The sequence below is a fragment of the Dipteris shenzhenensis genome, chromosome 13, assembly GCF_047967505.1.
Source record: "Dipteris shenzhenensis isolate YYH24624 ecotype China chromosome 13, Dip_SZ_1.0, whole genome shotgun sequence".
NCBI lineage: Eukaryota > Viridiplantae > Streptophyta > Polypodiopsida > Gleicheniales > Dipteridaceae > Dipteris > Dipteris shenzhenensis.
Genome location: NC_141608.1, coordinates 15,433,857 through 15,505,945, shown reverse-complemented (window position 1 = coordinate 15,505,945; position 72,089 = coordinate 15,433,857). Strand labels below are relative to the sequence as shown.

At 41.1% G+C, this 72,089-nt stretch overlaps 1 protein-coding gene across 2 annotated transcripts; it reads left to right on the top strand.

Annotated features, from left to right (window-relative positions):
• The first annotated feature begins 38,320 nt into the window (after positions 1-38,320).
• LOC147895080 (fatty acyl-CoA reductase 2, chloroplastic-like) lies at positions 38,321-42,970 on the top strand. 2 transcript variants are annotated; one of them, XM_087383729.1, is made up of 10 exons: positions 38,321-38,631; positions 38,725-38,828; positions 39,122-39,321; positions 39,472-39,572; positions 39,729-39,993; positions 40,259-40,420; positions 40,530-40,611; positions 40,700-40,957; positions 41,104-41,186; positions 42,597-42,970. In XM_087383729.1, exons 1-10 carry the CDS (start codon positions 38,493-38,495, stop codon positions 42,763-42,765), a joined length of 1,563 nt encoding a protein of 520 aa, XP_087239855.1. In that variant the 5' UTR covers positions 38,321-38,492; the 3' UTR covers positions 42,766-42,970. The 2 variants fall into 2 exon arrangements, with proteins under 2 accessions (XP_087239855.1, XP_087239856.1); XM_087383730.1 differs by lacking the exons at positions 41,104-41,186; positions 42,597-42,970 and having other exon boundaries at positions 40,530-40,615; positions 40,700-40,838.
• Positions 42,971-72,089: the final 29,119 nt, after the last annotated feature.

Genomic DNA, 72,089 nt, shown 5'->3' with positions numbered 1-72,089 from the left:
AAAAGGGGAGAGGGGGTGTGCATTTAATGTATATGCAAGTGGGGGTGCATTTAATGTATATGCAAGTGGGGGTTGCAAGTGGGTTTCAAATGGCGGTTGCAAGTGGTGACTGTACACGGGCAGGAGGACCAAAGCAACCGTGCCTCATGCACTCTTGACACGTGTCCAATGTGCCACTTGATGAAGGAGGCGCCCACCAAAACTTTAAGGCCTCATTTGGCACCTAGCAAGGGTTGAACCCTTGACCACTTGGTTCAAGGTCCTACACTCTTATCACTACACTATTGAGCCAATAGTGACACTCTATTCTTCCACGTTAAATATATTCTAATACTAAAACTGCATATCCGTCATAATTGCATGCAAAACCATGTACAATCTACCAAAACCACCTTACCCTCCAGTATGACCCCTCCACATAGGATTGTATTAGGAGAACTAATCTTTCACTAATCCATTCCTTACGAGGTCCTTTTGAGACCCCAATTCTCCCCTAGTGCTGCACTTTCGCCTTGCTATCATAAAATAGATTGTATTTATGCAAAGTGCTATATGAAAACAGTCCCCTTTAGGCTAGTTGTCTTCATCTATTATCAGATTTCAGCCACCAGGCTGGTTACCACAAATACTAAATGAATTGCAAGCTATAAAATTGTACTGTATTATTGGAAAATGTCCCATCAAATTATGAAGTCCAACTCAGGGAAATATTTTCAAATTATAAAGTCCAACTGAAGAAGTCATAAGAAAATAGAACCTTTGAATCAAACTAAATGCAACATTTTTAAATTATAAAGTCCAGCTGAGTGAAGCTGTCATGAAAGAGGTATCCAAGGACGAATAAATACTTTAAAACTGAAGTTATATAGAGAAGACAAATGTATAGTCAGCCCCTAAAGGGTAGTATACAACCAAGTTTTACTCTTCTACATTTGGAAAAGAGACCACCATCATATCTAAGGATGGAGAAATTCTCCCACGGCAACCATCCTAATCTCATGTCATGGCTAGACGATGATGTATATGACCGCCTACACTAGGCTAGGCTACAAGCAAGCTGGGTGCATGTGCCACCGCTCCTCCCACCTCATCCCATTGAATTATTGTGATCTTGGCTCCAATAATTGAGAAATTATCCCATGGCAACCATCTAATTGCACATCATGGCTAGACGATGATGTATATGACTGCCTATGCTAGGCTGGGCTACCAGCAAGCTGGGTGCATGTGCAACCACTCCTCCCCCCTTATCCCATTGCATTATTATGATCTTATCTCTGATGACTAAGAAATGCTCCCATGGCAACCATCTAATCACATGTCATGGATATATGATGATGTATATGACTACCTATGCTAGGCTAGGCTACCATCAAAATCCAACGGGTGGATTGTGTGCTCTTAGCAGTGATAGGCACCCACAGTTGCATAAACTGACATAAGAAATTGACATAAGAAACAAAGGGGAAAAGAGTGGGAGGGAGGAAAGTCTAGTTATATAAAGGCCTTAAGGAAAGAGAAAAAATTCACCGCACCTAGGAAATTCCCTCTCCTACCCCCTTCCATGCTCTCCAAACCCCCTTCCACCCCTGTGATGAATCTTCTACTGCAACCTTGATGCCCCTTCATAATGTTGCCCAAGTCATGGGATCCATTGTTTGACTTGGCTCTCCATCCTGCAACACTCCACTAGCCATAGCCATGTTCAAGTAGCCAAGGTTTTGAGCACATGAGGCCTTTTCTATGCCTATCCATGGGTAGAGGATGAGAACCCAACCTGGCAGCATATTGTCCTTGTTCCGTCTGTCAGCAGGCACTAGGAGAGAACTCAACTTGGTGGAGAGCCACTCGTAATAGAGCACAGCCTTCGGCATTAGGGTAGGAGAAGTCAACCCGGTGGTGAGCTCCAACACACTGAGCGCATCAGTATGCTGGAGCTCACCACCATATTGAGTTCTCTTGCGCACTGTCAAAGGTTGTGCTCGATTACAGGGAGCTCACCACCAAGTTGAGTTCTCTCTCCTAGTGCCTTAAAGGAAGTTGATATGAAGAAGGTTATGTTCAATTATGAGGTACTCGTATTGTCCCTTGCATACGAGGAGTTTCACGTCAAAAGTGTAAGAAGGTGCTAACTAGGAGGTGGTCGTATTATCCCCTACATACGAGAGGCACCAGGTAAAAACTGTAAGAAAGTGCTAACAAGGGAAAAAAGTGAAACTAGGTCCCACCACAACAATGGCGTTGACAAGTGCTAAAAGTATTTAAAGTGTCACAAAGACAAAGTGCTAGCATCTTTGGATTTAATCTCTTTCGTTAAATGTTTTCTTTGGATATAATTTCTTTTGTTTCAATTTCGATGTAATACTATTATCGCAAAAAATATCGGATGTAATTTCTTTTGCTTCAATTTAACTATTGTTGATGTTAATTCGGTAGTGAAAGTGGCTCTAAAGAAGCACAAATGGCATAATTTTGCCCTCGTTTACATTTTACTGCCACCATAGGTATCGTTGCACAAGAAATTGTGAAAAAAGTGTTGTTATTGTAGTGAAATGGATCACAAATGCCCTCATTTAGGATTTATTGCAATCAGTGCGATTGCTGCACAAGCAACTGTTATAGAAGGACTAAAATAGCTCTCAAATAGGACTACATTTTCCTTAGCTTGGAACTAAAATAGCTCCAAGAACTAGAAGAAATTGTTGCACAAGGACTAGTAGGACTAAATTAGCTTCAAAATAGAGGTATATTTTACTTGGTTTAGAACTATAATAAGTCCAGTAACCAGTACGGTGGTTGCAAGGAAACTATCATAAATTGGAAATGTCTACATTTTCCTTAGCTTGGAACTTAAATAGCTCCAAGAACCAGTGCGGTGGTTGAGAAATTATTACACAAGGACTAATAGGACTAAAATAGCTCCAAAATAAGACTATATTTTCCTTGGTTTAGAACTAAAATAGCTTCAACAACTAGCATAGTGGTGCAGATATGGACCTTGAGGGGTCCCTTTAGGAATGACATGCCATGGTGGTCTTCATGCCAATGTGATGGTCTCTCCATGCCAACATCATTGCTTGAACCAGCATGGTGGTCAGTGCAACAAAAGATTGTGTTGCATAGTGATAGATGGCGAAGCTGTACATGAATGACAAGTGGCAAGGCAAAAGTTGTGTGATATAGTTAGGCCAACATGGTGGTCGCTCCTCCATGCCAACATCATTGCTTGAACCAGCATGGTGTTTAATGCAACAAAAGATTGTGTTTCATAGTGATAGATGGCGAAGCTGCGGAATGATAGGTGGCAAGGCAAAAGTTGTGTGATGTAGTCAGGCCATAGACTACACTGTGCGAAGGAGGGCAGAGCAATAGTCTCTTTGCTCATGAGTAAATGCATGTAGTGCCATGTGTGGACCTCTGCGTTGTGAACAATGATAAGATTGTGTCTCCTTATTATGCCAGTGCGGCAATAATGATGCCGGGAAAATTTTTGACGAGAGCACGGGTCCACAAGATTCAAAATCTCACCCACCAATGAGTCGCATCGTGGCCCCAAAATGGCCCCGAAAATAGTTTCATGTTTGGATGCACCTAAGCAAACGTTGACCCTTCCAAGAAACATGCGAAAGATTAACAAATTTATTATACAACCATAACTTCACATATGTCAATGATGACCTGCTTCTATGTGAATTCGAAAAAAAGTCAAGTTCTTGTTTTGCTACAAGTGCAATTCTCAAACACACTGTCTTAGTGTATAATTCTCATTCATAGATGCTAAAGTTACTACCCCACTCTTTACAAAATAACAAATGCCACAATAAATTTTTAAACCTTATGAAATATTCATCTCATATACAATGTGGGGTGTTTCTTTACCTACCTATGCAATCAAACAATGACATAGCTTTCAAAAATAGACAATAACATACAAACAAAGAGTGCAAGCAAAGATACATTCCTCATACATTCACAAGATAACAAAATAATCACCACATAATATCTATTGGAAAGAAAGATATATACATAGCACCACCATTTCCACGCATGCATTAGCAATCACCAACATTGTATTGAAACACGACTCTTTATATTGCATACAAGAAGCAAGAGATCCCTTCACACTAGACCATTATACCTAATCATACAAGCAACCTAGCCACATATTCTCCACAATATTGGCACCTGCATGCTAAACTATCTATAATAAGGAGAGTGAAGCAACCCGCTTGCATCTTCTCCACAACATCGACACATGCTCACGCTGCAATATGCAATCATTTAGTCGCACCTGTCCAGAAAATGATATTGATGGAACTCAAAACGATCATTCTGCCAACTTGCCCTTGTGTGAATGCAACACATCAACCATGCACTGAATGCATCCACCAAGATAGCCCTACTACCACATCCTCCTAGCTTATCTCAATAACATGCGAGAATGCCGCATAAGTCTTAGTAATAGACCCTCCAGCAAGGACCAGATTGGGTAGAGCCTCCTAGCCATTGTGTAGAGCCGCCAACCCATGAGGAATAAAAAAAATCAGCCCGAGAGCAAAGAGGAGATAGAGAAGCAACTGTACTGAGAAGCCACCGCCACAAACAGAGAAGCCACCAGAAAGAACTCTACCACAACAAGCCAAAGACATTTACAACCCACAAACCAACAAAACAAGAAACCCTAATGTCACTAATCACATCCTAGCCTACTACTAACACTCATCCTAACTACCATTATTTGTGGTGAGCTTGACCATTTAAACTACAAGTGCAACTATGAACCTAACTAATATCCACTAAACCAACCACCCGTTGGGACCCTTGCATGGCCAAAAAGGTGGGGCATCACATGTCACCTTAAATTTCCATTGCCCACGAAACTACCACAAAACTTCCATATTTATGCTTTGATAGTGCGAAGCCGGATGGCACACCACCGTCACTCTCTCCCCTCTATAAAGTACGCTACATATATACGGATCGGGTAATGTCCTGCAAGTAAAACGCCGACACCAAGATAACTTGTGAATAGCTTTGACTGCTCCCCAAGTGATGTGTCAGCCCTCTATATTACGTCGAACGAGTAAGTCTATGCACGGGGGGAATACACTCATCACGACAGCCGCACTGGCTTTTCTTCAAGATACAGTACACACTATACCTCATTTTCTTCGGGCCCGGCCTTTCAACGTCCACCGGTGACCGTTCCACCTGCCCAATTCAGGAGAATACATTTTACAGGTGGTTCAGCAGCTTCAATGAATACGTACCTGCACGATTGCTCAAGTCAAGCAGCCCCAACCGTCAAAGAAACCTCCATGCAAAAAGCCAAAAGTGATCGCTCTTGTGCTCGGTGTATGAATTCAAACTTCTCGTTGAGCAGTTTCACGTCAACCCACAACTCTAATCAGATGATAATGGATTTGATTTCCACAGGCATTATCGCAGGAGTATATAATGAAAGTCCTAGAACAGTTCGGGGTTGATACAACTTCTCCCAGTTCCTACCTAATTAGACTCTTTCGTTATGAATGGTTGTTGTTGAGCTGTAGTTTACTTGGGCCCTTGAGGGTTCGATGTTTGTAATGTACGTTGGCTCCACGAGCATCTGGTTGGTTGTGTTCCAAAAAGTGCACTAATGTTTTGGTGGAGAGAGGAAAGAGACATAGATAGACAAAAGAGGCGAAAATGTATACGATAGATTAGGACTTTTAATGCTCCACTGTATGTAAGGGAAAGAGACATAGATAGACAAAAGAGGCGAACGCTCCACGTATGTAAGGGAAGGCCTTATTTGTTACAACTCTTCAAGCTTCATAAAAGGCCCCCTCAAGTTTACAAGCTTCAAAATACCCTTTAAGGCCTACATATCTTCAAACTTCATAAAATCTCCCATCAGTTTCCAAAAAACTTACAGGCTCCTAAATACCCAGGTTTCATTTTCCCCTAAATCAACCTCAAGGCTCATCCTCCAAGCTCAAGTCTCCAAATTTAATTGATTCCTAAATATTCCCATAAACCCACTCCCCTACAATTTTTACATAATAGCCGCTTACAATTCCTACTCATTATCCTTCCAAATACATGGCATTATGTATATGGGCACTATAATACTATGTAGACTTCTAAAGTTCTGAAGATAAGTTAAACCTTTGAGGCTACTATGCACCCAAAATAAAATGAAGCCCAAAATTCCAATGAAGCTTAATCTGCACAACATATTTAAGCACTATATAAGCTCAGGGGGTTCACTTCATAACATTTAAGTCTCATTTTAGTTACCACATACATTCAAAAGGAGGGGTATTTTAAGTTAAAATTTGGAAAAAAATCAATAGGATTACAATAATCGGAGGGATTTCTCAATTGAACATTAGAAATAAATGTGATATGTTATAAGTAAAGAGGGGCAATTTTATTGGGGGAAGAAATTTTAGTTGAGGGGATTTTTAAATACTCCTTGAACATACGTAATACTTAGTGTTTCTTAGTAATGCACCACCAAAGTATTTGAGGGGTCTACTTTTAAAAAAAAGTTCATTCCTAATTGGGTACATAATGCTTAATGGAGTGCTATCAAGTGTGTTGTATTCCTAACTATGTGATAGACAATAGACCTGCTTATCTATGTAAGAATCCCAAAAGAGGATATGTGACCTTCTATAGAGAAGACTAGACTCTCCTTGATAATTTGGGTTGCCTCAAAATTCCTAAAGCCAGTTTTTAGACTTCTTGGGATCCCCATGGGCTTTGACATCTCCAGAAATCAGAGGTGGGATTGGTGTTTAGATAGATTCAAGAAGAAGTTACATAAGTGCCTACATTTACCCCATTGGTAGGGCGAGCTATATATAGCTCTAACAACCCCGCTCAAACAAAGGTCTCTAGCTATGGATGAAAAAACCCTTGGGGAGCATAAGGGAAAAACCCGAGCTCCTATATACAAGTATACAAGTTGATCATTTGTACAATTATTTACAAGTATGTAATGCAGATGTGCATCTATATACAAAAGGTCACCCATAGGTGTGTTAATCTTGGAAGAGAGAAGTTGCAGGAACTCTAAGTTTTGATCGTAGCACTATGAAGAATGCCTCACCAAGTCCTTTAGTGAGAATATCTGTAATCGTCTGAGAAGTGGGACAATGCTCAATCATTATCATCCCTTTCTTCACTTCATGTCTGACATAATGGTAATGAACATCAATATGCTTGGATTTGTTATGCTAAACATAGTCTTTAGGCATAATTATGGCACTTTGATTATCACATCTGAGAGGAGTACTGGATGAGGGAGGATGACCAATATCTGTAAGCAATTATCGTAGTCAAACCGATTCTCGAGCTGCTAGAGAAGCCGCTACATACTCAGATTCTGTGGTAGAAATAGCAACACAACATTGCCTCTTACTTGCCCACGAGACCAAGCAACCATTGATAAAGAAGCAATTACCGCTTGTAGACCACATAGAGAAGTGAGAGCTTGCCCAATCTGCATTTGTATATCCCAAAAGATCAAGAGACATCATAGAAGGATTCTGTATGATGTCAATAAACTAATCCAAAATCAAAAGTATCTTTCAAATACTTTAGAACACGTTTTGCTGCAGAAAAATGTTGCATTAAGGGAGCAGCCAGATATTAACCTAGAAAATTGGCAGTAAAAAGAATATCTGGTCGAGTGTTCAACCCGATAAAATATAGAAAACCAACAAGATTGGCATAGGATTGATGTGAAACCTCAACATCATGAGTCAATCGAGTATTTTTGACAGAGCTCACAAGACAAGGAGTGGTCAAAGAGTGAGCATTCGTCAAACTTTTGAATTGCATCTTGAATGAATTTTGTTTGTCGAAGTAGCAGAATTCCCTTGTGATGAAATCGCTGAACTTGAATACCAAGACATGAATGAATGTCACCAAGATCAACCATATCAAATGTTGAGGCCAAAGTGTTTCAAAACTACAAGATTTTGTTACAATGCTATGGCGGCAAAAGTGGAAGTGTAACTTTTGCAACCAAGTCTTTACAGGATCGGCCATGAGGATAAGGAAACATCTAATTGGTGATGAAAATAAATTGATAAGAAAATGTGATGGACCAAATGTCGAATCAGTTTGCTGGCATCCTGCAAGGCATTAACAATGCCTCAAGTTGAATCACTTGTGTACCATTTGAATATGTAAATGAGTGAACATTTACTGCATGCAAATATTGTAATGAAATTCGAGAATGATTTTCATCATGGATATTCTCAATCGATCAATTGCTCGTTCCTTACGTAATTATTTGAGTCTTAATGTTGTAGATTGCTTGTAGCATGAACTAATGCATTTGGATTATTTGAATAAATGTGTTGAAGAATTAAGTTTGAAAAGTAGAAGGCGAGAGAGAAACTCGCAAGCTGCTGCGTGCATGTAAGCAATGCTAGCTATTGCACTAGTGTGTGTGAAATACCAACTTTTGTATATAGATCATGGTGTTATGACAAATGATCATAGTGCAGATAGATGCTTACTTGAGAAGGAGCGAGATGTGGGGAAAGGCAAAATGCCATCCCACGCCTAGGTCCCTAGGCAGATTACCACGTCTATAACATCCAATTATGTTGGGAGGGGGCAAGACGATTGGATGGTTGCTCCGGTGTGGCACACTTACTAAACGTTGGCAGAATAAGAATGAGAGAAATGATTTCTCCATGCAACACATATTCGAGAAATAAGAGTTTAAGGTCAAAGAAATGTTTTTATACATGACAATTTACAATTTCACATTATTGATCCATTGAAACATGCATACAGAGTCTGTAAGCATGGCTCTAGAGAAATGAGGCCAAAACCCTGCAAAAGCCCAACACTATGTTACGCTCATAACTACCAAAAAGTGGAGATGTAACATCTGCCATGAAGACTACACAGGTTAGGAACTCGTATGCGTAAACATTTCTTAGGTGACCCTCAAAGACAAATTGGAAAGTGTAAGGGTCTGGGAGTGGAAAGGGTGATTTCCATCTTGGGTGGTCAAATAATCAGCACTACAAACACGATTGTGGATGAAATAGTTGCACGTCACCATTTTCAACTTATAATTGAAGAAAGATCCATGGGTCTTAAAACCCCGGGCGAGCAATCGGCGACTATGGAAAGTTGTTTGCAAAGTGCAATTGCTCATAGTAGTGGTGTTGAACCCTTGCATAATCGGCAAGCTACTCGAATGTGCAGATGGAAATAGGACAATGCAGTAATGGGCCTCGTTCGAATGCCCGTGCACATGTGCTACAACAGTCTCTCAAAGCTTCCTTCAGAGCACAACATATCGAGAAAGTGCAACAAGATGTGTTTGAAGCTATATGTCGCATGAGATATCCATTGAGCATGGTGCAAAGCCCACATTGGAAAAAAGCCATGGCCTCTATCGCTTAAGATGGCCCGGGTTTTACAATGCCTAGTTACGATGCTATTCGTAATAGTATGTTGGATGTAGTAGGATGAAAGAGGAGATGTAACAAGTGGTTTATGATGACATTGAGAAGACTGCTTGCACCATCATATCAGATGGATGGAAGAATGTTAGCAAGCCACCGTTGATTAACTTCATGGTTGTGACATTCAAAGGGGAGGCTTTCCGACAATCAATTGATACAAGCGGTGAGGCTAAGACGGGAGAATTCATTGCAGAGCAGTTAAGTAGATGCATTGAAGAAATTGGTCCTGATAATATTATACATTTGATCACTGATAATGCCAAGAATTGTCAAAAGGCTAGGAAACTTATAAATCGCAGATATCGATGTATTTGGGCATCGCCATGCTCGTGCCACTATCTGGATTTAGTCTTGGAGGATTGGTACAAAACACTTGAGACAAGCTTCTTCAAAGTTGTTGTGGATGAGGCACGAAAGGTCATGTTGTACTTTCTTAACCATGAGCGACTACTAGGCATATTCAAGACTAAACAACCTGTGAGTCACCCGCTAGAGCTTCTAAAGCCAGGTGAAATGTGCTTTGCACAAACTATATAATGATGGAGTGGTTGTTAAAGCAGCAAGCCCTTCTAACAGAGACTTTATTCAGTGCCGAAGCAGCAGAGTGGATAGAAAAGACACGCTCAAATAACTCTTGTAGTGAATTTGGAGACTTGAAGACGTTGGTTAATAACCCAACGTTTTGGAGGAGGGTATCTGATGCAGTGGAAGCTATGAAGCCAATTTGGTTTGCAATCCGTAGGTTGGATGTGAAAGGGTCAAGCATGGGAAGTGCTTATATGGCATGGTGGACTACTAAGAGGGATGCTTTGAAGGAAGATGCAAGGCTCGGCGAAGGTGGGTATAGCATTACAAGACGAACTATGTTGAAAAAGATGGTGCAAAAATAATGGAATCAAGCTCACAACTCTCTGCACTATGCTACCCATATATTAGGCCCGCAATGGTGGGAATATTGCATAGAAACTAATGTTCAGATAATGTAGTCGTGGCATGATCTTCTTGGATGTTTCTTTGAGGATAGGATAGAGTATGCCTCTGCTGTAAGGGAACTATCAACTTTTCGAACAGAGAAGGATTGTTTGCTTATCCAAGAATCAAAGAACTAGCAAAAGACATACCAGCATGGAGATGGTGGGAAGAGTGTGGGGCATCCATGCCTCATTTGCAAGCCTTGGCCGTGAAAGTATTGTCTCAACCTTGTAGCAACTCCTCTAGCGAATGCAATTGGAGTAACTATAAGTTTGTGCATTCCATCACAAGAAACTGCTTGACATCCAAAAGATCGAAAAAGCTAGTTTACCTCTATGCAAATGGTAGAGCTTTGGATGATGTGAAAGGGGTATCTAGCGACGGTGATATGCCAAAGTGGGTACATACTGATCTTCTAGGTCCCTTGCATGATGCCCTTGTACTGACTCACCCTGAGCCGAATTCTAGTGATGCAGAAGACGCGATGTTGGTTTGATGGTTGGTTATAATTGCAACATGTTGCAATTGCAATTTTGTTAACATGCAATCCTTCTGAAATGCTATTTATTTAAAATGCAATTAAGGTTAAAATTCCACTTAAAATGTAATTCTTTCATGTTGCAAACCTTTTAAAATGCAATTCTCTTAAAAAGCAATGTATTTGATATGCAATTAAATTCATATGCAAAAAATGGTTCTGATGGTGGCCGGAGCGATGGAAGACTAGCCCTTGATGAAATTATAAATCTTTCCAAGTGCACTTTGGAGAGGGAGCATAAACCCCATCAAAGTGTTTGCGAAAGATTTATAATTTCAATGACGGCTAATCTATGATAATTTTCATTTCACCAAACATGACGATTCACATCAATAAACATAATAACGGCTTGTCATCATATTATAAAAGTGCACATTGTACACGATATCAAAGTGTTTGTGAAATAGTTACCATTTCAATGACAATGAATCTACGATAATTTTCAAACATGCAAATTTTCACATCAACAAACATAATAATGCATCGTTATCATATTATTTTACATGGTATTGAGTTTGATCATAGTTTACATTTAGTCATAGATATGTGTACAATAATTTATAGCGAACTGTATACGTGTGCTTAGTTTCCAAAATTTATAGCTACAAATTAAGTTGCCAAAATATTATCCTCAGAAGCTCATTCACTACTACACACGGGCCCTATTCCAATGCTTAAGCACCGACGCTTAGCGTGCATGGGGCACTAATCATCAGTAATCAAAGCAGGATTAGTTAAGTGTCGCTATATAGCGACTTTAGACAAGTGTCACTATATAGCGACCTTTAAAGAGAGTCACTATATAGCGACACTTAAGATAGTTTTTCCCAATGACAATTTTTTTTTCCTTTTGATACATGTTTGATCCTTTGAGAGAATAAAAGTACAAGAGCATGTACATCAAGTTTAAAGCTCATATAGTCATGTCCAAGTTTGAGATGAACAGAATCAATAAAGAGCATTTACATCAATGGCTTCATCTTGAGCCAAGTCTAATGTGCTAAACAAGTCTATCTCTAACTCTATACCGCGTTGCTCTCCTATATCATCATCATACTCTAGCATTGTACGTTCACCTAAGACTTGATCATCTTCTTCAACAAAGTGTGGTGATTCTTAATGATCATCATCTTCTTCCTCAATATCATGATCTCCATCTTCCTCTCGTACGATGTCATTATGCGCATCTTCCTCTTGGCTCATATTGTGATCTTCATCTTCTTTGCTAAATCCATCTGGATAAATTGGATCCGGCATTGGTAGTGGCATCTCCATATCCACATCTCTATCTTCAAAAATTTTCTTACTTCGTGGTGCAACTTGGGTCACGTACCACCATCTTGGATCAGAATGATCCGGATGAAAAACCACCTATATTGAAGATGGGTGCCAAATGCCATCAATTACATATATGAAATTATGCTTAAGTACATGTATCAATGGATCTTTAAAAATGAAAGCTTCAATTAATTAAATCATTAGTATGCACCTGCTCACAATGCTTGGGAAAAACAAAAGTATCACTTTCATCGGTCCAAAGTTTGGTGAAGTCTATTGCAAAGAAACCGCTACTGTCTTTTCTCACTGTCGCATGGGGACCATTGTAAATAGTTCTAAACCATTTTACATCAAGAATGAAAATGCTAAATCATTTGAAATCAATTTCATATATTTCGTGTATGGTCCCATAATAATCCAACTGTGAGAAGAGAAGATTGGTATCCGAAGCACTTGCTCAGCTATCTTGTGTGAAGTTAGCCACCATGACTCCACAATCATACGTGACTCTCTTTGAATCGATGTGTTCCACACAAAAATGTCGTTCATATGACCATAATGCACTGTACTTTTTGTACTGCAAAAGCGCATCATTAAAACAATGAAGATGAATCTAATTTATAGCATATATTGCCACAGATAATTACTTAATTACGTCAAGAGGTAAGAAACTTACATGCATCATACATCCAGATGATAACTCTCGCTCGCACTCATTTATTGTCTCTCCATCGCGTTCGGCTTTACGTAGAGCCAGTTGTAGCCAATCAAGTGACATGTGAGTGGGGAGAAGGGCGAGATTCTGTGGATATGGTTGTGATCGCTTGCAAATTACTCTAAATCTCTTCCTTGCAACTATTCTTTCTGCTTTGGCCGCTTCATTTCTCTCAATCCACTTCTGCATCTCCTTAATATTGAGGATACAAAACTTATTGAATTTCTCCATTTACTCTTCGCTCATCTTTCTTTCCATCCCTTTTCCTTGGGGAACCTCGCCAATGATGCGATCATCATCCTTGTTATGCCAAGCCTACGGCATATCGGGATGCATGGATGCAAGAAACTTCATGATATATACTAATGACTCTTGCACAAGCCATCCCTCTTCCATGCTTGCTTCTGGTCTTGCTCTTTGCCTTACAAATCCCTTCAAAGTTTTCATAAACCACTTGAGAAAAAACATCCACCGACTATGAACGGCACCTGCAATGGCCAACTCATCAACTATGTGCACAAGCAAGTGCACTTGAGTTGTCATAATGCTCGAGGGAAAGTGCTTCTCAAGCAAGCATGTGGCTTCGATGGAGTCCACCCTAGCCTTCTCGATGCTTGATATGGAGATCTCTTTTTGAGATATCCACCTATTTCACATGCCCATGTAAGATATATTCATAATTAGTCTATAGATTATTCAACTTAAATTGAAGAAAATGCAATCAATGCGATTTGATAATAAGCATACCTCACAATACCATTGATCTTGAATATAGCATTTCTAACATCTTCTTATAAGCACCCTTTTACTGTAATTGGGAGGATGAACTATCAAAGCAACAAAGAAGTCATGTCAATAATATAACATAATCATAATTACACTAACGCATCACGATTATCAGTACACTAATCCTATAGCTTATAATACTTGTAAGACCTTGTGCCAATCATGGGACTTGAGCCCACTAAGCTTATTGTCCTTTGAAAATGCTCCTTTCAAGCAATGCATATACCCTATGGGTGTTCGAAAAGAGGCAATGTCCACCTTGACCATTGCCTTCTCTCTCTTGGAGAGGATCCATGTTGCTTTTGGGAGGACAACTTTTCCCGAAGCACGCACTTGGGGCCACAAACTAGACATCCTATTCATAGCACACAAGTCTTCTCGCACTCCTCTTGAGTCTTTGGAACCAACCAAGTGTGCCCAAATAGTAGCCCCCACATTCTTTAAGATATGCATGGGATCCAAGAGATGATTGATTTGTAACTGACCCCAATAAGGAAGCTCATGAAAGATGGATAGCCTCTTCATACCACGAGGAGGTTACTCTCCATTTGCCCTCCAAGCCTGAATCTAGTCACTTGCCTTCAAATATGGTGGTGATGGATCAAGCTGACCTCCATGTGCGAGATGGTCCAGCAAAAGGTATCGAGCATGACCTTCATAAACATTTTTCCTCATATGTTCGGAGTATCGTGCAAGTGGTTTCAAACCCAGCTCACAAATAGGACAAGCATAGTACCCACTTGTAACAAGTCTTGCACGTGTGCATGAATGTGTTAGTATAAGACATGTACATGAAAGAGAGTCATAAAAGCATAATCCTATATTATACATGTAAAGACACAACCACGTACCTACGCACTCTCCATATCCTGGGTAGTCATGCATGGTCCACATCAAGATATCCTTGACCAAAATATCATTGGTATGTCTAGGAGCTCTGAAAATATCAAAGACCCGCACTCCTCTCCATAAGATCTGTAACTCCTCTATCAAAGGTGCCATGTACATGTCCATATTTTTCGCCTTGTACTTCCCTGGCACAAGTAGTGCAAGCATGAGGTGTCCCTTCTTTATTGTTAGCCATGGTGGGATATTGTAATTCACCAAGACTATGGTCCATGTTGACCAAGATGTCGAGCATAACTCGAAAGGATTCACACCATCCATGGCGAGCCCAAGATGTAAGTTGTATGGCTCCCTCACAAAGTCCAACCACTGATTGTTTATGTGCTTCCAAGCTACACGATTTGCGGGAATCCTCAATGTGTCATCACTGGACCGATGAGATGCATGCCAAGTCATCAACTCCGCTATGGATTTGCATCGGAACATGTGCTGTATTCTTGCAATGATGGAAAAGTGTTTTAAGACCTTTACTGGTATCTGCTCACCCTACAAGTCATCTCTATATCGTTGTTCCCCATACTTTGGACAACTAGCCAAATCTCCATGCTCATGACAAAAGAGAATACAATCATTACGGCAAGCATGGATGGTATCATAATCCATACCCACCGTTGTTAGCATCTTCTTTGCTTCATCTCTTGATGCGGGCATGGTATTTGGTGCATGCAACATCTTCTAGAGCAACCTCATGGGACTTGAGCCCACTAAGCTTATTGTCCTTGGAAAATGCTCCTTTCAAGCAATGCATATACCCTATGGGTGTTCGAAAAGAGGCAATGTCCACCTTGACCATTGCCTCCTCTCTCTTGGAGAGGATCCATGTTGCTTTTGGGAGGACAACTTTTCCCGAAGCATGCACTTGGGGCCACAAACTAGACATCCTACTCATAGCACACAAGTCTTCTTGCACTCCTCTTGAGTCTTTGGAACCAACCAAGTGTGCCCAAATAGTAGCCCCCACATTCTTTAAGATATGCATGGGATCCAAGAGATGATTGATTTGTAACTGACCCCAATAAGGAAGCTCATGAAAGATGGATAGCCTCTTCATACCACGAGGAGGTTACTCTCCATTTGCCCTCCAAGCTTGAATCTAGTCACTTGCCTTCAAATATGGTGGTGATGGATCAAGCTGACCTCCACGTGCGAGATGGTCCAGCAAAAGGTATCGAGCATGACCCTCGCATGACCTTCATAAACATTTTTCCTCATATGTTTGGAGTATCGTGCAAGTGGTTTCAAACCCAGCCCACAAATAGGACAAGCATAGTACCCACTTGTAACAAGTCCTGCACGTGTGCATGAATGTGTTAGTATAAGACATGTACACGAAAGAGAGTCATAAAAGCATAATCCTATATTATACATGTAAAGACACAACCACGTACCTGCGCACTCTCCATATCCTGGGTAGTCATGCATGGTCCACATCAAGATATCCTTGACCAAAATATCATTGGTATGTCTAGGAGCTCTGAAAATATCAAAGACCCGCACTCCTCCCCATAAGATCTGTAACTTCTCTATCAAAGGTGCCATGTACATGTCCATATTTTTCGCCTTGTACTTCCCTGGCACAAGTAGTGCAAGCATGAGGTGTCCCTTCTTTATTGTTAGCCATGGTGGGATATTGTAATTCACCAAGACTATGGTCCATGTTGACCAAGATGTCGAGCATAACTCGAAAGGATTCACACCATCCATGGCGAGCCCAAGATGTAAGTTGTATGGCTCCCTCGCAAAGTCCAACCACTGATTGTTTATGTGCTTCCAAGCTACACGATTTGCGGGAATCCTCAATGTTTTAAGACCTTTACTGGTATCTGCTCACCCTGCAAGTCATCTCTATATCGTTGTTCCCCATACTTTGGACAACTAGCCAAATCTCCATGCTCATGACAAAAGAGAATACAATCATTACGGCAAGCATGGATGGTATCATAATCCATACCCACCGTTGTTAGCATCTTCTTCGCTTCATCTCTTGATGCGGGCATGGTATTTGGTGCATGCAACATCTTCTAGAGCAAACTCATGGGACTTGAGCCCACTAAGCTTATTGTCCTTTGAAAATGCTCCTTTCAAGCAATGCATATACCCTATGGGTGTTCGAAAAGAGGCAATGTCCACCTTGACCATTACCTCCTCTCTCTTGGAGAGGATCCATGTTGCTTTTGGGAGGACAACTTTTCCCGAAGCATGCACTTGGGGCCACAAACTAGACATCCTATTCATAGCACACAAGTCTTCTCGCACTCCTCTTGAGTCTTTGGAACCAACCAAGTGTGCCCAAATAGTAGCCCCCACATTCTTTAAGATATGCATGGGATCCAAGAGATGATTGATTTGTAACTGACCCCAATAAGGAAGCTCATGAAAGATGGATAGCCTCTTCATACCACGAGGAGGTTACTCTCCATTTGCCCTCCAAGCTTGAATCTAGTCACTTGCCTTCAAATATGGTGGTGATGGATCAAGCTGACCTCCACGTGCGAGATGGTCCAGCAAAAGGTATCAAGCATGACCCTCGCATGACCTTCATAAACATTTTTCCTCATATGTTTGGAGTATCGTGCAAGTGGTTTCAAACCCAGCCCACAAATAGGACAAGCATAGTACCCACTTGTAACAAGTCCTGCACGTGTGCATGAATGTGTTAGTATAAGACATGTACACAAAAGAGAGTCATAAAAGCATAATCCTATCACTACAAGGCATAGGCCATTTTTCGACGGAAATACCGACGCTTTTTACATTAAAATTTTTTTTTTTCACGGGCGCAAAGGTCGCTATAAAAGTCGTTAAAATCGTCGGAAAAGGAGCGTCGCTATAAACCGTCGCTATATAGCGACGCTGTTAATCGTCGCTATATAGCGACGATGTAAACGTCACTATATAGCGACGATGTAAACGTCGCTATATAGCGACGATGTAAACGTCGCTATATAGCGACTCTATTAATCGTCGCTATATAACGACACTGGTAAACGTCGCTATATAGCGACGATTAACAGAAGGTAAAAAAAATGGTTAGTGGGGCTAAATAGGGCCAAAAGGAAGCCCTGTTTAGCCCCACTAACCATTTTTTTTTTTTTGTAATTACAAAAGAAAGTTTTTTATAACAAAATTTCCCTTGCTTGCAGGGTGATACAAAATTGTTCTTGTGAACGATGAGGAAGAAATGCATATACATATACAACTGTGTTTGAAACAAAATTACCCTGTGAAAGGGCGATACAAAATGGCTCTAACGAGCGGATATGAAAAATGCTACTACCACTACTAATCCGAATCCGAATCCGAATCGTCTTGTTGGGCTGTTCCCTGGTCCTCGGCACCTGCATCTTCTCCCTCGTCCCCGACACCTGCGTCTTCTCCTTCGTCATCGGCAGCTGCGTCCGATCCTTGCCCTTGTTGATCGCTCGTCTCTGATGATGGGACGCTTGAGCTTTGACCCTGAGAGTGAACCATATAAATCGAAAATTAGATTGGAACTTAAATTAAAAAGTGAGATTACAAGCAGGAGTAAACTTATACCGTGCGAGCAGCCACCTCAGCCCAATCGACTGTCGCTCCCATTGCCTCTTGCTCAATGAACCACGGCTTGGTTCCTATCCGAAATGCGCGCCGCGTCTCTGCATCCGTAGGAAGACGACCCATCGCAGCTTGCTGTGGATCCAATTTACGAGAGTTAGAGTTAGCTAAAGTGCATGTAATATGTAAGTAAAACAAATAGAACAATACATTAAATGGAAAGAAGTAAACTTACCACGGTTGCCTCGAACGCATACCGTCCACCTGCACCAAAGTGCGAAGTACCTACGACATCCAGCCGTCTCTTCGCAGCCCTCCTCTGACCCTCGAACATTTCAGGATGGTCCCTATTCTGCTTCTTCAAGAACTTCCAATCAACTTTGTCTGCCCAGCTGGGTTTAGACAACCCCTTTGTAATGGAAGTACGCATGGTTGATCTGCGATGCTTTAGGACCAAACCCATGCGCTCGAGCATATAACTGTTATTAAACTCCACATTTGGCGGATTAGGAAATCTGAGTTTTAACTCATCGATCACCGCCTGCTTCTTTTGGGCATCTTGATACCGCCAATCGATATTTATGCCGCTCTTGAAGTGATGACTCATCAACCGCCTCATGGCGGCCATCACTGATTTGCCCTTTTTGTCTTCTATTATCTCTCCGGCAGATGTGATTTGATAGGAGAGATCCCCTGATGAGTAAGGGGGACTGACGGTAGCAGAGTCTGAAGGAGTGGAAGCTGCGCGACCGCTTCCGGATCGAGGAGTAGCTGTGGGAGTAGGAGAGGGAAAGGGACCTGACTGATACTGTGTCTCCGGACCAAGTGGAGACCTAAAGGAGCGTGAGTGTGCTGACTCGTCTACATCTCCTGAGTCAGCACAACATGAGCCGCCCATCCTACTCTTCCTTCCCTTGCGGGAGGCATGCGCAGGTGATGATCCCGCGGTCGAAGGGGCGCGAGGGGATGGCTGGGCTGTACGTCCACCCGTCAGTGTAGGGGAAGGAATTGCGGAGGTCCTCTGAGAGAGCAGAGAGAAGAATCTCGCTGCCTCCTCATCGCTCATCTGCGCTACAAACTCGTCGGGAGTCCCGACAAAGCCATGCGCGGCTAGCAAAGGAGTCCCCTGAGGGGTAGTCGCAGTGCTACGTGGAAGAGGGGTCGGACCAGGGGTAGTCGCAGTGCTAGGACCGAGAGGAGTCGGACCAGGGGTACTCCTCGGGGTAGTCGCCCGAGAGGAATCAAAGTCCTCTGGAGCATATAGATCGTGAGCTCTCCTCCTGCGAGGCTGTCCGTACTCGTCCGATGAGCGACGTGATCCCATGTCTAACATAGACACAAACACGAAAACAGAAAACAAAAAACAAACATGAGCATTCTCATAGGCATAGGCATAGGCAAGAAGAAAGAAGAGGGAAATGAAAGAAGAGGGAAAGGAAAGAGGGAAAGAAGAGGGAAAGATAAGAGGGAAATGAGATGTAAAGGAAAGAAAAGAATGAGAATGAGGAAATAGAGAATGAGAGAAGGGGGAAATAGAGAAGGGGAAAGAGATGAGGGAAAATAGAGAAGGAGAGAAGGGGGAAATAGAGTGGGAAAAGGAGAAAAGGAAATAGAGTGGGAAACTTACGCATCAGCTCATGCTCATGCATGAGCATAAGCATGAGTTTATGCTCATGCTTATGCTTAAGCATAAGCATAAGCATAAACTCATGCTTATGCTCATGCGAAAAAAGAGAAGGAGCTTATGCTCATGCGGAAAAAGAGAATGAGAGAAGCATAAGCTTCTCCCTTTCTCTATTTCCGCATAAGCTCATGCGGAAACAAGCATAAGCTCATGCTCATGCTCATGCATGAGCATAAGCATGAGAGTATGCTTATGCTTAAGCTTAAGCATAAGCATAAGCATAAGCTCATGCTTATGCTCATGCGGAAAAAGAGAAGGAGCTTATGCGGAAAAAGAGAATGAGAGAAGCATAAGCTTCTCCCTTTCTCTATTTCCGCATAAGCTCATGCTCATGCTCATGCATGAGCATAAGCATGAGCTTATGCTCATGCGGAAAAAGAGAAGGAGCTTATGCTCATGCGGAAATGAGCTTATGCTCATGCGGAAAAAGAGAAGGAGCTTATGCTCATGCGGAAAAAGAGAAAGAGCTTATGCGGAAAAAGAGAATGAGAGAAGCATAAGCTTCTCTCATTCTCTTTTTCCGCATAAGCTCATGCGAAAACTTACGCATAAGCTCATGCTCATGCATGAGCATAAGCATGAGTTTATGCTCATGCTTATGCTCATGCATAAGCATAAGCATAAGCTCATGCTTATGCTTATGCTTATGCTTATGCTTATGCTTAAGCATGAGGAAAAAGAGCATAGGCAAGAAGAAAGGAGAGGGAAAGGAAAGAAGAGGGAAAGGAAAGAGGGAAAGAAGAGGGAAAGATAAGAGGGAAAGAAGATGTAAAGGAAAGAAAAGAATGAGAACGAGGAAATAGAGAATGAGAGAAAGGGAAAGAGATGAGGGAAAATAGAGAATGAGAGAAGGGGGAAATGAGAGAAGGGGGAAATAGAGTGGGAAATAGAGAATGAGAGAAAGGGAAAATAGAGAATGAGAGAAAGGGAAAGAGATGAGGGAAAATAGAGAATGAGAGAAGGGGGAAATGAGAGAAGGGGGAAATGAGAGAAGGAGCTTATGCGGAATGAGAGAAGGAGCACTTGCGGAAACTTGCGCATAAGCTCTTGCGGAAACTTGCGCATAAGCTCATGACAAGCTCCTTCTCTCATTCCGCATAAGCTCCTTCTCTATTTCCGCATGAGCATAAGCATGAGCTTATGCTTATGCTTATGCATAAGCATAAGCATAAGCATAAGCATAAGCTCATGCTTATGCTCATGCGGAAATAGAGAAGGAGCTTATGCGGAATGAGAGAAGGAGCTTATGCGGAAAAAGAGAATGAGAGAAGCATATGCTTCTCTCATTCTCTATTTCCGCATAAGCTCTTGCGGAAACTTACGCATAAGCTCATGCGGAAGAATGAGCATAAGCATGAGCTTATGCTCATGCGGAAAAAGAGGAGGAGCTTATGCGGAAAAAGAGAAGGAGCACTTGCGGAAACTTGCGGATAAGCTCTTGCGGAAACTTACGCATAAGCTCATGCTCATGAATGAGCATAAGCATGAGCTTATGCTTATGCTTATGCATAAGCATAAGCATAAGCATAAGCATAAGCTCATGCTTATGCTCATGCGGAAATAGAGAAGGAGCTTATGCGGAATGAGAGAAGGAGCTTATGCGGAAAAAGAGAATGAGAGAAGCATATGCTTCTCTCATTCTCTATTTTCGCATAAGCTCTTGCGGAAACTTACGCATAAGCTCATGCGGAAGAATGAGCATAAGCATGAGCTTATGCTTATGCTTATGCATAAGCATAAGCATAAGCATAAGCATAAGCTCATGCTTATGCTCATGCGGAAATAGAGAAGGAGCTTATGCGGAATGAGAGAAGGAGCTTATGCTTATGCTCATGCAGAAATAGAGGAGGAGCTTATGCGGAAAAAGAGAAGGAGCACTTGCGGAAACTTGCGGATAAGCTCTTGCGGAAACTTACGCATAAGCTCTTGCGGATGAATGAGCATAAGCATGAGCTTATGCATAAGCATAAGCATAAGCATAAGCATAAGCATAAGCTCATGCTTATGCTCATGCGGAAATAGAGAAGGAGCTTATGCGGAATGAGAGAAGGAGCTTATGCGGAAAAAGAGAATGAGAGAAGCATATGCTTCTCTCATTCTCTATTTTCGCATAAGCTCTTGCGGAAACTTACGCATAAGCTCATGCGGAAGAATGAGCATAAGCATGAGCTTATGCTTATGCTTATGCATAAGCATAAGCATAAGCATAAGCATAAGCTCATGCTTATGCTCATGCGGAAATAGAGAAGGAGCTTATGCGGAATGAGAGAAGGAGCTTATGCTTATGCTCATGCGGAAATAGAGGAGGAGCTTATGCGGAAAAAGAGAAGGAGCACTTGCGGAAACTTGCGGATAAGCTCTTGCGGAAACTTACGCATAAGCTCTTGCGGATGAATGAGCATAAGCATGAGCTTATGCTTATGCTTATGCATAAGCATAAGCATAAGCATAAGCATAAGCTCATGCTTATGCTCATGCGGAAATAGAGAAGGAGCTTATGCGGAATGAGAGAAGGAGCTTATGCGGAAAAAGAGAATGAGAGAAGCGTATGCTTCTCTCATTCTCTATTTCCGCATAAGCTCTTGCGGAAACTTACGCATAAGCTCATGCTCATGAATGAGCATAAGCATGAGCTTATGCTTATGCTTATGCATAAGCATAAGCATAAGCTCATGCTTATGCTCATGCGGAAATAGAGGAGGAGCTTATGCGGAAAAAGAGAAGCATAAGCATAAGAGAATAAGAGGGATGCGGAAATAGAGAATAAGGGGGAAAGGAAAGAGAGAAGGGAAAAGAGAGAGGGGGAAAGAGAGAATAAGAGGAGAGGGAAAAAGAGAGAAGGGGGAAAATGAGAAAAAGAGAAGGGGGAAGAGAGGGTTCCTACGCCCATCACTGCAGCTAGCGCTTAAGGCGCTAGCTGCAGGCAAATGCAAATAACAAAAAGCTTAAATGGAAAGAAGAGGAAGCACTTACCTGTAAAAGTATGTCCCGCTCGGTGTAGTGGACTGGGCCCACAAAAGAGAGACTATGTCCCGCTCGGTGTAGTGGACTGGCCCTACAAAAGAGAGAAAACAACCCATTTTTTCAAATAAGATGTTAGTGGAAAGAGGAGATCACAAAAGCAACTTCTTGAAAGGAGACAAGGAAAGAGAAGATTGAGGAGACAAGGAAAGGAGGAGATTGAGGAGAAGAGAAGGAAGAGAAGGAAGAGAAATACAGAAAGAAGAGGTGAGTTTCTTTCTTTCTTTCTTGAAATTTCGTTTTTTGTTTGAATCCTTTCTAATCAAGCATGAAAACTAGTTTAAAACTTTAGCAATACAAGTAGAAACACTCACAAAACCAAAGCTAACAAACAAACAACCTACATTGTTGAAAAAAACTCACCTTTTGAAGAACATTCTTTCTGGAAACCAAAGAGGGAAAAAGGAGAGAGAGGGTGCACAAGAGGTAGGAGGAGGGTGAGGAGTGGGAAATAGGGTAGGAGGTTGCTTGGAATAGATGGGAGGTCAGTGAAAATAGGTGGGAGGAGATTTTGGAGAGCTTAGTTTAGAGATTAGGAAAGCTTTGAGCAAAACGCCGTGGCTTTCGCCGTTTCGGGTTTTAACCCACAGCGTCGCTATATAGCGACGCTTATTCGTCGCTATATAGCGACGTTTTTAATTGAAAACGTCGCTATATAGCGACGCTTTCAATTAAAATCGTCGCTATATAGCGACGGAACAGAGCGTCGCTATATAGCGACGCTTACTGTTTGTTTTTTAATGAGGCCTCTTGTGACTCAAACATGCTATGCCTATAATTGTCAATATCTCCTCTTACTACATAGCCTTACTATATAGGATTTTTTGTTTCAATCCTTACTATATAGCGATGTCATTCTTTTTATATAGCCTCAAGAGAAGCTCAAATTAAACATGCTATGCTCATAATTGTGTACATCTCCTCTTCATGCTTATGTTTTGGTTTTATAAGTGTAGATGGAAGGGACGAGTGGAAGCTCATCCGATGATGCGCCAACGCCCGGGAGCACGAAGTGGCTTACGGAGAGGTTATATTGTCATTGCACTCATTGCAAGCGAGAAGTACGACATCAACGTCGTATTATCATGCGCCACTTGCGGATGTATGGGGAGGAGCCGGAACCAGTACCCCCCGTTGGTGTTGCACATGTTGATGGATCATCGGTAAGTCAAAGCTATTTAAGTTCGCAATCTTATTGTATACCCGGAATTAGAAGATCTTCTATTTACACGAATGAGCTTATGACAGGATGACGAGGGTGACGAGGGTACACATATACCTTCTCACTTTCAACAAGACTATAGTCTCCCAGATGACGACGAGGGTATGGTCGACATGATGGATTCCATTTTTAGGGGCACTACATCCCACGTACACGTGATGTCAGAGTCTGAGGTGAAAATGCGAGAGTTGCAATCAACACAATTGTACGAGGGTGCCAGGATGTCTAAACTACGTGCTTGTCTCTCAATCTTGAATCTACAAGTACAGTATGGGTGGTCGGATACAAGTGTCTCGGCCTTAATGAGGTTAGCCCTTGCATTAATTTGATTGACTCATTATTTGGATATTGTTTGTTTTGAGAATCATCATTTGGATAGTGTCTTTGTCATAGGTTGCTCCAAAAGATGTTGCCTGCACCAAATACCATGCCCGCATCAAGAGATGAAGCGAAAAAGATGCTAACAATGGTGGGTATGGATTATGATACCATCCATGCTTGCCGTAATGATTGTATTCTCTTTCGTCGTGAGCATGGAGATTTGGCTAGTTGTCCAAAGTGTGGGGAACAACGATATAGAGATGACTTGCAGGGTGAGAGGATACCGGTAAAGGTCTTAAGACACTTTCCCATCATTGCAAGAATACAACACATGTTTCGATGCAAATCCATAGCGGAGTTGATGACATGGCATGCATCTCATCGGTCCACTGATCACACATTGAGGATTCCCACAGATTGTGCGGCTTGGAAGCACATAGATAATCAGTGGCCGGACTTTGCGAGAGAGCCACGCAACTTACATCTTGGGCTAGCCATGGACGGCGTGAATCCTTTCGGGTTACGCTCGACATCTTGGTCGACATGGCCCATAGTCGTGGTGAATTACAATATCCCACCATGGCTAACAATAAAAAAGGGACACCTCATGCTTGCACTACTTGTGCCAGGAAAGTACAAGGCAAGAAACATGGACGTGTACATGGCACCTTTGATAGAGGAGTTACAGATATTATGGAGAGGAGTGCAGGTCTTTGATATTTCCAGAGCTCCTAGGCATACCAATGATATTTCCGTCAGGGGTATCTTGATGTGGACCATGCATGACTACCCAGGATATGGAGAGTGCGCAGGTACGTGGTTATGTCTTTACATGTACAATGAGGGATTATGCTTTTTTTACTCTCTTTTGCACGCATGTCTTGTACTAACATATTCATGCACGCGTGCAGGGCTTGCTACAAGTGGGTACCATGCTTGTCCTGTTTGTGGACCCGCTCTGAAATCGCTTGCACGCTACTCCAAACACATGAGGAAAAATGTTTATGAAGGTCATGCTCGATACCTTCCGCTCGACCATCTCGCACGTGGAGGTCAGCTTGATCCACCACCATCATATTTAAAAGCAAGTGATTGGATTCAAGCTTGGAGGGAGAATGGAGAGGAACCTCCTCCTGGTATGAAGAGGCTATCGATCTTTCACGAGCTTCCTTATTGGGGTCAGTTACAAATCAATCATCTCTTGGATCCCATGCATATCTTTAAGAATGTGGGGGCTACCATTTGGGCACACTTGGTTGGTTCCAAGGACTCGAGAGGAGTGCGAGAAGACTTGCGTGCTATGAATAGGATGTCTCGTTTGTGCCCCAAGTGCATGCTTCAGGAAAAGTTGTCCTCCCGAAAGCAACGTGGATCCTCTCTACGAGGGAGGAGGCAGCGATCAAGGCAGACATTGCCTCTTTTCAAACACCGACAGGGTACATGCGTTGCTTGAAAGGAGCATTTTCAAAGGACAATAAGCTTAGTGGCCTCAAGTCCCATGATTGGCACAAGGTCTTACAGGTATTCTAAGTAGAATTAGTGTACCGATAATAGTGATGCATTAGCGTAATTATTATTATGTTATATTGTTGACATGATTTCATTGTTGCTTTGATAGTTCATCCTTCCAATTACAATAAAAGGGTGCTTACAAGAAGATGTTAGAAATGCTATATTCAAGATCTGTGGTATTGTGAGGTATGCTTACTATCAATTCGCATTATCTATTTTCTTCATGGACATGTGAAATAGGTGGATATCTCAAATATCTTACATATGCATGGACATGTGAAATAGGTGGATATCTCAAAAAGAGATCTCTATATCGAGCATCGAGAAGGCTAGGGTGGAATCCATCGAAGCCGTATGCTTGCTTGAGAAGCACTTTCCCTCAAGCATTATGACAACTCAAGTCCACTTGCTTGTGCACATAGTTGATGAGGTGGCTATAGCAGGTACCGTTCATAATCGATGGATGTTTTTTCTCGAGCGGTTTATGAAAACTTTAAAGGGGTTTGTAAGACAAAGAGCAAGACCAGAAGCAAGCATGGCAGAGGGATGGCTTGTGCAAGAGTCATTAGTATATATCACAGAGTTTCTTGCATCCACGGATCCTGATATGCCGCAAGCTTGGCACAACAAGGATGATGATCGCATCATTGGCGAGGTCCCCCAAGGAAAAGGGATTGAAAGAAAGATGAGCGAAGAGCAAATGGAGAAATTCAATAAGTTTTGTATCCTCAATAGCCCTGAGATGCAGAAGTGGATTGAGAGATATGAAGTGGCCAAAGCAGAAAGAATAAATGCAAGGACGAGATTCAGAGTAATGTACAGGCGATCACAACCATATCCACGAGATCTGGCTCTTCTCCATACTCACATGTCACTTGATTGGCTACAACTAGCTATACGTAAAGCCGAACGTGATGGAGAGACAATAAACGAGCGCGAGCGGGAGTTATCATCTGGATGTATGGTGCATGTAAGTTTCTTATCTCTTGATGTAATTAAGTAATTATTTGTGGCAATATATGCTATAAAATAGGTGCATCTTCATTGTTTTAATGATGCTCTTTTACAGTACAAAAAGTACAGTGCATTATGGTCATATGGACGACATTTTCGCATAGAACGCATCGATTCAAAGAGAGTCACGTATGATTGTGGAGTCATGGCTAACTTCACACAAGATAGCCGAGCAAGTGCTTCGGATACCAATCTTCTCTCCTCACAGTTGGATTATTGTGGAACCATACGTGTGGAACCATACGCGACATCTATGAAATTGATTTCAGACGATTTACTATTTTCATTCTTGATGTAAAATGGTTTAGAACTACTTACAACGGTCCCCATGCAACTGTGAGAAAAGATGGTAGCGGTCTCTTTGCAATAGACTCCACCAAACATTGGACCGATGAAAGTGATACTTTTGTTCTTCCTGAGCACTGTGAGCAGGTGCATACTAATGATTTAATTAGTCGAAGCTTTCGTTTTTTAAGTCCATTGATATATATATAATTGACGACATTTGGCACGTGATTTTTCATCTTCAATATAGGTGGTTTTTCATCCGGATCGTTCTGATCCAAGATGGTGGTACGTGATCCAAGTTGCACCACGAAGTAAGCAGATTTTTGAAGATCGAGATGTGGATATGGAGATGCCACTACCAAATCCGGATCCAATTGATGAATCTAGCGAAGAAGATGTAGATCACCATATGAGGCAAGAGGAAGATGCGCATAATGACATCGCACGGGAGGAGGATGGAGATCACGATATTGACGAGGAAGACAACAATCGTCAAGATCAATCACCACACTTAAGCTTAATTGAAGAAGATGATCAAATACTTTTAGGTGAACGTACGATGCTAGAGTACGATGATGATATAGGAGATCAACTCGGTATAGAGTTGGAGATAGACTTGCTTGGCGCCTTAGACTTGGCTCAAGATGAAACAGTTGATGTAAATGCTCTTATTTAATTTGATTTTTCTCATCTCCAACTTGGACATGAATATATGAGCTTCAAAGGCTTGATGTACATGCTCTCATTTTTTATTTCTCTATGAGCTCAAACATGTATGAAAATTTAAAAAATTTTGTCATTGGAAGAAAATAAATTTTAAGGCTTAAAAAAAAAAAAAACCTCTCTGTAAAACGTCGCTATAATATAGTCTCAGTGTCGCTATATAGCGACCTTTAAAAGTCGCTATATAGCGACTTTTACTAAGGTCGCTATATAGCGACCTTTTAAAGTCGCTATATAGCGACTTGTACTAACGTCGCTATATAGCGACGATTATCAAAAGTCGCTATATAGCGACGATTTACGACACCCGATTTTTATACCGACGATTAACGCTAAGCGGGCGCTAATCGTCGGTACGTAAACGTCGCAATAGGATGCGTGTGTAGTAGTGTATATTATACATGTAAAGACACAACCACGTACCTACGCACTCTCCATATCCTGGGTAGTCATGCATGGTCCACATCAAGATATCCTTGACCAAAATATCATTGGTATGTCTAGGAGCTCTGAAAATATCAAAGACCCGCACTCCTCTCCATAACATCTGTAACTCCTCTATCAAAGGTGCCATGTACACGTCCATATTTTTGGCCTTGTACTTCCCTGGCACAAGTAGTGCAAGCATGAGGTGTCCCTTCTTTATTGTTAGCCATGGTGGGATATTGTAATTCACCAAGACTATGGTCCATGTTGACCAAGATGTCGAGCATAACTCGAAAGGATTCACACCATCCATGGCGAGCCCAAGATGTAAGTTGTATGGCTCCCTCGCAAAGTCCAACCACTGATTGTTTATGTGCTTCCAAGCTACACAATTTGCGGGAATCCTCAATGTGTCATCACTGGACCGATGAGATGCATGCCAAGTCATCAACTCCGCTATGGATTTGCATCAGAACATGTGCTGTATTCTTGCAATGATGGAAAAGTGTTTTAAGACCTTACCGGTATTTGCTCACCCTGCAAGTCATCTCTATATCATTGTTCCCCATACTTTGGACAACTAGCCAAATCTCCATGCTCATGACAAAAGAGAATACAATCATTACGGCAAGCATGGATGGTATCATAATCCATACCCACCGTTGTTAGCATCTTCTTCGCTTCATCTCTTGATGCGGGCATGGTATTTGGTGCATCCAACATCTTCTAGAGCAACCTCATTAAGGCTAAGACACTTGTATTTGACCACCCATACTTTGCTTGCAGATTCAAGATTGAGAGACAAGCTTGTAGTTTACACATCCTAGCACCCTCGTACAACTGTGTTGATTGCAACTCTCGTATATTGACCTCAAACTCGGACATCACGTGTACATGTGATGTAGTGCCCCTAAAAATAGAATCCATCATGTCCACCATACCCTCGTCATCATCTAGCACATCCGGGAGACTATAGTCTTGCTCAAAGTGTGAAGGTATATGTGCACCCTCGCCACTGTCCTCATCCTGTCTCAAGATTTCGTGTAAATATAAGATCTTGTCTCAAGGTTTCATGTCATAATGGTATGAAATATTAATCACAAACTCAAATAGCATTGACTTACCGATGATCCATCACCACGTGCAACACCAATGGTGGGTGGGCTCCTCCCCATACATCCGCAAGTGGTGCATGACAATACGACATTGATGTCGTACTTCCCGCTTGCAATGAGTGCAATGACAATACAAACTCTCCGTAAGCCAGTCTGCGCTCCCAGGCATTGACGCATCATCTGACGCGAGCTTCCACTTGTTCCTTCCATCTACACACCTCCAAAATCACAACATGAGTTGGAAGGAAATCTATTAAGATCCAAAAAATAGCCACCCATGAGCTCCTTTCCTCTCTTCTAACAATAATTGCCCTAAATAGTCACTATATAGCAATGCTTTGTCATATTCCATCGCTATATAGCGATGCTTTTAGGATATAAACGTTGCTATATAGCGACTGACTAGCACCAGGGCGAGGGTCGATCTGAAGCCTCGAGTTAGATTGATACCCAGCAACAACAACAAGATGGTGAAAGCAGTGAGCACGTCGACTATATTCCGATGAGTAGGGAAGGATCCTCTACGGATTCAACTTGGAGTTCAAAGTATTTATAAGTGGAGGAAGCAAATCCAAGCCTGACCCTGGACTCACTAGCAAAAGTCTTCATCAGAACGACCTATGGATCGTACATAGCAGCATGAGTTTGTGTTGTAGCCGAAAGAAATTTGTTCAATCCATTGCCACCTCAACCAAGAAGGAGACAAACTATTCAACCACCTGTCATCATGGCAAATCTAAATCCACTGGTAAAAGCTGTGAAGTTTGAAGGGAAAAAGGACAAGACCTTGGCAGTCATGTTGGGCAGTTCAAAACCCGATGAATTGCAAGTGGCTTCCAGGGATTAGAAGATGTAGTAAAGAAGGAGCAGTTTGCAACCACAATGGAGGGGAAAGCAATGAGCTGGTTCATGCAGTATGGACTACCACACTTTGCTACATATGAGGAACTGAAGATATCTTTCTTAGTAAGATTTCACAACAGAAAAACATTAGAGGAAGTGCTTAAAAGGGTTTGCAACATGAAGCATAAAGATTTGCTGGTGGAAGATTATGCACAGAAATTCAAAAATTTGTATCAAAGGCTAGAAGCACCATAGAGGCCTTCTGAAGAATTGTTGGGAGACTATTTTTGCAAAGGGCTCAACAAGGAGTTACGGATTGTAGTAGCAGGCTGTGACCAACTTGCTAGAGCAAATGATTTCAATAACTTGGTGGAAGTTGCTCAAAGGGCAGAAAGAAGATATGGAGCATCAAAGAACAAAGAAAAGAAGGTAAAGAAGAAAAGCACAATGACTCTTATTTTGAATCAGTGGAAGAGGATGACTCTGACTCCGATAGTGAGGAGAGTGATAGCTCTAAGGATTATAGTTCTGATGAAGATTCAGATGAGGAAGGAGAAGGAAAGAAGAGGAAGAAAAATGGAAAAGATAAGAAGCCCAAAACAAGGGGAAAAACCAAGAAGAAGGAGCCAAAGAGTCCTAAAGAAGAGTCTAAACTTGAGAAAATGTTTAAGGAACAACTGAAAAGCATGGGAGTAGAATCAAAGAAAGAAAAGGTACCATGTGATTATTGTCGGAAAGATAATCATGATAAAGAAAAGTGTCAGGGTATAATCCAAGTTATAGGGGGAGGCTACCTCCTCATCTACAACAACAACTAAAAAATACTTCTTACTGTATAATGTGCAAGATGCTTTGTGTCGGCAGTAGCTGGAGTAGTATTTAGAATGGGTTCAATTGCTGATCAAAATCAATTCCATGTCTAGAGAGAGTTATGCTATTCTTAGGTCAGCTGAGAGAGGATGTGAGATTTCATGGGCTGACATCATTCATGATAGGGTGATGACCGAAGTGAACAAGAAGGCATTGGCAAGAACAAATAACCATTCAAAGATTGGTCCTTTCATTTCTGCACTATTTGAGTATGGTAAAATGTCCTTGGTGATTATTAAGGAGTTGTCTAGTCCAGAGGAGGAAACTCAGACCAAAGCAAGAAGTGACATCCCTATAACTACATCAAATATAGATACAAATCAATGGGAAGTAGTGAATAAGGTCAAGGAGGCTAAATACACTATAGAGGAAGCACATAAGATGGTGCTTGAAAAGAGCTTAGCATAGAGTTTGTGAGACATGCCGATTGGAAGCGGTGAATTGTTGAAGAACATGCAGGAAAATGGTAAGAGAAAGATCAAACTCAATGTAAAGAAAGCATTGGCAACCAATCTTAGAGAATAATTTGATAATAGTTTACCAGCAGCATCTGAACCAGTGGTGCATCAGAATATAATAGAAACAGAAGTTTGTATAGTACGGTTTTTTGAGAAAGCGCCTATAGTTGAAGTGAATCATGCTATGAAGGTCTTAAATAGTTTCAAGAAGAGCAAAATGAGATGCAAGTAGGGTATTCAGCCCAAATGTAAGTGTTACAGAAAAACAAGTAGCAATTGTAGAAGAAAATTGATGCCTATCAATAGGAAGGGGACCCGGTCAGGGAACTGAAATAATATGTTTTGAATTAGAAAAAAGAGCTTGAAAATTATAAGCTTCAAAAGGAAAAGGAGGTGCAACAACTCACTCATCAGTTGAAAATGCAGAAGGAATGTTTACCTACAGTGCAAAAATGTCTTACTGAGATGAAGAAGGCATTTTTCACTCAGTTACAGAGACTATATGAAGACTATGTGGATTTACAAGTGGAGATGGTAATTGCTAAGGAAAGGATTAAAGCACTAGAGGATGTGGAAATTCATCTTAAAGCCATGACCGATAAAGTAGATGGAGTGTTTATGTCAGGAGCAGTACCTGTGAAGAAGATAGAACCTTCTGAGACTAATGGACCACATAATAGTCTACAGAAGGCAATGGAACCAAAGACTTTGAACTTATCACTAGGAAAGATAGCTTGGGGATTGATCTTAAGTTCTACAAGGAATACCTGATGTAAAGGGTTCGGGTCTACGTGTTTTTGACAAATAAAACACCCTATCCATCGGAAGTGCCAAGTGTTAGAGGTTAGCTAGGCGCCTATAGTTAACTCTAGTACTAAATAATAAACTAGAGGAGTTGATTGTCATGATCAGTGCTCTCTAAAGTAGTTATTCAGTTATATGCATGTAGCTACTAGACTAGTGCTAGAGAGTCTTGTGAATAGAACAGAACTCCGAGATGAATCAGACTACAATGATGCTTTGTCTAGCAATTCTACTGTAATATTTTGATGTATTCCGACAATGATAAGTGAATAGAGAACATTTCTACTTTGTATCTACTATCTACAATGTATTTCAAAGTTGCAATAAGTTTCAACTTGTATCAGATTGTGTTACGACTCTGTATTAGAGTTCTTCATGGAAGTGTTTACTTAAGATCAGATGTAGAAGTACTCTGGGTAAAACAAACCTGAATAGGAGCGATGGACACTTGGTTGTATCCAAAGAATCCGTCTAGGAAGCTATAGGCTTCGTTTCCAACTATCCTTTAGTGGATTCATGTGCTACACAACTTCAACGGGCACCCCTTTCATATCAGTGTATTTCTAGGCCATACAATCCTTGTATTCTCATAGGAGAGCTATTAGAGTGTTCTCCTCATTGGGGGAGAGATCATCGGCAATGAACACAGGTTGGGGGTCTTACCCTCCGGAGCCAAGTTTACCTCCTTGACTGGGGCTGGGCCATCATATCCTTGGCAGCAACCGTCTTCCCGAGATCTCTTGACTTGTTGGTATAAGATCTTGCGATCCTCGATTGTGTAGGCCTTGTAGTGGGATGGGACCTGTCGTAGATCCTCCTTCTCTTCACCTTCCTCTTCTATGCCTTCAAGGGGACTGGTCCTCTTGGCCTTAGCCAAGATTTTGGATTACGGGAGTTTAGGACTTGAAGGGGTCTCTTTCATGGCGCTTATAGAGCCAACCGAGGAGGTTACCTTGCTCATCTGGGCTCCCCAATTAGAAGAGAACTCATGATGGGCAGGAGTGGCGCCAACATATGCTAGCCAGTGGAGGTCTGATTTGACCCTTACAGTCCCTTTGCTCACGCGACTTCAAATCACCTAGTCTAAGAGCCTTGCAAATTATAATTCCCATCAGGTACCACTTGCATGGCTTGGAAAGAATATTTCCTTGTTTTTTACCATACATCATGCATGAGTGTAAGAATACATGCATTAGTGGTCTTATAGCCATGGAAACGGTACGCGATGGGAATGATACTCTGTACATACCTTAAAATCACATATTTTAAGACTCGTGCAAAGTATCATGCCCATCAGGTACCATAAGTATAGTTTGAAAAGAATATTTCCTTGTTTTTCACCATACATCATGCATGTAAGAACACATGCATCGATGGCATTCTAGCCATGGAAATGGTAGCTAATGGGCATGATACCTTGTAAATAACTTAAAATCACCTATTTTAAGATCATGCAAAGTATCATGCCCATCAAGTATCATTTGCATAGATTGAAAGGAATATTTTCTCATTTTTTAACATGCATCATGCATTTCCCATGCAAAACCTACATTGGTGTGGTTGCGGCCTTGCAAAATACAATGGGCATGAGGCTTTGGCCAGCAGGCCTTAAAATCATTACTTAAAAAAATGAAAAGTATCATGCCCATCAGGTACCATTTTCATACTATGTATAGGCCTTAACATCACCTATTTTAAACTTGGTGCAAAGTATCATGCCCATCAGGTACCATTTACATTGGCTAAATGACTTTTGAGGCATGTTTTCCTACACTCATGCATGATACATGGTGAAAAAAAATAAAATATTATTTCTACACCATGTGAATTGCACTTTATGGGCACGATACTTTACACTAGACATAAGATCACCTATTTGAAGACCTGTGCAAAGTATCATACCCATCGAGTACCATTTCCATGGCTAGAAGACCACCGTGGCATGTTTTCCTACACTCATGAATGATATGTGGTGAAAAACAAGGAAATATTATCTCTGCACTATGCAAATGGTACCCAATGGGCATGATGCTTTGCATGGGTCGTAAGTTCATATACTTTAAGTCTTGTGTGAAGTGTCATGGTCATCAATACCATTTTTATGGCTAGCCGAGGAGGGATGTTTTCCTATACTCATGCATGATGCATGGTGAAAAACAAGGAAATATTATTTCGTCACCATGAAAATGATAAATGATGGGCATGAAACTTTGCTAGAAGACCACTGAGGCATGTTTTCCTATGCTCATGCATAAAGCATGGTGAAAAAAATAGAGTTATTATTTCTTTACCATGATGGTACCCAATGGACATGATACTCCTGCAAGGGCCTTAAACTTACCTAGTTTATGGATTTTTAAAAGTATAATGGCCATTAACAACCATCAAGGCATGGGCTAGGAGACCACAAGGCATGTTTTCATATGCTCATGTGTGATGCATGGTGAAAAACAAGGAAATATGCTTTTATCACTATGAAATTGGTACCTAATGAACATGATACTTTTCATGGGCCTTAAAATCACCTAGTTTAAGTCCCATGCAAAGTACTATGCCAATTGGATACTATTTTCATGGCTAGAAGACTACCAAGGCATGTTTTCCTATCATGCTCTTGTGTCATGCATGGTGAAAAGCAAGGAAAGGTTCTTTCTTCACCATGCAAATGGCACCCGATGGACACAAAACTTTGTATAGGCCTTAGAATCACTTATTTTAATGTGAGTTCAAAGTATCATGCACATCGGTTACCATTTCATGGTGAATATAGAGCACCAACAAGTTATGCTTTCCTATGCTCATAGGTTATGTATGGTAAGAAAATGAGAACATTATTTTTTCACCATACAAATGGTACTTGATTAGCCTGATACTTTGCACAAGTTTTAAAATAAGTGATTTTAAGGCTCATACAAATTACGTTTGAGTTGACTATACATTCTTGATGAGATAAATTAGGACCACACCCCATGACACAACAACACAAAGCAACTGTAGACGTGCTTGATAGACGCGCAAAATAGCGAGCGCATCTATAGGCGTTGCTTGAATAGAGAAATTACGGGTGCGTCTAATAGCGCGTCTAATAGTTCATCTATTTGCGCGTGTATTAACACATCTATTAGCGCATCTACACTGAGAAAATACGGGCCTGTTTAACATGGCGTTTATCAGTGCATCTATTTGCGCGTGTATTAGTGCATCTACACTGAGAATTAGACGCGTATCTAGACGTGTATTTAGACACAAAACAAAGAATACAGAAAGTGAGATTTTGGTGTACATCACTGCTTTCCAAACATTGCCCATGATTACCAAAGCACATAATTTTAACAAAAACATCAATGCTTTTTTGCAAGCCCACATATACAAGAATTAAGTGAGGTGAGGAGAATGAGATAATATGTAAAATAGTTTTGCCAATATCAATGATGGGCTACGGTTCAATCTCATCCTCAATGAGATCAACCCTTGCCAAACTATCTACTTCAAAATCCAAACAAGTGTTTAGATCTGCAAATACATTCAACCCACTACTACTTGTGCTACTCGTGCTCATCGAAATCAGCATCACCAATGGTAGGCTCATCCTCATGGGTAATGGCCTCAATATTTGTATCTCCTATCTCATGATCATCCTCCTCTCTCGTATCATGGTCATCATCACCTCCATGGCCATGATCATCCTCCATACGCTCCATATTAGTAAATGTACTATACATCACTTTGGAACGTGGCATAATAGGTATGACATGCCACCATCTATTATTATCCACCATTGGTTGATAGACAACCTAATTCAAACACAAATACAATCATGTTATTTTCCTTGCATTGAAGGTATCAAATATTTAAAAGCGAGAATTTTTATATGTGTGCACCATACCTGTTCACATTGTTGCGGTAGTACTAGTGTGTCCTTCCTACGTTGCCAAAACTTTGTGGAGTCAATAGTTACAAAGCCACTTGCATGGCGTTTGATTGTTGCATTAGGGCCTCTTTCCACCACGTCCTTAAACCACTTTACATCCAAAACATACACAAAGAAGCATCAAAAGTCAAGCTTAATAATATCTTGGATTATGCCACAATAATCATCCATGGCTCCATTGGCTCCCTCAAAGCTAGCAATGACGCCACAATCTTGTGTGTTTCTCTTATCATCAATCCGTTGTGTTCGAAAATGCTTGCCCTCACACCATATAGCATTGAACATAATACACTACACCAAGAAAAAATTAATTAAATAAGAATCTAAATTATTGACAGCTCCTAACTTATGCATAACATTCTATATACCGACCTTGCTCATGCATCCCCTAGCATACTCCCATTCTTCCATTGTGATATGCATCCCCTCATCTTTCTCTGCTTTCTCCATTTCATCAAGTAGCCAATCCACATGAGTATCCTTTGGAAGTGCTCTTAGATACTGAGGGTATGGCATATGAGATCCATGGTGTGTACGAAAGAGGGCCCTTTCTTCTTGTCTTCTTGCCTTTGCATCCTCGTATCTTGTCACCCATCTTTTCATCACATCATTATTAAGCACACAATAGAGGTTGATACTATTATGCAACTCCGTGTCTATTACTTTGTTGCGTCCTTTCCCTTGAGGCACAATAGAGGTCATCCTTAGGTCTTCATCATCTCTCCATAGCCATGGGAGAGAGCTATCCACATCAACAAGAAACTCAGAAATATATACAAGTGACTCTTGTACCAACCAACCCTTGGCCATGCTACCTTCGGGTCTTGCATTTTGTCTCACGAAGCCCTTCAAGGTCTTCATGAAGCGCTCGAGGAAGAACAACAATCGTGCATGTATAGTACTGCATATAGCAATCTCATCCAGCAAATGCACTATAAAATGTAGTTGGCTTGTGAGAATAGAACGTGGAAATGTCTCCTCCACTAAACAAACCACCTTTACTAACATAACTTGAGCATTCTCAAGCATGGTGGGATCTATTTCCTTTGAGCTCACATACCTAGAAATGAAAAAGTACACCATATTAGCAATATGAACACCTTGCATGGAGCGTAGGGAAAGAAAGATGACGTTACAACACATTTTGTCCCTACAATTCCAAGGAAAAAGAGAAATAGATTGAAAGATACAAAGAGGCAAAAAGAAATGAGAGAAAGACGGAAGAAGAAACAAAATAGAGGTTAGGTATTTGGAAGATTTATCTCTATTATCAAGCAAATGCAAAACTACGTGGCTCTAAGATTCTACTCTAACAGAGCGGAGACTTATCTGCATGAGTAGTAAGGAACAAGAAATTTCCAATGGTGAGTCTCTTCCTTTAATGGTTCTCATGATGAGAAGTGCAAAATAGCATTGACCATGTGAAAAACTATGTTTTCTTCTTTTTGATTTCATATTCAGTATAATTCTTCAATGTAATGTGGTCACAAGGCGTTCATTTTCTCATAGCAAACGTTGATGAGAAACATAACACATTTGATCAAAGGGTCCTAAGAGAATCGAGCTAGTACAAAGATACCCAAATGGTGAGCTGGATTATGCTGGTTATGATTAAAGTGAACTTTGGAAGTAGAACAGTTCACAGCCACGACAATTGCCTGAAAATGATTCAATGGATACGTTGTTCCCGACGCAACAGATTTTGTGTTTAAGAGGTTTGAAACACCACCAAACAATTGAGTGACAAAAGAACGCAAATAAATGCAGATGTGACAAGTTATTACAATCTCAATGTGATAGAACAACTGCGAGGGCTCGTGCGTAAATATAATACACTGCTCTGTAGCTAAGACGTCTTTGTATCAAATATGGAGAGATTTTTCTACCTAGAGGATACGACCATTTCACTTGCATGCACAATTCGTAATAGTTGCTTTCAGAATCCATAAAAGACAGTCTTGTGCTCTCAGTTTCACACATTTCATTGTGATCTTCACGTATTGATCCTCTCGCTCCATTCCTCTTGCTTCACAGTAGTTTTCATTCATGGAGCAGGCTGGTCTAGCCATGAAGGAAGACGTGATTGCTGCTCCTAACGAGTTGCGGCAGGTTGGCCTGGGCATACAAGAGTTTCTTAGGGGCAAACATATTCTCATCACTGGAGCTACAGGCTTTCTTGCTAAAGGTAGCGGCCTTAGCTAGGCTCACCAAGCAAAAGCTCTCTCAGTCTAATCCAGCTGCGGATAAATATTTAACGTTGTGCATGTTTCTTCTACAGTATTGATCGAGAGAACCCTTCAGATTCAGCCCGACGTCGGGCAACTCTACCTCCTCATTAGATCTAAGGACATTCAGACTGCTCAGAGAAAATTGAAATCAGAGGTAACCATATCATTTTTACAGAATCATACGTTAATGTACTGTAGGACAATGGCGTACCGTATGAACACATGGCTTAAAAAGGAGAAAGCTTAATCACATTCTAGTTTTGTTCTTCCCTGATTGTATTGTACGTAGGCGCTGTGTAAGAATACGCAGATACCCGGATTCCATAGAATTGATGACCGTGGTTCGCGTTTGGAGGACTGCCAAAGAATGCCTTAACTCTTGAACATCAATTGCCTGTTCCCCTTATTTTTATCTGCACATTTTAACGTTCTGTTCTCGCAAATCAGATTGTTGACTCGATATTGTTCGAATCGCTCCGCGAACACTACGGCAGTGCATACGAGGAGTTCATGATGGAAAAAGTAACAGCTGTTGCAGGCGATGTCACTGTGGATGATCTGGGACTCCACGAGAGTGCAAAGAGAGAAATGGTTACCAGGCTGCAAATTGTCATAAACTCAGCTGGCAACACAGCCTTTGATGAAAGGTTAATGTTCTTGGAGGACTTAAATAATCGGGAGTCGTTTTGTTTGTTAGAGACTGAGCTTTGATCATAGTTTTGAACTTGTTAGCGCGAAAAGGAAGCTGCTTTTTTTAATCACGAAAACGTTTATTGTGTCTTTGGAACTGCGTCCAGGTATGATGTCTCCCTTGACGTAAACACACTGGGAAGTGCACGGGTTTTGAAATTTGCACAATCGTGTGCTGAAATAGAACTCTTTCTGCACATATCTACTGGTACTCGACGCAGCTTTTTCTTCCCTTCTTTTAGGCTTTGATCACGAGTTCGAGTTCTGGTACCAGTAGAGTTGCTAATTAAGGCACGATGCTTGCGAAAAATCCAAGAAACAAAACACAGATATGCGTGCATTGACGTCTGACTGGATTTTGCAGCTTTTGTGAATGGACAACGAGAGGGGCATATTACTGAACGCCCCTTCAAACGTGGTCAAAGCATTGCCAGAGAACTCTTCGGTAGTACTGATGTTCCAGATCTTTGCTGGAAAGTTGAAAAGGATGTAATAGAGAGGAAAGTGGCAGAGATCTTGAGCGAAGATAATCGTACGTTACATGCAAACGGCACTGTAGGAGTAAAATCGACTGCAATGAAGGAACTAAAGAAAATAACCGAAGCATTGAAGGATTTGGGACTGCAAAGGTAACTAACATCACGTCTATAGCTACAAGAAACAGAAGATGCTAATATTCCTTCCCTCTGTTGATGATTAACTAATTATTAAACCCACATCTCGTAAAACAACTTCCCACTTATATGAGCTTCTCTCGAAATATTCCTTCCTCCTGTTGATGATTAACTAATTAGCAAACCCACATCTCGTAAAACAACATCCCACATATATCTTTTCTGCATTACGGTTGCTTTCCATCCATTCTTATTTCTGGATTTGGATGATCAAGAACAGGGCTAGGATGTTCGGCTGGAGAAACACGTATGAACTCACCAAAGCCATGGGAGAGATGATAATCGACGAGACCCGAGGAGAGTTGCCTGTAGCTATTATACGACCCAGTGTGGTGGAGAGCACATTTGAACAGCCCTTTGCGGGATGGATACAGGGAAACAGGTAAACATTGCAGCACTAATTCGTTCGCCCAAACACTGCTAGCTTGATGCATCGTCATGATAACCCATATTCAGTCACTGATTCATTTCGTGATTACCCATTCTTGCAGAATGGCAGATCCTCTGATTTTGGGCTATGGGACGGGGCAACTACGTTCGCTTCCTGTCGATCCCAGCGGTATACTTGATGTGGTCTGTAAGTTAATTTCTTTCTTTCTTCCTTCTCTTTTGTGTCAAGTTGCGTGATGAGATGATAAGCCGAGTCTATTTGCAATTACAGGTACCCGTTGATATGCTTGCGAGTGCAACGCTGGCTGTAATGGCCAAGATGCATAGAACAGTCAAACCTTGTTTAGAGGTGTTTCAATTCACTTCTTCGGGAATCAATCCATTGAAGTTTGAGAATCTCCTTCGACTCATATATGAGTATTTCTCGGAGCAGCCTTATGTGCGCAGGTCGGGAGGAACAGTAAGGGTGGAACCGATGAAAACGTATTCAAGCAACAAAAAATTCGTGGAGGAGATAACATCTAACCGGGTGAATACAGCAGATCCCAACTTTGCTCCGATTTTGTAATCCATTCGTCAACCAATCAATCCAATTCATTCGTCGATCAGTCCAATCATACTAGCGGTGCAACATTGTCTAACTCAGGTTGCATGATGGTGCATGTTCTTATGAAGGATCCTTCAATGAAGGATCGAACTGTGGAGCAGATCATCTATCTGACGACCATCTACGAGCCTTACACTTTCTATTCAGGAAGGTAAAGATTTTCACCCTTGAAAGTCTATCGCAATTTTTAAAAGGAGAAGCACGCACGTAGCACGCCTTATTGAAGGAGAAATGACACGTGGTGGCGTGGTTGATTTCTCTAAGTTTTGAGTATGGATAAAGCGTGAGAAGATGCATGTGTGGGTGGATAGATCCTAGAGGATGCATGCGGGGGAATTAATGATGCACATGCACACGTGTAATGATTGGAGATGTATAATATGCACATGTGGGAATTAATGATAGGAGATGTGCAGGTGTAAATTAATGATTGGAGATGCATGTGTGGGAATCGGAGATTACCTCATGCGGACTAGCTTCTTGATATTTACTTGCTTACAAGCTACAAATATCTACTCAATAGAAAGGAGGCATGCATCTTGCATATATATGTTATTGAAGCAATGATAAATGAGCAACACGCTCTCGTTATCATTAATTAGGTGTTGAAGTGATCACATGTTCTGAAAAACATACATTTAGTTTGTCCATGATGAAGATCTATGATGAGGGATACATTCATGTGGCTACGATCAAACTAGAGTTGTTGGAGGAGAGTCACATCTTGCCCACTAGGTTATGGCCTTTACTTAAATGCACTCCTCTTCATCTTACTTTGAGGAAATAACTCTTAGCTTACAAAGAGGCATCCATTTTAGGTTGGATGGTCACGGAGATAAGGTGCATGACCATATGGGTGTGGTGTGGCCAACCTACCAACCAACTTACATGGGTATTATGAATTGACAAGAGTATGATGAACAAGCTTGATCTCATAGCCTACGTGATGATTATACATTTCAAGAAGAATCCCATTAAAAAATATTATCTTATGCACAACCCTTGTAGTTTAAACCTTAATGTGCACAATTAATACATATGTAATATAACCACCCAGACTATTGTCTGCTGTATGAGAAATGCATCTACAAACTTGGTCTCATAGGCATGTTTTTGGGTCTTTGTAATCAAATTGATTATCACCAACCTTGAGGTACAATAATGCAATCCATACGTACTAATGGCCATAGTGGGCCATTATCATGGGGAGTGTTCTATTTTGAAAATAATAGAGATTTGATCTTAGAGGGCCCCTTACTAGCTAATATGTGCATACCAACTTTGTGTGAAGCATTGTGGGAGGCTACATGTCATGTCTATGACAATTTTATTATTGAAATATGGACTCATGAATGATTAGCTTATTTATAGAGATGGTAGCATAGTTAAAAACAATAATTTACCAACTCCAATAGTTAGATAGATCCATGTTGTTGGGAGGATTTATCATTTTATTACCATACATGGTCACTAACTTTGATCAAGCGCTTTTGTTGTACTATTAAGTTTCTATGCACTTGTGGTTATGGTTCGAATCCAATAATTATGATTTTTGTGGCAGGTTTGATAATGCAAACATTCAAGGCCTAATTGCACAACTCTCCATGGAAGAAAAAGAGATGTTCCCATTTGACTTGGGAGAGATCAATTGGGGGAATTACATTAAAGACGTCCACATTCCGGGACTATGTAAGCATGTATTAGCAAGTAGTAAGAGATATAGTCACTAAAGTAATGGATGCTTAGATTCACATGAGGTTGCTACCATTGACTACCTTGAAGAATAATCCTATCCTTTATAATAAGTGGCATAACAATATAACTTATTTGTTTGTTATGACTACATGAATTGCTCATCTTGAGCTATAACTAGCTTTGACTTGGTCAATTTGCAAAAGGATGGTCTCTTGATATGCTTATCCTTGTTACTATTATAATCCTTCAGATTATGTTTTTTTCATAATTGGGACTTTTATAAAAAGCTCTTTTATTAAAACTATACATTTTAAATGAATTTAGATTGATGTAAATGAATACCCTCTTTTATGGGCAAAATATGGTAATATGTTGACCAAGAATGGGCCAAGGATATACCACTTCATATCTCATTTCATTGCATTGTATACTAGATACAAGAAATACTTATCACATGGTAGTCATTAAACCACGTTGTGATGGGCATCGGCCAATCCACAATTTATAATGTAAAAATCATTGATGAGGTGGCTTTAAGAATAATATGTAGTATAAAAAAGCAATTGAATTGATTCAAATCATCATTTCAAATCAAAATATTTGAATTGATTAACGGGACTCAAATTACCATTTTTAATCAAATGATTTAAATCCCTCAAGAATCCTTATTGCATAAATATGTTATATTTCAAGGTATTTTCATTGGTCAATGTATCATTCAAGAAATTATTTTTTTCTTTTGAGTGATTTGGACAATCATTTATTAAATTGGTATCTTTTCTCAACTACGATCATAAAACACACTATAATGTGCATTATATTCATGTGCTGACAATTTTGGGATTGTGGGACAACTTTAAGAATATATAAACCTCAGGGGGTGCACCACTAAGAAACCCTATGTATCATGTGCATTCAAGGGGTATTTAAAAAACCCCTTAAATAAAATATCGTACTCAATAAAACCACCCCTCTTTACTTATAAACTAACAGATTTTTTTCTAGAGCTGAATTAATAAATCCCTCCTTTATTGTAAATATGTTAAAATTTTTCCCAAATCTAAATTAAAATACCCCTCCTTTTGAATGCACGTGGTACATAATTTTTTTTTAGGTGAACCCCTCGAGATATAAACTTAGGTGTTATTATAGTGGAAGGGCCATAGGAATCAAAGCATGCCTTAGTTTTGGAACATAAGGGAGGCCAATACAATGTGGTTACTTATCTTTGTCCCAGTAAAAAATATGTTTTATTTTTTTCATGAGTACTAGCCACTTAAATAGGGTGAGTGGATGCATCATAGGGGAATTAGATTCATCTCATCATCTCCTGGATTCTCTAAATTGTCAAATCTCCATCCCATGTGGCTCTCCGCTTGACATCATAGCTTAATCATCACATCAACTAATAACAAAAATGGTGGTCACACACGGACACGAGGACACAAAAACAAGCACACATACAAGTACACATGAAGCTCCAAGTCCTCAACAAACCTTCCTTTAGAGCAAAGGTGAAGATGTCTAAGAAAGCCATCATCAATCGTGGTGATTTGGGGTCAAGGCTGCAACCATGTGATACAAATAACACAATGATGCCAAAATCTATAAATCACCAGGCAGAGTATGGGAGCTTGACCGCTCATGACAATCTACATCAATTTACCCAGGAAACACCCTTCTTGCTCTAAGTAGGTGTGATGAAAGATTTCATTTATTACAATAATTTTGGGAGACTACCCAAGTGGTGTGCCTTTGACACACAACCAATTAGAAATCCCAATTAATATCTATCTCTTCTTAAAGAGATGTCTTATAGTATGCATCAAACAAACATTTTTGTTTATTTGTGGTAGTATGTTTATCTTCATAATCATCATCTTCTTTTGCTCCAAGGTTTGTGTGCTCCTTTGCTTGCTTTATGGCCATGTTTTGAAATCAAGTATTTTCAGCACCACCAAGTTTGTCACAACAGGTACATTTGAGTAGCTTTGCACTCTTCTTTGCTTTACTTTGAGAGAAGAATATCTTCTCGATCTCAAAATATGGCTGCAGCTTGTTTTGTGAGATGTCGGTCCTCATCAATGCAATCATCATACCCCATTTCTCTAGCTACTCTACAACTACATCATTATATTTTGGGATATTTTCAATACTAGAAAGTAGAACTACAATGTGGTCATCCTTACCAATCTTAACGTGCAGCATAGACATTTATTGAGGAAGAGAGACTAATGTGCTCAAGTCTCGGGGGGTGCAGTATTACCAAGAAACCTTATGTATCATGTGCGTTCAAGGGGTATTAAAAAATAATGTTAAAAAGTATAAATCTTCTTTCGATGATTTAATGTTTGAATTTAAAGATGTCTTTCTGAAGAAAAAAAACCTGATGGTTTACCTCTTGAGAGAGAAGTAGATCATAAAATAGATTTGATTCCTGGATCTACCCCTGTTTGTAAACCCCCATATAGGCTTAGTCAAATGGAGGAACGTGAGGTCGAAAGACACTTAACATAATATCTAAGAAGGGTCAAATTCAAACAAGTAGCTCACCTTGGTCTGCTCCAATTTTACTGGTAAAGAAAAAGGATGGTACTATGTGTTTATGCATAGATTACAGAGCACTAAATAAAATCACCATAAAAAATAAGTATCCTATGCTTCGCATTGATGAGCTCTTTGATCACAATTGCAAGGGGCAAAATACTTTACTAAAATTGATTTAAGATCAGGATATCACCAAGTATGAATTAGGGAAGAGGATACATGCACCTAAGACATCATTTTGTACTAGGTATAGGCATTATCAATTTAAAGTAATGCCTTTTGGATTAACAAATGCTCCAGCAACTTTCATGACACTTATGAATAGTGTCTTAAGGCCATATCTAGGGAAATTTGCGGTAGTATTTCTAGACGATATCCTTATTTATAGTAAAACTAGAAAAAAACATTTAGAACATTTGCGAAAAGTGTTCCAACTGCTTAGAGATAATTCACTCTTTGCAAAAGAATCCAAATGTGAATTCTTTGCAAAAGAAGTGAAATACTTGGGACATATAATATCCCAAGAAGGGGTTCGTATGGACCCTGATAAAGTAAGGGCCATATTGGAATGGCCACATCCTACAAATCTAGAAGAATTACAGATATTCTTAGGTTTGTCAGGATTCTATAGGAGATTCATCTAGGATTACACTAGGATTGATGTTCCGATGATGGACTAGCTTAAGGGGAAGGGAAGCACCTTCATATGGGATGAACCTCAAAACAGAAGTTTTGAAAAATTAAAGGTAGCTATAGCGGCAGCTCCTGTCTTAAAAGTAGTCAATCCTAATGAACCATTCGTGGTTGAGACAGATGCTAGTGATTTTGCTGTTCGGGAGGTACTTATACAAAAAGGTCGACCAGTGGCTTTTGAAAGCAAAAGGTTAGATTGTGCCCAATGGAATTACTCGGCATATGAGAAGGAACTATACGCTATAGTCTATGCTTTAAAAAAGTGGAGGCACTATTTATATGGTGCAAAATTGGAGATCATCTTTGATCAAGAGAGCATTAAATGGATTTGTAATCAGCCAGAGCTTAAAGGTAGAAAAGCTAGATGGGCTGAGTTAATGCAAGAGTTTGATATACAATTGACATACAAGGGAAGTTTAATGTGGTAGCAAACTCGCTTAGCCGAATGCCAATTGTTGATGAATTGAGTTTTACTCAATTTCAGAATGATTTCCTAGAGTCCTTAAAGGGGAAATAAGAGTTTGATCCTCACTTCTTTGAAATATGGAAAGCAATAAAAAATAGGGATCCAACAAATCAAGAGGCTTTCACTGAGGAGTCGCATGGAAATGGCGACACACCACAAGTTGGTGATAAAGGACTCAAGTGGAAAAAATATACTATTGAAGATGGCTACCTGCTCTACAAGGGTAGAGTATGTGTCCCGAAGGATAATGACATTAGGCACCAAATCCCTTTTGGATGTCATGATAGTTCGAGTGCTAGACACTCGGGAATTCAGAAGACATATGTGCTTATGAAAAAATTATTTTGGCCTGGAATAGGTAAGGACGTCCAAGATTATGTATTGAAGTGCCAAAAATGCTAGGTCAATAAGGCTGAACGCCTTAAGGTAGGAGGTCTCCTACACCCATTGGAGATTCCATCTGGCAAATGGGAAAGTATCTCCATGGATTTCATTGTGGGACTACCTAGAACATAGAGGGGGCACAACTCTGTGTGGGTAATTGTGGATCGGTTGACCAAGATGGCTCATTTTATTCCTGTCAGTGAAGATGTTAAAACTCCAGAATTAGCTAGACTATTTGTGGAGTATATCTATAGACTGTATGGGCTACCAGCCGGTATTGTTAGTGATCGGGATAGCAAATTTAACAGCCATTTTTGGAGAGCTGTGTTTAAGAGGTTAGAAACTTCATTGAATATGAGCACCGCAAATCATCCACAGAGTGATGGTCAAACTGAAAGGGTCAATCAGATCATTGAGGATATGCTTCGAGCATATGTAAGTAAACGGCAAACTAATTGGGAACTAGAATTTGCATACAACAGTGCCAAACATTCAGCTACAGGTTTCAGTCCATTCATGATGATGTATGGATTTCAACCAAGAGCCCCAATGACAGTGGGACTCAAAAAAGAGAAGGTTCAAGCGGCCAAAGACTTTCTTGAGGCTATGAATCAAATACTTAAGTTAGCTAAAGATAGCATAAGAAGAGCTCAAGATAGCATGAAGTTATGCAAACCCCCATCGTAGAAAGTTGGAGTTTGAAGTAAATGAGAAAGTCTATCTTAAGGCACCTGAATCTTCAGAATCTCTAAAAACAAGTAAATGTCCGAAATTGTCTCCTAGGTATTGTGGACCATTCAAAATACTTAAGACAATTGGAGAACTTGCTTACAAATTAGCCTTACCTGAAGGATGTAGAGTACATCCAGTTTTTCATGTTAGTAGGCAAAAAAGAAAATTAGGAGATGATGATAATCTCATTGGAAATGAAGTCCTAGTTGAACTTATTGAACTTGCATCTTTACCACATGAACCAGAAAAAATTTTAGATACACAAGAAAAAAGAACGTGACATACTATATGGAAAGAATGTCTGGTTAAGTGGAAATATAGATATGAAGAGAGTTCAACATGGGAAAGGGTAAGCAGTCTCCAAAAGAGGTTTCCCAATTTTGTTTTCGAGGATGTAAACATTTCTTAAGGGGAAGGGAATGTTACGTCAACTATAATACCATGTGACCATGGTATAAGGCGTGAAGCTAGAGGGCTTGGTAGCACTTGCATTAATAGGGCCTAAAGGGCTTGGATCTAGGGTCATGCCTAGGCCTAGGCATTTATGAGGTGGTGCATAAGGAGTCCTAGAGAGGGCTATAAAGAGAGGAGTCCCTTGTGGGACATGTGGCACCAAAGCTGGAGGCCAAGTGGCAAGTGCTGAGCAAGGGGGAGGATTCTGGAAGGAGAGTTCCACATGGAAAGTGGATGAGGAAAGGAACTAAGGAGAGTTCACGAGAGGCATCGGAGGAGCTCAGGGAATCCGTGGTTGGGAGGAAATCAAAGAAGAAGCCCTCTATGTCTGAGGTCCCATGTCAACCACACTCCTCTGATTTTTTGCAAAATTCATTTGTGATGCCTCTCGTCCCGCATCTGATGTTGCCTCTCACTCTCTGACTTAATTTTAAAAAATTTCAATTGCATTTGGGGGTTTTCCATGGAGAATGGCACAAGCACCATTCTCCCATTGCAATGAGCATAGTTCTCCCATAATTTGCAATTGGGAGAATGGAACTAGTGTCATTATTCTAGTGGAATGGGCATAATGTCAGCATCTCCATTTTTTCTTTAGATTTTTAATGCTTACTTTAGATTAGATGTTATATGGAAAGTGTATTTCTCATTTGGCAAAGCCTGCTACAAGAGGTGTAGAGTTGATGCTAGACATTGGGGAAGTCTATAATCAATGGAACTGGTATGACTAGTTACTAATAAACTTCTCATGCTTGATAGCACTACTGGCATCCTAAACTTGCAATAAGAGAATGGTATGAGTTCCATTCCCCTTAGCCTCATAGGAGAGAATGGGAGTATCTATGCCTATGTAAGGATATGTTGGCTTTTGAACACCATTGGGACTTATGTTTGAAACTTATTCTGATGATGCTCTAATCCCATCATAAAAAAGGGAGTGTAACCCCCTTAAAATATCTCTAGGTCCACCATAGTTGGCTTGGGGCTACTCACTAGACGTGGGCTAATCCCTCATATTATCTTATAACATCTTACTACTAGTAACCCACACCAAAATTCTCCTTTTTGATTGGGTTAGCTATATGCATTTTGCATGGGGTTTTTCATGCCTTGCTAATGTAATTAATTTACTTTTCAGTATGATTTTGCCTAAGTGGAATATTGGGTTTATCAACTCTAAGCATTTTGTAACCATGTTGGGGTTCTAGCACTAAAAGATCTATTAGTATATCTAGAAGGAAACTTTTGATATAGTAAATAAAGGCTCATACTTTCATTAGATTGCCAAAATTTTCTACTTTTTCTCTCTTAGATTTTTAAAGAAAATGTTTAAACTTGTTCAAAGTTTAAAAAATGTTTTGCAATTCCTTCTAGAAAGTTATTAAGACAAGGACTTTCCTTCTCCTTATGAACAAGAAACACAAATAATGAGAAGAAAACATGAGAAAAAAGAAACCTAAAAAAACTTTACCAAAATCAATATCTTTGTTGACATAAATCGGAACCATGTCTTAGCAGAAAACATCCAAAAGGTGATGTAATAAATGCATCAAATCTAGAGGAGAAAGGACCCAACCTAGCCACATAAGGGACAAAGTAGCCAAAAGTGAAGAAAGCAACATTAGCTCATTGTTAAAGAGCTTCAAAATCTAGGACTTTGAAAGTAAATACTTCTCTAGAGAAGCTATTGAGGCCTCCATATAATACATGAGGCAAAAATATTCTTAAAATATTGAGGCTACTAAGATGAAAATGAGGCTTGGAATAAAATTTGAACGTAATGCATGATGTATGATACAAGCACATTGTTTGTAATTATAGTTGGTTTTGTGCTTGAATGCGATTATAGGTGCTTTTGTCTTTGGAACATCATACAATTTATATATTCGAATGCACACAAATGTAGCAAAAAAGTTGTAACCACACTTGCTTTCTTGGAAATTGGAAACGCTTCTATGCATGCATATTGGTTTTGAACTTGAATGAGATTATAGGTACTTTTGGCTTGGAACATCAGACAATTTATATATTCGAATGCACATAAACGTAGCGAAAAAGTTGTAACCACACTTGCTTTCTTGGAAATCGGAAATGCTTCCATTCATGCATATTGGTTTTGAATATACTATATTGTGTATGAATGTGCTTGTAGATGCTCTAAGTTTGCTTGTAGATCAATTTATGTATTTGGACACACATGAATGGGAAAGAAGACTTATCCAATGACTTCACAAGTATGATGGGCGAGTCTTTAATATTTTGATTTGGTTTTGCATTGCATATCATGGTTTGGATTCATGTTGCATAAGAGCAAATGGAAACCCTTAAGATTGGATGACTCAATAGGCACTTCACATGCTCACGGGTGTGTTCAATTGGTATGGGATCTACAGTACGATTTGGTTACTATCACGTGTTCCATACGGCTTATGAGGGCTAGCATTTATCTAGAGATCCGAGCAACTTCATAATCTTGGTTATGTATGAAGGCGAGGGTTTGGAGGGCTAGGAAAAGCTGAATGGGATGGGAAATTGTTATTCTTGATGGGGAGAGACACGTTTGTCGCCTCGAGACACGTTTGTCGCCTCTTGTAGCAGCGTGTTTCTCTCCATGTATGTGTGTGTCTGTCTACTCTGTCTCTCTCTTAGAAACCCACATATTGAGTACACTTTTATGTAGAGACTAGGTGACAAACACGGATCTCCCCCGACTATGTTAGCCCAAGAGGGAGCATTCACAATGAAAGAGGATTCTAATGATTCGGAAGTAGGTAGGAAAACAATAGACCCCTTAGTTATGTGGGAATCCGTCTTTCTCACACGCACACTAAGTGCTCTTTTCCGAACACACGTAGACGTTCTTGCCTAAGATTAATACAGCTCAACAAGAAGCATTCACAAGGCTAATCATTTGGAAGAAATGGGTTTCTAGAAGGTTGGTAGCCGTTGTACCAAACCCGACGTGATTCAGAACTTTGATTAAATACTCTTGCTACAATTGCGCCGGAAGTCAAGGTTCATTATCACCTTGATGAATGGAGTTGTACATTGACGTGAAGCTGCTCAAGGAAATGTCTGCATTCGTACAGCGATCACAAGTTCGAAGGCCTGTTGCTTTGTGCATGGGTGGTGGTTTCCTTGATGGTTGCGGCTGCCTCGCTTGATCAATCGTGCAGGTACGTATTCATTGAAGATTCCCATTAACTGCACAGGTGGTAGTTGAAAAGCCCGAAAAAATGAGATGGTGTATATCGAAGGAAATCCAGCGCGCCTGAGTGTAATACCCTCGTGCATAGCTTTATTGGTTCGACGTGTAGAGGGGTGGCATATCACTTGAGCAATGGTTCATGTAGCGACTCGTGTAGCCATTTAACTTTGGCGTTTCACACAGTAGACGGTCCATGTATTATGTTTACAGACCTTTCCTTTATTAGACCATTGTTCTGCTTGCCGGCGTGTCTTCTAGCATGACCTTAACAACGTGAATGATTATCATTCAGAAGGCCTGCCCGAGATGAATGGAAAGCTGTGAGAGAGAGAGAGAGAGAGATAGGGAAGGGGGGAGAAAGAGAGGGGAAAAGATGAGAGAAAATAGCAATGGGTGCAGCGTTGATTTAGTAAAGAACTAAGGCTACCCTGATGGGCAGCCCAAAAGCGTTGAGGCAGATCTATCCAAATCTTCCCACAGCCACAATATCGTGTTCCGAAATCTGCGTAAACCTAATGTGAAATCGGGTCAAAAAACTTCTTTGTAAAGTTTAAAGAATACAAAACCCCCACAACAAAGGAAATTCATAGCATAATGAATGGAGTTCAGCCCCTTTGATGCCACAGCGGGAGGTTAAAGGCATTAAATGTGACTTATAGAGCAAAAAAGTCTACACTTAACCAATTGTTCTTAGGTGGCCAACAAAGCTAAAACAAACATTTAAGAAAAATGCTTAAATACAAACCTCATGTGTCAATAGAGATTTGTTCACAAGTGAAATAAGAGTTGAATATATATGATATTCCATATTACTCAATAAGGGGAGATTTGGGCCGAGGCTAACTTTGAAATTTCCATGATAAATGTTGTTTTTGTAGAAGTTTGATTTTTAGATTAAGCATACTTCTTCATGTGAGCACTTGGTGGCTATTTTTTTATCACACATTGATAGATTGATAAGGGTGAACTTTCCAGCAATATGCTGAATCAATTACTTGATGTAGATTTATTTTTGCTCACTCTAGCCATGGATTGATAGGATGAAATTACATTTCTTACAAAAGAAAATTTCCTTGAGGGCATCACTAGAAATCAAAGGTGATGTTTGGCAATAGTCTTTCATGGTAAGACAACTTGAGCGTACTATGGGATTGTTAGGGAAGTTGCCAATGTGTCCATGTTCATGAGAAAGCCATAGCGGTGCCCAAATTCCATGAGGGGATTTTTTTTGGAGAGGTAGGGTTGTGTTGGTCCACCTAGATCAAGGATGCATGGCATTATGCCAATAAATGCAACTGATGACAAGGCTGGGGCAACAATCAAAAGCCTCAGATCCCATGCAATAGAATCCAATGTTATGGAACCCTTTTAGAAGTGGGGGTTGGACCTTGTTGGTATGTTTAAGCTTGTTGTGTAATATTATGCCAATAGATATATTATTGTGGAAATTGATTACTATACCAAATGGTTGGAGGACCGTTCATTGAAAGATAATCGGGCAAAGTCCGTGGCTAAGTTTTTGTATGAGATGATCATATCCATTTTGGCTGACCCATTGACTTGGTAAGTGATCAAGGGGGGTCATCTTTTGAATACAATCATCCATCACTACAAGACATAGGCCCTTTTTTGACGGAAATATCGACCTTTTTTACACTAAAAAGTTTTTTTTTGACGGATGCAAAGGTCAGTATTTATGTCGCTATAAGCGTCGGAAAAGAACGGTCGCTATATAAGCATCGCTATATACCGACACTGGTAAACGTTGCTATATAGCGACACTGGTAAACGTTGCTATATAGTGACGATTAACAGAAGCTTTAAAAAAACATTAGTGGGGCTAAACAGGGCCATAGCAAGCCCTGTTTTGCCCCACTAATTTTTTTTATTTAGTAATTACAAAAGAATGTTTTTTGTTACAAAATTTTCCTTGTGGAAAGGATGATACAAAATTGCTCAAATGAATCGAGTGAGAGAAGCATATACATGTCGAAGATATACAACATTGTTTGTTACAAAATTACCCTTTCGAAAAGGGTGATACAAAATCGCTCAAACAAGCCGATATACAAAAGCATATACATGGCGAAGTATATGCAAACTACTACTAATACTACTACTACTACTATTGCTCATCTGAATCGTCGTCCTCGTCCTCGTCGTGTTGGCCTGATCCTTGGCCCTCGTCCGTCTCCTCACATTAACCCTCCTCTGACCCTCGAATAGTTCAGGATGGTCCCTATACTGCTTCTTGAAAAACTTCCAATCAACTTTGTCTGCCCAGCTGGGTTTAGCCTTCCCCTTTGCGATGGAAGTATGCAAGGTTGACCTACGATGCTTCAAGAGGACCTACGAATTAAACTCCCAATTTGGAGTGTTAGGATATTGTCTTTTCAATTCATCAATGACTGCCTGCTTCTTTCCCTCATCTTGCTACTACCAGTCGGTAGCTATGCTACTCCTAAAGTGGTGGCTCATCAACTGCCTCATGGTGGCCATCATTGCTGCACCCTTTTTATTTTCTATTATCTCTCCAACAACACTACTACACACGCATCCTATTGCGACGTTTATGTACCGACGATTAGTGCCCGCTTAGCGTTAATCATCGGTATAAAAATCGGGTGTCGTAAATCGTCGCTATATAGCGACTTTTACTAAGCGTCGCTATATAGCGACGTTACTAAAAGTCGCTATATAGCGACTTTTAAAGGTCGCTATATAGCGACACTGAGACACTATATTATAGCGACGTTTTACATAGAGGTTTTTTTTTTTTAAAAGCCTTAACATTTATTTTCTTCCAATGACAAAATTTTTTAAATTTTCATACATGTTTGAGCTCATAGAGAATTAAAAAATGAGAGCATGTACATCAAGCCTTTGAAGCTCATATATTCATGTCCAAGTTTGAGAAGAGAAAAATCAAATTAAATAAGAGCATTTACATCAACTGTTTCATCTTGAGCCAAGTCTAAGGCGCCAAGCAAGTCTATCTCCAACTCTATACCGAGTTGATCTCCTATATCATCATCGTACTCTAGCATCGTACGTTCACCTAAAAGTATTTGATCATCTTCTTCAATTAAGCTTAAGTGTGGTGATTGATCTTGACGATTGTTGTCTTCCTCATCAATATCGTGATCTCCATCCTCCTCCCGTGCGATGTCATTATGCGCATCTTCCTCTTGCCTCATATGGTGATCTACATCTTCTTCGCTAGATTCATCAATTGGATCCGGCATTGGTAGTGGCCTCTCCATATCCACATCTCGATCTTCAAAAATCTGCTTACTTCGTGGTGCAACTTGGATCACGTACCACCATCTTGGATCAGAACGATCCGGATGAAAAACCACCTATATTGAAGATGAAAAATCACGTGCCAAATGTCGTCAATTATATATATATCAATGGACTTAAAAAACGAAAGCTTCGACTAATTAAATCATTAGTATGCACCTGCTCACAGTGCTCGGGAAGAACAAAAGTATCACTTTCATCGGTCCAATGTTTGTTGGAGTCTATTGTAAAGAGACCGCTACCATCTTTTCTCACAGTCACATGGGGACCGTTGTAAGTAGTTCTAAACCATTTTACATCAAGAATGAAAATAGTAAATCGTCTGAAATCAATTTCATAGATGTCGCGTATGGTTCCACAATAATCCAACAATAATCCAACTGTGAGGAGAGAAGATTGGTATCCGAAGCACTTGCTCAGCTATCTTGTGTGAAGTTAGCCATGACTCCACAATCATACGTGACTCTCTTTGAATCGATGCGTTCTACGCGAAAATGTCGTCCATATGACCATAATGCACTGTACTTTTTGTACTGTAAAAGAGCATCATTAAAACAATGAAGATGCACCTATTTTATAGCATATATTGCCACAAATAATTACTTAATTACATCAAGAGATAAGAAACTTACATGCACCATACATCCAGATGATAACTCCCGCTCGCGCTCGTTTATTGTCTCTCCATCACGTTCGGCTTTACGTATAGCTAGTTGTAGCCAATCAAGTGACATGTGAGTAGGGAGAAGAGCCAGATCTCGTGGATATGGTTGTGATCACCTGTACATTACTCTGAATCTCGTCCTTGCATTTATTCTTTCTGCTTTGGCCACTTCATATCTCTCAATCCACTTTTGCATTTCAGGGCTATTGAGGATACAAAACTTATTGAATTTCTCCATTTGCTCTTCGCTCATCTTTCTTTCAATCCCTTTTCCTTGGGGGACCTCGCCAATGATGCGATCATCATCCTTGTTGTGCCAAGCTTGCGGCATATCAGGATCCGTGGATGCAAGAAACTCTGTGATATATACTAATGACTCTTGCACAAGCCATCCCTCTGCCATGCTTGCTTCTGGTCTTGCTCTTTGTCTTACAAACCCCTTTAAAGTTTTCATAAACCGCTCGAGAAAAAACATCCATCGATTATGAACGGTACCTGCTATAGCCACCTCATCAACTATGTGCACAAGCAAGTGGACTTGAGTTGTCATAATGCTTGAGGGAAAGTGCTTCTCAAGAAAGCATACGGCTTCGATGGATTCCACCCTAGCCTTCTCGATGCTCGATATAGAGATCTCTTTTTGAGATATCCACCTATTTCACATGTCCATGCATATGTAAGATATTTGAGATATCCACCTATTTCACATGTCCATGAAGAAAATACATAATGCGAATTGATAGTAAGCATACCTCACAATACCACAGATCTTGAATATAGCATTTCTAACATCTTCTTGTAAGCACCCTTTTATTGTAATTGGAAGGATGAGCTATCAAAGCAACAATGAAATCATGTCAACAATATAACAACATCTTTTGGAGCAACCTATGACAAAGACACTATCCAAATGATGATTCTCAAAACAAACAATATCCAAATAATGAGTCAATCAAATTAATGCAAGGGCTAACCTCATTAAGGCCGAGACACTTGTATCCGACCACCCATACTGTACTTGTAGATTCAAGATTGAGAGACAAGCATGTAGTTTAGACATCCTGGCACCCTCGTACAATTGTGTTGATTGCAACTCTCGCATTTTCACCTCAGACTCTGACATCACGTGTACGTGGGATGTAGTGCCCCTAAAAATGGAATCCATCATGTCGACCATACCCTCGTCGTCATCTGGGAGACTATAGTCTTGTTGAAAGTGAGAAGGTATATGTGTACCCTCGTCACCCTCGTCATCCTGTCATAAGCTCATTCGTGTAAATAGAAGATCTTCTAATTCCGGGTATACAATAAGATTGCGAACTTAAATAGCTTTGACTTACCGATGATCCATCAACATGTGCAACACCAACGGGGGGTACTGGTTCCGGCTCCTTCCCATACATCCGCAAGTGGCACATGATAATACGACGTTGATGTCGTACTTCTCGCTTGCAATGAGTGCAATGACAATATAACCTCTCCGTAAGCCACTTCGTGCTCCCGGGCGTTGGCGCATCATCGGATGAGCTTCCACTCGTCCCTTCCATCTACACTTATAAAACCAAAACATAAGCATGAAGAGGAGATGTACACAATTATGAGCATTGCATGTTTAATTTGAGCTTCTCTTGAGGCTATATAAAAAGAATGACGTCGCTATATAGTAAGGATTGAAACAAAAAATCCTATATAGTAAGGCTATGTAGTAAGAGGAGATATTGACAATTATAGGCATAGCATGTTTGAGCTTCACAAGAGGCCACACCAAAAAATAAACAGTAAGCGTCGCTATATAGCGACGCTCTGTTCCGTCGCTATATAGCGACGATTTTAATTTAAAACGTCGCTATATAGCGACGCTTTAAATTAAAAACATCGCTATATAGCGACGAATAAGCAACGCTATATAGCGACGCTGTGGGTTAAAACCCGAAATGCCGAAACCCGCGGCGTTTTGCTCAAAGCTTTCCTAATCTCTCAAGTAAGCTCCCCAAAATCTCCTCCCACCTATTTTCACTGACCTCCCATCTATTCCAAGCAACCTCCTACTCTATTTCCCACTCCTCACCCTTCTCCTACCTCTTGTGCACCCTCTCTCTCCTTTTTCCCTCTTTGGTTTCCAGAAAGAAAGTTCTTCAAAAGGTGAGTTTCTTTCAACAATGTAGGTTGTTTGTTTGTTAGCTTTGGTTTTGTGAGTGTTTCTACTTGTATTGGTAAAGTTTTAAACTAGTTTTCATGCTTGATTAGAAAGGATTCAAACAAAAAACGAAATTTCAAGAAAGAAAGAAAGAAACTCACCTCTTCTTCCTGTATTTCTCTTCCTTCTCTTCCTTCTCCTCTCCTCAATCTCCTCCTTTCCTTGTCTCCTCAATCTTTTCTTTCCTTGTCTCCTTTCAAGAAGTTGCTTTTGTGATCTCCTCTTTCCACTAACATCTTATTTGAAAAAATGGGTTGTTTTCTCTCTTTTGTAGGGCCAGTCCACTACACTGAGCGGGACATACTCTCCCTTTTGTGGGCCCAGTCCACTACACCGAGCGGGACATACTTTTACAGGTAAGTGCTTCCTCTTCTTTCCATTTAAGCTTTTTGTTATTTGCATTGGCCTGCAGCTAGCGCCTTAAGCGCTAGCTGCAGTGATGGGCGTAGGAACCCTCTCTTCCCCCTTCTCTTTTTCTCATTTTTCCCCCTTCTCTTTTTTCCCTCTTCTCTTATTCTCTCTTTCCCCCTTCTCTCTTTCCCCCTCTCTCTTTTCCCTTCTCTCTTTCCTTTCCCCCTTATTCTCTATTTCCTTTCCCTCTTATTCTCTTATGCTTATGCTTCTTTCATTCCCCCTTCTCTATTTCCCCCTTCTCTCATTCGCATAAGCTTTTTTTCCGCATAAGCTTATGCGGAAATAGAGAATGAGAGAAGCTTATGCTTCTCTCATTCTCTTTTTCCGCATAAGCTCCTTCTCTCATTCCACATGAGCATAAGCATGAGCTTATGCTTATGCTTATGCATAAGCATAAGCATGAGCTCATGCTTATGCTCATGCAGAAAAAGAGAATGAGAGAAGCTTATGCTTCTCTCATTCTCTTTTTCTGCATGAGCATAAGCATGAGCTCATGCTTATGCTTATGCATAAGCATAAGCATAAGCTCATGCTTATGCTCATTCATGAGCATGAGCTTATGCGTAACTTTCCGCATAAGCTTATGCGGAAATAGAGAATGAGAGAAGCTTATGCTTCTCTCATTCTCTTTTTCTGCATAAGCTCCTTCTCTCATTCCGCATAAGCTCCTTCTCTATTTCCGCATGAGCATAAGCATGAGCTTATGCTCATGCATGAGCATGAGCTTATGCGTAAGTTTCCGCATAAGCTTATGCGGAAATAGAGAATGAGAGAAGCTTATGCTTCTCTCATTCTCTTTTTCCGCATAAGCTCCTTCTCTCATTCCGCATAAGCTCCTTCTCTATTTTCACATGAGCATAAGCATGAGCTTATGCTTAAGCATAAGCATAAGCATAAGCTCATGCTTATGCTCATGCGGAAATAGAGAAGGAGCTTATGCGGAAAAAGAGAATGAGAGAAGCATATAGAGAAGGAGCTTATGCGGAAACTTGCGCATAAGCTCATGCTCATGCATGAGCATAAGCATGAGCTTATGCTTATGCTTATGCATAAGCATAAGCATAAGCATAAGCTCATGCTTATGCTCATGCATGAGCATGAGCTTATGCGCAAGTTTCCGCAAGAGCTTATGCGGAAATAGAGAATGAGAGAAGCATATGCTTCTCTCATTCTCTTTTTCCGCATAAGCTCCTTCTCTATTTCCGCATGAGCATAAGCTCCTTCTCTCTTTCCGCATGAGCTCCTTCTCTCTTTCCGCATAAGCTCCTTCTCTATATCCGCATGAGCATAAGCATGAGCTTATGCTTATGCTTATGCTTAAGCATAAGCATAAGCATAAGCTCATGCTTATGCTCATGCATGAGCATGAGCTTATGCGTAAGTTTCCGCAAGAGCTTATGCGGAAATAGAGAATGAGAGAAGCTTATGCTTCTCTCATTCTCTTTTTCCGCATAAGCTCTTTCTCTTTCTCTTTTGCGTGAGCATATGCCGAAACATGAGCATAAGCTTATGCTCACCCATGAGCATCCGCATAAGCTCATGCGGAAAAAGAGAAGGAGCTTATGCGGAAATAGAGAATGAGTTTCCGCATAAGCTCTTTCTCTTTTTCCGCATAAGCTCTTTCTCTTTCTCTTTTGCGTGAGCATATGCGGAAATAGAGAATGAGAGAAGCTTATGCTTCTCTCCTTCTCTATTTCCGCATATGCCGAAACATGAGCATAAGCTTATGCTCACCCATGAGCATCCGCATAAGCTCATGCGGAAAAAGAGAAGGAGCTTATGCGGAAATAGAGAATGAGTTTCCGCATAAGCTCTTTCTCTTTTTCCGCATAAGCTCTTTCTCTTTCTCTTTTGCGTGAGCATATGCGGAAATAGAGAATGAGAGAAGCTTATGCTTCTCTCCTTCTCTATTTCCGCATATGCCGAAACATGAGCATAAGCTTATGCTCACCCATGAGCATCCGCATAAGCTCATGCGGAAAAAGAGAAGGAGCTTATGCGGAAATAGAGAATGAGTTTCCGCATAAGCTCTTTCTCTTTTTCCGCATAAGCTCTTTCTCTTTCTCTTTTGCATGAACTTAAGCATAAGCTCATGCACATGCATGAGCATAAGCATGAGAAGGATGAGTTTCTGCATGCTTATGCTCATGCGGAAAAAGAGAAGGAGCTTATGCAGAAAAAGAGAAGGAGAGATAAGCTTCTCTCATTCTCTATTTCCGCATAAGCTCCTTCTCTTTTTCCGCATGAGCTTATGCTTATGCTCATGGGTGAGCATGAGCTTCTCTCCTTCTCTCCTTCTCTATTTCCGCATATGCTTCTCTCCTTCTCTATTTCCGCATATGCGGAAACATGAGCATAAGCTCATGCTCACCCATGAGCATAAGCATAAGCTCATGCGGAAAAAGAGAAGGAGCTTATGCGGAAATAGAGAATGAGAGAAGCTTATCTCTCCTTCTCTTTTTCTGCATAAGCTCCTTCTCTTTTTCCGCATGAGCATAAGCATGCGGAAACTCATCCTTCTCATGCTTATGCTCATGCATGTGCATGAGCTTATGCTTAAGTTTCCGCATAAGCTCATGCTTATGCGTGAGCTTATGCGGAAATAGAGAATGAGAGAAGCATAAGCTCATTCTCTATTTCTGCATAAGCTCATTCTCTATTTCCCACTCTATTTCCCCCTTCTCTCATTTCCCCCTTCTCTCCTTCTCTATTTTCCCTCATCTCTTTCCCCTTCTCTCATTCTCTATTTCCTCATTCTCATTCTTTTCTTTCCTTTACATCTTCTTTCCCTCTTATCTTTCCCTCTTCTTTCCCTCTTTCCTTTCCCTCTTCTTTCTTCTTGCCTATGCCTATGCCTATGAGAATGCTCATGTTTGTTTATTTGTTTTCTGTTTTCGTGTTTGTGTCTATGTTAGACATGGGATCACGTCGCTCATAGGACGAGTACGGACAGCCTCGCAGGAGGAGAGCTCACGATCTATATGCTCCAAAGGACTTTGATTCCTCTCAGGCGACTACCCCGAGGACTACCCCTGGTCCGACTCCTCTCGGTCCTAGCACTGTGACTACCCCTGGTCCGACCCCTCTTCCACGTAGCACTGCGACTACCCCTCAGGGGACTCCTTTGCTAGCTGCGCATGGCTTTGTTGGGACTCCCGATGAGTTTGTAGCGCAGATGAGCGATGAGGAGGCAGCGAGATTCTTCTCTCTGCTCTCTTAGAGGACCTCCGCAATTCCTTCCCCTACACCGACGGGTGGACGTACAACCCAGCCATCCCCTCGCGCCCCTTCGACCGCGGGATCATCACCTGCGCATGCCTCCCGCAAGGGAAGGAAGAGTAGGATGGGCGGCTCATGTTGTGCTGACTCAGGACGAGTCAGCACACTCACGCTCCTTTAGGTCTCCACTTGGTCCGGAGACACAGTATCAGTTAGGTCCCTTTCCCTCTCCTACTCCCACAGCTACTCCTCGATCCGGAAGCGGTCGCGCAGCTTCCACTCCTTCAGACTCTGCTACCGTCAGTCCCCCTTACTCATCAGGGGATCTCTCCTATCAAATCACATCTGCCGGAGAGATAATAGAAGACAAAAAGGGCAAAGCAGTGATGGCCGCCATGAGGCGGTTGATGAGTCATCACTTCAAGAGCGGCATAAATATCTATTGGCGGTATCAAGATGCCCAAAAGAAGCAGGCGGTGATCGATGAGTTAAAACAAAGATATCCTAATCCGCCAAATGTGGAGTTTAATAACGGTTATATGCTCGAGCGCATGGGTTTGGTCCTAAAGCATCACAGATCAACCATGCGTACTTCCATTACAAAGGGGTTGGCTAAACCCAGCTGGGCAGACAAAGCTGATTGGAAGTACTTCAAGAAGCAACATAGGGACCATCCCGAAATGTTCGAGGGTCAGAGGAGGGCTGCGAAGAGACGGCTGGACGTCGTAGGTACTTTGCACTTTGGTGCAGGCGGACGGTATGCGTTCGAGGCAACCGTGGTAAGTTTACTTCTTTCCATTTAATGTATTGTTCTATTTGTTTTACTTACATATTACATGCACTTTAGCTAACTCTAACTCTCGTAAATTGGTTCCATAGCAAGCTGCGATGGGTCGTCTTCCTACAGATGCAGAGACGCGGCGCGCATTTCGGATAGGAACCAAGCCGTGGTTCATTGAGCAAGAGGCAATGGGAGTGACAGTCGATTGGGCTGAGGTGGTTGCTCGCACGGTATAAGTTTACTCCTACTTGTAATCTCACTTTTTAATTTAAGTTCCAATCTAATTTTCGATTTATATGGTTCACTCTTAGGGTCAAAGCTCAAGCGTCCCATCATCAGAGACGAGCGATCAACAGGGGCAAGGATCGGACGCAAGTGCCGAGGACGAGGGAGAAGACGCAGGTGTCGGGGACGAGGGAGAAGATGCAGGTGCCGAGGACCAGGGAACAGCCCAACAAGACGATTCGGATTCGGATTCGGATTAGTAGTGGTAGTAGCATTTTGTATATCCGCTCGTTAGAGCAATTTTGTATCACCCTTTCACAGGGTAATTTTGTTTCAAACACAGTTGTATATGTATATGCATTTCTTCCTCATCGTTCACAAGAACAATTTTGTATCACCCTGCAAGCAAGGGAAATTTTGTTATAAAAAACTTTCTTTTGTAATTACAAAAAAAAAAAAAGGGTTAGTGGGGCTAAACAGGGCCAAAAGGAAGCCCTGTTTAGCCCCACTAACCCTTTTTTTTAACTTCTGTTAATCGTCGCTATATAGCGACGTTTACCAGTGTCGCTATATAGCGACGATTATCAGAGTCGCTATATAGCGACGTTTTCATCGTCGCTATATAGCGACGATTAACAGCGTCGCTATATAGCGACGATTTATAGCGACGCTCCTTTTCCGACGATTTTAACGACTTTTATAGCGACCTTTGCGCCCGTGAAAAAAAAAAATTTTAATGTAAAAAGCGTCGGTATTTCCGTCGGAAAATGGCTTATGCCTTGTAGTGCAACCGTGATTTCATAGGATAGGTCCTCGATCGGGTAAGGAGGACTCATGGTAGTGGCAGCGAGTGGTGTTTGTACGAGTGCTTATGGAGCAAGGAGTAGTAGTGGGAATAGGAGAGGGCAAGGGACCTGATTCGTACTGGGTCTCGGGAACAAGTGGAGACCTATAGGGATGTGAGTGTGCTGACTCGTCTACATCTCTTGAGTCAGCACAACATAAGCGACCCCTCCTACTCTTCGTTTCCTTACAATGGACACGCCCAGGTGATGACCCCTCAGTTTGGGATAGCAGAGAGAAGAATCTCGCTCCCTCCGCATCGTTCATCTATGCGACAAACTCGTCGAGACTCTTGACAAAGCCATGGGCTGCTAGCAAAGGAGTTCCCCGAGAGGTAGTCACAGTGCTACGTCTGAGAGGAGTCGGGTCAGGGGTAGTTGCAGGGGTAGGCTCGTGAGGTGTCGTCGGAGTGGAATCAAAGTCCTCTGGAGAATAGAGATCATGATGTCTCCTCCTATGAGGGTTTTCATACTCGTCGGGCGTGTGGCATGATCCCATGTCTAATTTGGGGGGATTGGACAAACGCAGACACAAACACGAAAACAAAAAACAAAAAACAAGAGCAGGTAAGAAGCGGAAAGCATATGAGGGAAAGCATATGCATAAGAGAAGCATAAGAGAAGGAGAAGCATAAGAGAAGGACAGGGGAAAAGAAGAGAAAGAAAAGGGGAAAAGACATTCAAAGAGGGGAAAAGAACCAAATATGCATAAGAGAAAAAAGAGAGAAAGCATATGCATAAGAGAAGAAGAGAGAAAGGATATGCTTATGCTTATGCTTATGCATAAGCATATGAGCATATGCTAATGCATAAGCATCAGCATAAGCATAAGCATAGGCATAGGCATAGGCATATGCTTATGAAAAGAAGAGAAAAATAGAGGGAAAAAGAAGAGAAGGAAAGAAGAAGGAGAAGGAGAAGGACACATATGCTGATGCATAAGAGAAGAAAAAACATATGCATAAGAGAAAAAGAGAGAAAGCATATGCTTGAAAGAGGGGAAAAGAGATTGAAAGAGGTGAAAAAGAGATTGAAAGAGGGGAAAAAGAAGAGGGGAAAAGAAGAGAAGGAAAAGGGGAAAGGATATTGAAAGAGGGAAAAAAGAAGAGGGGAAAAGAGCATAAGCATAAGAGAAGGAAGAGGGGAAAAGAGAGTGAAAGAGGGGAAAAAGAGATTGAAAGAGGGGAAAAGAGATTGAAAGAGGGGAAAAAAGAAGAGGAGAAAAGAGCATAAGCATAAGAGAAGGAAGAGGGGAAAAGAGATTGAAAGAGGGGGAAAAGAAGAGGGAAAAAGAAGAGAAGGAAGAGGGGAAAAAGAAGAGAGAAAAAGAGCATAAGCATAAGAGAAGGAAGAGGGAAAAAGAGCATAAGCATAAGAGAAAAAGAAAGAAAGCATATGCTTATGCTTATGCATGAGCTTATAAGCATAAGAGAAAAAGAGAGAAAGCATAAGCTTGTGCTTATGCATGACACATATGAGCATATGCTCATGCATAAGCATAAGCATAGGCAAATACATATGCTTATTAAAGAGGAGAAAAAGAGAGGAAAAAAGAGAGTGGAAAATTGTTGAGAGTTCACGCTCAACATCATGTGATCATGTGTGCATAGCACCATCACGTGATCATATGTGCATAGTACTAACCTTATAGAGTGCTATAAAGGAAAGGGTTAGATCCCCTAACCCTAACCCTAAATGGGTTTGTATATATTCTATTTTTTCAACTAATACAGTTAGTTATTTGTGGTGTGCTCTCTAGCTGTGGCCTCTCTCCTCATCTCCACTCTTCTCCTCTCCCCTCTTCATATTTTGTCATGGTATCAGAGCATGGTTCTGACTTCCACTGAGGCGCCATCCTTATTGTGAGAGAGATTGAGAGATTGAGAGAGATTGAGTGTTCTCTTCCGTGAGAGAAAATTTCCGTCATTTGTTTCCATCCGGACATTTCATGAGAGACTCATGAGTGATTTCTTTGTGAGGACTTGAGAGTTATTTGAGAGTTTCCGTCGAATTCTACTCATGTTCCATTCTATTATGAGAGTTCATGCTTTGAGAAGTTTCCGTTTCGAGAGAGAGAGACCTTGAATGTTTTCTGAGTTTGTAAGGTTCTTTGTGATTCAATCTCCTGTGTGAGAGAGGTTCCTGCACCTTCTACTACTCTAGCTGCAAGGCTCCTAAGCACTCCCACAGCGTGCCTCTCCTCCACAAGCCTCTAAAGCTCCAGTCGTCAACTACGGGTAGGTTGAGACAACTCTCCAACTATGGCTCAGCACACCTTCTATAAGGCAAATGACCTTGATATTCTGCGCAGCGCCAAGCACCTAGGCAACCTTCTCCAAATGGGCTCCAACAAGCTTGCACATAGCGAAGCTCCTAAGCAACCAATTCTCTACAACTCCAACGAGCTCGACACAGCTCCAACGGGCTCCTCGCTACAATCAAGAGACCCTCCAACAAGCTCCTACAATAGCTCCAATTGTCGAGCTCCATTAGCACCAGCAATGTCTATTGGAACAGCGCTGCCTCCTTCTTTATCCATCACGACAGCTCTGCCTCCTTCAACCACCAAGCAACGGACAGCTTACACGGTCCAATGCCAACGCTCCAAAGCTATGGAAGCTCTTGTGGAGGTGACTGGCAACATTAAGATCAGTCACTTGGCTTAGACCTGAAAAGCTCGGCTTTGTCAACAAGGTAACCCCCACAGCAGTATCTCCTCAACTACGATAGCGCCAAGCATACGTTACTACCAGCGCCTCCAAACGACTTCCAATAGCTCCCAAGCTTCGAAGAGCTTCTATAAGGCTCCAACACCAGCGCTAGCACCGACGGCTTCTCTTATGTGACTAGTAGTAGGGAACTTAGGCAACGAGAACTAAGGCACCTCCCACCGCTCCATCGAGCCACACAGCCAATGGGCTGCTCGGACATAGCTCTCTGAACGGCTCCATCTCTGCATCAGCGACACCACTCAAGCCTTCAACGCCTCCATCGTGAAAAAAGGAGCGCCTCGACGGAAACGATGATGGAATCACCAGATTCTGTCAAAATCTTTGAAAGATTTCAGTGCCTCGCGTTCCGACACGTGGTAGATAGGTCTTGCCTGAGTTAGGTCAGTGGAACTTGGTTTGGTCAGTGGTCAGAGTTTTGCCATGTGGCAATCTTATCTTATCTACCAACTATCACTGACAGCCATTTGTCAGTCCACATCATGCTACCACGTCATCTTATCTGACACGTCAGTAGCCCCGTGAGACTGCCACATCACCCCTACCAGCTCAGCAGGCCATGTTAGTAGAGACATGTCATCACCGACTGCCATGTCACCACTACCACGTCATCAAGACACATCATCCTACCACATCATCAGGCCACATCATCAGTGCCACATCATCAGCCATGTCACCTTACTGACATCATCATCTGTGCCACCTCAGTAGTCCAGTCAGCACTGACCTCTGCATGCACACATAGTGCTCCACAGTCACTTCATGTGACCACTTCTGCCACCTTAGCACAGAGCTTCACAGGCAGTACACCTCTTGCGAGGCACAATGCCACATCGTCATTGAGCACATTTGCACTCCTTTTGTCCCTCCACCTAGATCAAGTCATATCTCTTGATCCAGGAAGAATTTGAGGGCGCTCCAAAAAGGAAAGTCGCTCGTTTTTTTGTGCTCTACGCATCATCACATCACGCGCACATTTCGGCGCAAGTTACACTTACATTTGAACCTCGCTGACAAAACCACTTCTTTCACACACATTTGCCTCTACATTGACGCATCTGACCTAGCACTTAAAAAGAACAAAAGAAAAGGAATTATTTGCTATTCTTTCATCGATCGACAGTTGGTTTAGATCTAGATCAGAGTAGACTAGATCGCCATAGAGGGGACGCTTTGAATTTCCCCAAGTTGCCAATCTAAGTTTATATCTCTGAATACTTGCATCTCGATTGTACTTCTTGTATACCCATTTGTTTGCTATGGCCTTCTTTCCTGGTGGAAGGTCGCATAATTCCCAAGTGTTATTTTTATATAAAGCATCCATTTCTTCATTCATAGCAGTTTGCCATTCTGGCTTATCTACTGCATCTTTGAAGTACACTGGCTCTTCTATAGCCATGATGGTAGTCATAAGAGCATAGTTAGTGGTTTCCACCTGAATTGCTTTGCATTTCTGAGCATATGTCAATCTGGCTGGTGGTCTGCTTTCCCTAGTAGACTATCTAAGCTGTTGTGGCTCTGCTTGGGGTGTTGCTGGCAATTCTTGCTCTTCTTCATCAACCTATTCTGTAGATGACAGTGAAGTCGATGCATCTATCTCCTGTGTAGGTGAGGTTTTCCATTCTGATTCCTTATCAAAGATTACATCTTTGGAGATAATGACTTTGCAGTTGATGGGATCATACAATTTGTATGCTTTGCTTTCTTCACTGTAGCCAACCATGATGCATTTGTGTGACTTTGCATCCAATTTTTTGCGATGATCATCATGTATGTGGGCATATGCTATGCAACCAAATATGCGGAGATGCCCAATGTGTGGCTTTTGTCCAGTGAATGCTTCATAAGGAGTCATACCTTGTATCGGTTCGGTAGGAAGCCAATTAAGCAAATAGTTTGTTGTAGCTATTGCTTCTGCCCAATACTGATTTGGAAGATGCTTTTCACTAAGCATTGCTCTAGCACTGTCTGCTAAAGTCCCATTATTCCTTTCAGCTCTTGCATTCTGCTGAGGAGTCTCTGCACATGTGAATTGTCTTCAAATGCCGTGATTTTTGCAAAAGTTCATGAATGTTGAAGACATGTATTCACCTCCTCTATCTGATCTCATGACCTTGATCTTTCTGCCTGTTTGGATTTCTACCATGGCTTTGAATTCTTGAAATCTAAAAAACACTTCAGATTTCTCTTTAGAAAGTAGACCCAACAATATCTGCTGTAGTCGTCGATGAAGGTCAAGTAGTAAAGTGAACCATTGATGCTGCAGGTCTGGGCATAACCCCATACATTTGTATGTATCAAATCAAGAATACCTCGTGCACGAGAGGTACTTCTGACAAAGTTGGTTCGGTTTTGTTTACCGAAGCAGCATGCTTCGCAAACTTTTCCAAGAAACTGTAGCTTCGGAATCCCAATTACCATATTCTGATTCTTGAGATCTAACAAGTACTTGAAGTTGACATGACCATATCTCTTGTGCCATTTTGCAGATAGTGGCATCTATTGCGGTTGAGCTGACATGGCATGCTTATCTGGTAGTGTAGCTAACATTCTATATAAGCATCCTTCCTTGACACCTTTTGCTACTAGCTGACATCTTTTGGATTTGTCTTTGATAGTGCATTCATCACCGTCGAAGATGACTTTGTAATTATGTTCCATCATTTAACCTACTAACAAAAGGTTCTTGCTAAGCTTCGGAACATAGAGCACATCTTTCACTAATCCTTTTGTACCAGTGAAATTGTTCATAGGGATAACACCTGTCCCTTGAACTGGATTCGGTGTATTATATCTGCTGTGTAGATGACATTTTTCTGTCCTTCTAATGGCTTCATTTTTGTGAACCATTTCTGATGATTTGTCATATGAGATGATGCACCGCTGTCGATTACCAAGGATCCTGTTCAACTTGGTCGACTTGATAGTTGAAATCCTCTTTGGGATTGAAATCAGTGTCTAGGTACACTGTATCAGTCTAATGCAATTTCTCGCTTGCAAGAAACATATTTCCATGTTCATTTGCAAAATGGCTGTGACTAGAATGTCCACCACGATGATTCCCTTTGCCTCAGGATTCCCTCGATTACTGTTGGATTGACCACCTTGGTCGTATTGCTTCTTGCGGCAATCTCTTTCATAGTGTCTAAACTTGTGATAGTAGTTGCATTGAATGTTTGACACATTGGTCCCTCGTCCTTGAAATCTTCCTCGATTGGAATGATTTCCTCTTTGCTGATTCTGATGTTGCTGAGGATGATGCTGATGCTGATGCTCATTCTGACTTTGATTTTGTTGATGATGACCACTTTTTTGGTATGATCTACCTCTGCCTTTGCCTCTGCCTCTGCTTCTGTCTGAAGCTGTGAATGCCTGATCATTAGAATGACCTTTACGTTCTTGAATGGCCTGAGTCCTGAGTTCTTCACCAAGTAGGATTGACTGAATTTCTTCCAGTGTCGGAATTTGCCGTTGGATGGCAATACTCTAGACTAGATTCTCGTATCCCTCTCCTAGTCCATTGAGAATGACTTGAACCATTTCTATGGGGTTCATAGTCTCTCCTGCTATTGCAAGTTGATTGTAGTAGTCTTTTATGCGGGGTACATAAGCATGACCAGTTTCACTGATGTTGCAGAAACTCTGGTTGATTTGGTTTCTCAGGGTGAGAATCCTGGATGTGTTCTTGGACTCTAGAGAGATGCAAACATATACCATGCTTCTTTTGATGTCTTGACTGTGTTGAGCTATCCTAGCATGACATCTTGCACATTCTACTTGATTAGGTGATTTCTGCTTGAGCTCAGGCAATGGCAGGATCTAATACTGGTGCAAAAATTGTTTGTGTAGATGTAGATCCCATTGCTGGTGCTGTGACGACAGGTGGAGTAGAGCTATTGGTGGCTGGATTGTCCAATGGTCTAGCTGTAGACCCATCAACATACTCCCATTTGTCCTGAAGTACAAGAATGGACTCCACTCGGTATTTCCATGTACTATAATTGGAGTTTTCTAACTTAGCAGATGCCTCCAGATTGAGGTTGCTGGTCAACATGGTGCAAGAAATGTACTCAAAAGTGTCGTGAAAATCTCTGTATGAATCAACTGCAAATACACTGTCTATGCCAAGTGAAATCTCTGTACCATCGGTGAAGATAGAACTACAGTATATAAAATCTAATCTGTATTACAAGGCTTGTGGCAATGATGCCAGGAATAGCCAAGCCCTTTACAAGCTGAAATGATGTGCATGATGCCGTGAAATAGCCAAATAGGCTTTACAATGGTGGCATGTATGTGTGAAATCAAATGCTATCTGCCCACTGAAACAATCTGCAATGCCTCTGAACTCTGAAGTCTCCTCACTGAACTGATGAACGTAAGGTTTCAGGTAATGTAATGATGTGAAACCATATGTGAGCATATGGACTGACTCTGAGTAGGTACTAGTCAGGAATTTCGGGCATGGCCAAATTAGTTGCAAAAGGATTTGCAAAACAATATGGTCAGGATATGATGAGACTTATGCTCCAGTAGCAAAGATGGATTCCATATGGTTCTTGATATCATTAGCGACACTCAATAAATGGAATGTGTATTAGCTTGATGTCAAGAATGCATTTCTCAATGGTTATCTAGACGAGGAAGTCTACATGCAACAACCAGCAGGTTGTGTTGAACCAGGAAAGGAGAATAAGGTTTGCCATCTCAAAAAAAGTCTCTACGGCTCAAAACAAGCACCCAAAAGTTGGTACAATAGAATCGACAAGTATTTTTCTGATTTGGGATACATGAAATCCAATGCAGATCATACTCTCTACTACAAATTTCAAGGGGAAGACATTACTATTGCACTTTTGTACGTAGATGATCTGATTGTGACAGAAAGCAAGGATAGCTTCATCAGAAAACTGAAATAAGACTTATCTACAGAGTTCGACATGAAAGATCTTGGACTTATGCACTATTGTCTTGGAATTGAGTTCTGGAGAGATTCAGATAGCACATTCATGAGTCAACTCAAGTATGTTGATAGTCTCCTGAAGAAGTTTCATATGGCAGATTGCAAGATTGTAGTCACTCCCATGGAATAGAGTTTGAAACTTACGAAAGATTCAGCAAAGCCTACAGTCAATGATAGATACTACAGGTAGCTCATCGGATCTCTTATATATCTCACAATCACACAGCCATATATTTGTTATACAGTAAGCCCACTAGCACAATTTATGGCAAATCCAAAACAGTCTCACTGGAATGCAGCCAAAAGAGTCTTGAGATACATCAGAGGTACAAGATAGTTTGGGATAGAATACAAAGGAAGTCATCCACGGTTGCATGGATACTATGACAGTGACTATGTCAGAGATCATGAGACCAAGAGATCCACACAGGGATATGCATTTTTCCTTGGTCAAGGTGCTATATCATGGTTGTCAAACAACCAACCAACTGTTTCTTTGTCTTCGACTAAGCAGAATATAGAGCACTCACTACAGGTGCATGTGAGGCTATATGGCTCAGAAGACTATTGTCAGAAATAGATCACTTTGATGAGTCAAAGCCAACAACAATATACTGTGATAATCAATCGGCTCAAGCATTGGCCAAAAATCCAGTATATCACTCCAGGACAAAGCACATTGATGTCAGAGAGCACTTCATTTGAGAAAGAGTGTTACTTGGTGACATCACACTGCAGCATTGTGATAGCAAAGAAAATGTTATAGACATCTTTACCAAACCACTCGGTAAAGAGCGATTCGAGAAACACCGACTAGCTCTTGGTTTGACGTAGAGGAAGGACATTCCCATTAAAGGGGTGTGATGGAATGTAATGCTCATTCCTTCTTTGATTCCCTAGAATCATCATCTTGAGGGAAGGCCTACTTCTTGATGTTGATCTTGAGGGAAGGTGTTGAGAGTTCATGCTCAACATCATGTGATCATGTGTGCATAGCACCATCACGTGATCATATGTGCATAGCACTAACCTTATAAAGTGCTATAAAGGAAAGGGGTAGATCCCTCAACCCTAACCTTAAATGGGTTTGTATATATTCTATTTTTTCAACTAAGTCTATTGTATAGTTAGTCATTTGTGGTGTGCTCTCTAGCTGTTCCCTCTCTCCTCATCTCCACTCTTCTCCTCTCTCCTCTTCATATTTTGTCAAAAATAAGAGAAGGAAGAGGGAAAAAGAGATTGAAAGAAGGGAAAAAGAAGAGGGGAAAAGAGCATAAGCATAAGAGAAGGAAAAACATATGCATAAGAGAAAAAGAGAGAAAGATTATGCTTATGCTTATGCATGAGCATATGAGGGAAAGAGGGGGGGAAGAGGGAGGAAAAGAGGAAAAGAGGGGAAGAAGAGGGAATAAGAGAAGAGAGGGAAAGAGAGGGCTCCTATGCCCATCACTACAGCTAGCGCTTAAGGTGTTAGCTCTAGGCCAATGCAAATAATGGAAATAACAAAAGGGAAAAAGAGGAAGCACTTTCTTACCTGGA

Excerpts from the sequence above, each read along its gene's own strand:
- LOC147895080 (XM_087383729.1), top strand. The coding sequence starts at position 38,493 with ATGGAGCAGGCTGGTCTAGCCATGAAGGAAGACGTGATTGCTGCTCCT. Across the intron at positions 40,612-40,699 it reads CCAGCGGTATACTTGATGTG|GTACCCGTTGATATGCTTGC; the intron begins GTCTGTAAGTTA and ends TTGCAATTACAG. Across the intron at positions 40,958-41,103 it reads AGGAGATAACATCTAACCGG|GATCCTTCAATGAAGGATCG; the intron begins GTGAATACAGCA and ends GTTCTTATGAAG.